General features: G+C 40.4%; 3 protein-coding genes across 4 annotated transcripts; all 3 read right to left on the bottom strand.

Moving 5' to 3' along the window:
• Positions 1-15,776: 15,776 nt before the first annotated feature.
• On the bottom strand, positions 15,777-23,256 carry morf4l1 (mortality factor 4 like 1). 2 transcript variants are annotated; one of them, XM_085357493.1, is made up of 12 exons: positions 23,134-23,232; positions 20,908-20,954; positions 20,755-20,822; positions 20,578-20,664; positions 19,911-19,988; positions 19,791-19,816; positions 19,592-19,683; positions 18,374-18,475; positions 18,177-18,265; positions 17,850-18,022; positions 16,169-16,253; positions 15,777-16,087 (listed from the first exon to the last, which is right to left on the bottom strand). In XM_085357493.1, exons 1-12 carry the CDS (start codon positions 23,171-23,173, stop codon positions 16,003-16,005), a joined length of 972 nt encoding a protein of 323 aa, XP_085213619.1. In that variant the 5' UTR covers positions 23,174-23,232; the 3' UTR covers positions 15,777-16,002. The 2 variants fall into 2 exon arrangements, with proteins under 2 accessions (XP_085213619.1, XP_085213620.1); XM_085357494.1 differs by lacking the exon at positions 20,908-20,954 and having other exon boundaries at positions 23,134-23,256.
• A 3,622-nt stretch (positions 23,257-26,878) lies between these two features.
• Positions 26,879-39,822, bottom strand: pias1b (protein inhibitor of activated STAT, 1b). The gene is made up of 14 exons (XM_085357492.1): positions 39,784-39,822; positions 37,163-37,595; positions 36,921-37,005; positions 36,704-36,751; positions 33,936-34,026; positions 33,698-33,832; positions 33,477-33,582; positions 32,595-32,668; positions 32,200-32,360; positions 31,375-31,508; positions 31,119-31,293; positions 30,881-31,020; positions 29,988-30,025; positions 26,879-27,761 (listed from the first exon to the last, which is right to left on the bottom strand). Exons 1-14 carry the CDS (start codon positions 39,805-39,807, stop codon positions 27,414-27,416), a joined length of 1,992 nt encoding a protein of 663 aa, XP_085213618.1. The 5' UTR covers positions 39,808-39,822; the 3' UTR covers positions 26,879-27,413.
• Positions 39,823-41,419: 1,597 nt separating this feature from the next.
• skor1b (SKI family transcriptional corepressor 1b) lies at positions 41,420-46,964 on the bottom strand. The gene is made up of 7 exons (XM_085357491.1): positions 45,237-46,964; positions 44,811-44,910; positions 44,611-44,715; positions 44,437-44,496; positions 43,773-43,847; positions 42,095-42,169; positions 41,420-41,517 (listed from the first exon to the last, which is right to left on the bottom strand). The coding sequence occupies exons 1-7, from the start codon at positions 46,962-46,964 to the stop codon at positions 41,420-41,422; spliced, it is 2,241 nt and encodes a 746-aa protein (XP_085213617.1).
• Between the last annotated feature and the right edge of the window lie 25,125 nt (positions 46,965-72,089).

Genomic DNA, 72,089 nt, shown 5'->3' with positions numbered 1-72,089 from the left:
ATCACCTCATCGCCTTGTGAAATCCTCTCCCCTCCTTACACTCCATCGCCTCAGGCCCTCTCTGAGAGAAAGAGAGAAAAAGGGAGAGAGAGAGAGAGAGGCTAGAGTGAGAAAGGGAGAAAGTGTGTGTGAAAAAGAGAGAGAGAGAGAGGATTTCATAAATGCCTTCATCATTTAAACGGCTGTGCTGTCGCTGGAGTGCAGCATGAATAATTCAGCGAGACTGCTCCTTCTTCAAACAGACAAATAGAACAGGATTACGCCTCCACAAAACAAACGGTAAACACCACAATCAAAACAACAGAATTAATTAGGTAATTAGGGAGACAAAATAAATGTGAAATAATGATAAACTCTTCTGAGACCACAGCTGCAACTCGGTTACAGTACGCAAATATGCAGATTCGAGAGTTCAGAATATATTACGGGCTCAGAAGGATTGTTTGGAATGAATGGCACTCGCAACCATTTTTAAAGAGATGAGATTCGACGCGTAATCCACATCCAAGCACGAGGAGGAATTTCAAAGGCGTATTTGTAAGAAAGCCTCGCACAAACCTATATGAAGCCAATCAATCACTGGTGATGAATATTCAAAGCCATCATGAGTTGATCATCACGCAGCGAGCGTGCTGATTACTTTTAAACCCTGGGAAAAATTGACTCGTGCTCTTATTAATGCTTGTACTTGAAAGTTGAACGAGATTATAAGGCTTGTCTGTCAAGAATTTATTTGTATATACACAGTGACACCATTGAGTGGGAACAGGGGGAAAAAAACTGATTTGGGGCTTACATAACTGAAGAATGAACAGCAATCCAGCTCAAGGATTTGTAGTTCATTTGCAGCCCGGAGTTAAGAAGGCCTTTATCTCCTTCTCATTCCAGCTGGAGTATTTCAGCGCTCTATAGCCGATTAAAAGTGTAAGCAAAGACAATCCTTTCTCATCTCGGAGAAATCCAGCCATGAAGAAGGAGTGACAAAAGCGTGCGGAAAAGCAGGCCCACAGAGAATTCTGTTTGCCTTGTGATCTGGAAAGGTCGGGGCTAAACTTTGTGCTAGCAGCAATTAATGTCTACAACTCATGCACAGGAAGTGCAGTTGACATCCTCTGGCTTTCATCGCATGACAGACTCTGGCACCGTGAAGGGGGGGGGGCTTAGGTAAATACGAGCTATCCATTTCAAGCAATATTTAAATCACATTTCCAAATTGCAGCCCTTGAACAGCAGTTTAGAGCACGATGAGGAGGTGGAGGCATAATGACAGCTTCTCGGGGGTTTATTGAAAGTGATGAATGCTCAGAAGAGGGGATTGCTCGATGTGAATTCATGAATTTGAAAGAGATTATTTAAGCAGAGATCAATTTAAAAGTCTTACAGCTCAGCACTGATGCAATGTTTCAAGGGCTAAAAAAAAATAAAATAAAAAATACGGAGCACCACCAAAGTGAAAAAAGCATCCCTTGAACAGGATGAACGGTCCTTTTGCCGCTGCAGCAAATTAGCTCTCTAAATCTGATAATGCTTCCATCCAAACTAGTTTCATCAGCACAAGCAAGGCAAGACGGGCCATGACACACTAGAGTGGAGAGACATTGTGTGGATACAGCTCGGCTTAATCTACCCACTGGATATGCAGCAGCAGCAGCAGCAGCAGCAGCACGTTATGATGGGTAAGCAAGAGGGTGAAAAACAAGTCTTGATGTGGACCAAAGCAGAAGGGGTCACAAAAATAAGGAACAATCGGCAGCTGTTATGCCTCAGAGTGACTGTGAATTTACTACCAAACTGCCTCTAAACTGCTGGGACTAACTGCATTAGCCACCGCTGAATACAAACCCCCGAAGACAACATTAAAGGCTCAACAAGGCAGACTGCTATACGGCCGAGCTATCAAAAGACCACAGAAACAGATCCCCTGTGTCAGAGGAAAGAAAGGAAAATACATCACTAATAAACGAACATGTGATGCAAAGAAGGGGGAAAAATCTGGGACAAAAAGAACGTGGCGCACACATTTCGTGCGAGTCAAATGGAATAGTGAATGAGGAGCTGCTGCTGCTGCTGTCCTGCAGGGGCAGGGTGGCTGTTTTTCTACAGCAGCACATCCCCATCTATGCCAGCATTCATTTACTGATCTCATTAATATCCCCACTCTAAGGAGGAGGGAGACAGCAGCCGTGAAAAAGCCTCCCCCCCACCTCATCTCCTCCTCCGCCTCCTCCCTGCATCCTTGTGCCTGTTCCACCGGGTCCCCCTCCCTCTCTTCTCATCTCCGCCTCTCTGTAGTTCAGTAATTGGGCTCAGCTCATTGTTATTCAAAACCCTGTAGAACCAATTAGCTACAGACCTCCTGACCCTGGGTTGCTATGTAATGGTGCAAGCTAAAGACTCTAAGTGAGGAAGCCAAGAGCAAAGGTTTTAAATTCCTTTAGTTCCTGATTAATAATCCTGTCAGGACGATCAGAGACATTAAAGAGAAACTCTGGTTCGGCTCCTGCTTTTATGGCTTCTCCCTCATTTCTTGGCTGTCTATTAAAGCTTAATGATGCCGGGGGTCGCGCTCTCTCTTCTGTCTTGTCAGATAAATGTACAGTTAAAGGGATTATGAGGAATCCTGATCCTCCAGCAATCTGGGACAAAGCAGCCCTGTGACCCTGCGGGGAGGTAGTAAAGGGCAGCATGGGAGGATGAAGAGAGGAGCAGCTAGGCCAGCAGAGACAGGGGTGGCGTGGATAGTGGACCGAGATGTCCGGCTTCCCCTTAAGGATAGAGATGAAAGAGCTTGGTCAGATAAAAACCTGGGGAGGAAGGGAGAGATGAGAGGGATGCAGATAACACCCTCATGCAACATTGATGAGGAGAGTGAATGTAAAGGAAGAGTTGCGGTGGAGGCTGCCCAGACAGCCTGCTGCTACAAGTGATTTGTTTAGAGAGTGCCGTTGTTTTAGTGCAACAATAGTTTGCCACAGAGGAAACAGTAACTAATCAGCTACCCGCCACGGTTGTTTATTTACGCCTGGTTCAACGAGCCATTATTATAAGAGCGTATATCCATAAAGGCTTTTTGTGTAACACGTAATACCATGGCATGCTGAGGCTGAATTTGAATAACAAACAGCTCTCCAGTGATTTAAGTGGCTTTAACAGGGGACACTTCAACCAGTATGTGAAAGGTGTCACTTACACTAAAGAGAGAGAGCAATCACCAAACTTCCCACATGTCTGAAAAGTTTGCATATGTTCAAATTTCAGCCTTACAGCCCACAATGTAACTGTTTTGATTTCTGCTCCCTTTCTCAAAAAGTCTGAATCGGGGGAGTCAAACTTTAGATCCAAGTTATGCAGATCCTTGGCTGACGTTGGTGTGGTAAGGCAAGACTGTAAGCACTTAAGACACTCTCACTTTCATAACATTCTCCATGCACCACAGGGCCTCCTGGTGCAAAGCTTTGTGAAAAGTCCACAAAATATCTCTACAATTTCTCTACATTTGTGAAATTTCTATTGGAAAACCATTATAAAACTCAGTGAGTGTTGACTGCTTAGCACCAAATAATGGACAGACAGAAAGGGTAAGCAGCTAAAGACACAAACATTTGCCTCACAAGTGACCAAAAAGAGTGTATTGGGGGGTGGGGGTGGGGGGAAGCAGGCGACTAAACGGATGCTAACATTGCTCAGTGTCTGCTGGATGGTTAAAGCATACAAGTTTGTCCCAAAAATGAGTTATTGCAAAAAATAACCATTTTTTTAGCTTCCCTGTTGAACACAGCTCAGATCTTTCGAATCGTTCTGCTCAGCTTAAAGATGGCAAAATTGGGAAGCAACAAGCTCGGCTCTGTCCAGGGGTGAAATTCCTATCTGACACAGACAGCAAGTGCCGATATTACATTAAACAATACACAGCTGAACTAGGTAAATCAGATCCTGAACTATTCATAACCCCAAATGTATTTTTTACAAGCTTATTGATGGCCTTTCTAGCTGTTGGTCTCAGTTTACACAGCGAATAATTGCATCAAATCCTCACAAGGCACAGAACCAATATTTCCAAGTCGATCCATATAAGGCCAGTAACTTGACTTGTTTGTGAATAATCATCTGTAGGTCATTTTTCGTTTCTTTTCTTTTTTTGCTGCGCTCACACCTGTTTTCTGAAACTCATTTGGAGGAGTTGTGGTGTTTGCATTCCTGGTGCTGGAGTGCTTATTTGGTCCAATTCTCCAGGCTTGGCTGAGAGTTTTGGGAGGATTCATACGAGGTCCTGTAAACACTGGATGCTTAAGGCCCTCAGACACTGATGCATAGCCTCCCAGGCTGCTATAAATCCTTTTACAACAAACTCCATAAAGCTCTTTGGTGCCTAAATATTTATGGTTGCCTGAGTTTCCCTTGAGGGTTGTTTTCTGTCAAAGTACCAACAACACTAAGTCATGTGGAGCGACTCCAGACATCTTATCTGGGAGTCAGGGTAAAGGGCCTGGTGGTCTTCCCATCTCCACCAGAGGAGGAACACATAGGAGGAAAGGGCCACTAATGAGCACTTCTCCCTCCATCACTTCTCCTCACTGGCCTCCTCTGTTAGTAGACTCAATTGACCCGCCAAACAAACATACTGCTGCGTGACCTCTGCTGACCAGACAGACAAACAAACAAACTTTTCCGTGTCAAAACTACCAAGCCCATCTCTATCAGGGACCACAAGGCAGTCGATGTCGGACAAACATGCTGGAAATACCAATGCACAGAAGACAATAACGAACATGACAGGCTGTAACTCGACCTGCCTGCTGCGTGACTCGGGGAGTGGGGGAGCAGTCAGACGGCGTTATTGTGGTGTGCACCATCAGCGTGGAGACGGAGACTCGTGGAGGCTTGGGAGTAGATGCAGGTGTGCTGACGGTGAATATTCTAGGTGAAATCTGTAATTTAGCCTGTCGCAGTGTTGCTGCCAGCCACTAAACACAGTGGCTCCTTGAAACAAGTGTCTCTAAAAAAGCAGCAGTGGGCCTGATGAGTCCTCAAGCATCCTTCCCAGCGCTGTGATTACTGACGTTTACCCTCTTTAATATGTGTAATTCCCATTTTCTCTGATTCATGAGTAAGGGCCCTCAGGGGGACCACACTAAGTGGCAGTCTGCCAAAGCCCTCCTGTTGGAAAGGCTCTAAGTCACTTCTCTCTCCACAGTTAGATACAGCGTGACAGTTACAGGTTGTCTCACCCACCTTTATTATTGTTATTTACTTCTTGGAACGCCGATGAAAGCTTGATTATACAATGTCTAATGTTTTGTGCTTCACATTCAGGTGTCACACGGTTTTAGTTGATGACTGCATGCCTATAAAAGGTGCTGGAAAATAGAAACATGATCATTTGCAAACGCTGGCTTTCCATGTGCGGCAAAATGCTACATTAGAACCCATATAATGACCAGAGTGCTTAGAGTGGCCAGGATAACCGACCACAGAAGGCACCACAATATGCATTTCCCTAATCTATTTTTCATTATGCCCATATGTAGTGAGCACATTTGTGGTCTTATGTAATTACAGCAGTCCTGCAGAAATAGCACATTTGTGAAGGTTGTAATGCTAAAATGATCAGCAGTAAAAAATAAAAATAAATCATTGGGACTAAAGTTTTTTTGGCCTGGGAGGCATCCGGGGTTTACTTTGTTTTTACAATAAATAAGAAAAATATGTACTCAGATTTATGCATTTGGCTGAAAATGGGCCTTAGACAGGCAGAGCTTCTCGGAAGTAAAGGAGGTTCAGAAATCTGCAAAAAATGTCATCCACGAATTACGGAACAATTTCAGAATAATGATCCTCAATGTAGGATTGTCCAGACTTTGACAATCTCACCATCTACAGTCCACAATATCATTAAAATATTCTGAGAATCTGGAGAAATCTGTGTGCACAAGGAGCAAGGCTGAAAATCCTAACCTTCGGACCTCCGGGCCTTCAGGCAGCACTGCATTAAAACAGACGTGATGTCGGTCATGAAAATCTCTGCATGGACTCAGGAACACTTTCAGAAATCACTGTCCATGAACACAGTTCACCGTGTCATCCATAAACAAGGCTGAAGCTCTATCACACCAACAAGAAGCTGTGTATGAACCATTTGAAATGGACTGAAGCAAAGTGGAAAACGTCTGTGGTCAGACAAATAAAAAATGTTTAAATATTTTTGGAAGCGGGAGAGGGACCATCCGGCTTGTTATCGGCACTCTGTTTAAAAGCCTGCATTCCTGATCGTATGCATTTGTGCCTTCGAAATTGACAGCTCGCACATTTGGGAGGGCACCATCAGTTCTGAACGAAATACGAAATTCTATCTTTGCATATATGCTCGCATCCAGATGACATCTTTTTCAAGAAAGGCCTTGCATATTTCAGCAAGACAATGCTAAACCGCAAACTGCATGACTTGAAGTGTCTTGCCCAAGGACACGACGACCGAGACTGACGGATCCGGGGCTCGTACCGGCAACCTTCCGATTGCGAGACGAAGTGCCAACTCTTGAGCCACGATCGCCCCCATTTTAGACAGCGCCCCAACTTTTTAAATTTGTTTAAATTGGGTTTATATAATGTATTATGTCACATTACATTAAAAAACATATAATACATAATAAATAATAAGAGAAGCTCAGTAATAGGTCAATATAGTACTATTATTGAGTTTCTCGTTCTTCCTAGCAGGAGGTTTTCTTCATCTTCGCCACGAGAGAGAATGTGAGAGGTAGTTATTCCGTTTAATTCCCAGTTAGTATTCTTTTCATCTCTGGGTTAGAGAGTGTGCTGCAGGCCCAACACAGAAGGCTCACTGTTGGAGAGCAGCTACATGATGACAGACCCACCAAGAATGTTACCCTGACCGCCATATGTAATACAGCACCAGAGTTCCCTTATTAAGGAGTGAAATAATTTCCACCAAAGTGGTTGGTGGTGCTGACAGCTCAGATTAATGCTCTCTGTAAAACAGCCAGAATAACAACTGCTCCTGCACGCATCGTGAAAACTAGTACGTTTGACTGAGGGAAGCCTGCCAGCTCTACAAATTCATGCATATTTGGGTCTGTGAACATCTGCCAGCGCAAATAATTTATGCTGTTCTCTCAGCTAAGGGGCGATGAATCCCCTCTGAAAAGTTTTCTCCAACTTCTACAGTAAGGCTGAGTGTGCCCCGCTCCTCTCCCTCCCCTCCCTCTTCTCCCTGGTGTGAAGTGGTGCAGACACACGCTCCAACCACAAACCAGGCTCAACGAGGAGCATCCCGAGGCGTGTGGGAAAGTCCCAGGCACCACTTCAGTCGATCAAGAGCCAACTGTTTCCTGTCCCTCTTTGGGCCTCAGGGTTAGAACGCGCTGTCAAGGCCATATCGACAACATCCTCCGTGCTGGAGAGCGAATGGGGCCTTGCCTTGGGTGGGATCTCTACAGCAGCCCTGCACGCACAGCAGATATCTGCATGTGTGCTCTGCTGTCGGGGCCCCGAAGACGTGTTTCTCCACTGGAGCGATGAATATCTTATGATATCGTGGAGGTGGATCAAAACATTTGGGCTCTCTGACACTACGGCACTTTCAACAGCTCCGTTGTTGTGTTCCAACACAATGGTATCAGGTGATTAAACATCCGAGGGGAGTCATATTGATATTCAAAACGCCACCACCAACAGATGGCATATTAATCATTAATTGATTCTGTGCCATTTTTTTCTTTGATCTACAGCACAAAAATATGCACTAATTTTTCCCCACTATGTGCTGCTCTGTGATGATAGACTATTTATGAGCGCAGATGAAACCTAACATTTCCTCTCAAATGATAATAACACAGTGCTGTCCTGTTCCTGCAGTCAACAAACCCAGTTAGACATGAAGACAGCTCATGCACCATTAGATCAACTTACAAAATGAATAACAACCATCAAAATATTTGTGTCATTATACACCTGTCAGTTAATTATAGCATTTGAAAACATACCTGGAAGCAAAAAAGAAAGTAGTAATTTAATAAATTAACAGTTTGCCCTTTGACTCACGCGGTGGAAATGTGTGGGAGGAAAGCCTAGAAAAACCTCAGATCAACTCTGTCAAATGTGTGTATGCGCAGTGCACTGTCTGTGTGTCGGGCTCTCCCCTCCCCTCCTTATTATTCCTCTAGGCTTCACCCTGTCTTCCCAGTCCAAACTAGTCTCCTGCTTTCCTCCAGCAGACTGACGGGAGGTCAGCCTCGGGCCAATCTCCGGCAGCCCCAAAGAGGAGCTGCTGTCAACAAGCAACATGGATAGTTTGAGCACCGAGGGCACTGCTGTGGCACGTCAGGGTCAGGAAAAATCACTCAGCTTAGAACTGACCAGCAGCACAGTCGGAGGAGATGTAACTGTCTCGGTACAGGCCTCCTAAAGAGATATCGCTGTTAGATTCCTGCAAACCTAAAATACGTCATCACATCTCCTGTTGAGAAATGCATTCAGAAAAGCAACTATTTTTAAAATATAAAACATAAGCCTTCTATTTTACCACAGTCTAATAAGATTATGTGTTGATTTATTGAATATAAATCCTGATTCTTGAAGCTGAATCCTGAGAAAGCTGGATCTTGTTACCTTGTTAGCAGTGGACCTCAAAGTACATCATACACTTGAATGCCAGATAGTTTGAGATTCTAGATTTAAAAAAACCAATATAAAGCAGCTGTTCTGTTGTCAATTCAACCTTCATGAATCTAATAATGCTCAGCTGTGTTAAAAAATGTCCTAGAGATCTGCTGTTTCACCTTTGTAGTTAATTTTTGAGGCTACAGCTGGTGTTGTTAATTCTAAGATCTAATCTACCATCAGATGAATGAGGTGTAAAAAAAATATCAAAATAAAATACTTGAAACACTTTAATCAAAAAGTAAACACTGCAAAGAGGCTGACATCAGAGAAAAAAAGACACAAATTGATGCAGGACTATGTTAAATATACAGAAATACGTTAGCTGGGGGTGCTTAATAAAGTGGCTGCTGAGTGTGGCTCTCAGCTCTGATGCTTATTTCTCAGCCAAGCTTGCCCTCTGCAGGTTACAAATATGACCGCTTTACCACCTGATTTTGATTTCACAGTAAATAGTTTTATGCAGCTGACTTTTAATTCGAATTTTATCTCGGTTATGGCTGCGGCTCAGGAAAGTGGAGCAGTTTGGAGCGCCGATGGTTCGATCCCTGACACTGTGCAATGAATGAAATGTCACGTGAAAGTGGTTCTCTCATTTTCACTCATCACTAAAGAAGAAGGCCGCTCAGAAGGTCATGAGCTGACTAGATTTGCCACTAATTGCCCCCCTACTGTTTCAAGTGACAATCTATAGAAGAAGGTTACAGCACTAAAGCACAGCACCTCATCCTCACAGAGAAACTTTAAACTATTAAACCGTCCTGTTAGTCATCACAATACGCCGTATTTGTTTTTAATTAAATCTCCCTATGATTTGTTTTATGGTGATTTGCTAAAATATGTTGAAGGTGCACACATTCCTGATGTGATCTGACTGAAAAAATAAAATGAAAGAACAATGAACGATCAGGATATTCCATCTCAATCTCGAGAGGAGTCAGAGGTTAAACGACACTCCGGCCTTTCATTTATTATCTCAGTGGGTGTTTTCAGAACAAGCTCATGAAAAAAAATCTCAATTAGCATAGAGACAAATCTACAGTGAAGAGGTGCAATCGTACCCAGACACTGAGGCGTGGATCAAAGCTGCGGGGGGGGGGGGAATAGCAGATGAAAGAGGTGCACATTAAACTGTTTACTAAGGTGACATGAAAAGCTGTTTTAGCTCAGCATTCAGCCTAATGAGGGAGAGAGACACCGGCTTATCTTTTTTAGATATTCAGAGCTGCCAGTTCACAGTCTTTTTACACCCCTGCTCAACATCAAAAGAAAGATTGAATTTTCTGGCAAGGTAATGTCTAATATAGTGAAGTCCCTGCAGGTTAAATTAACGTTTAACTGTTTCGCTGAAGGGCTCATTTACATTTTCCTCTCAACGCTTTCACACTTCAGTGAGTACTGTTCACGGGTTTCCAATCTGAGGGCAAAGATCGGCGCCTTGAGGAGTCATGTGGTTAATCTGAGGAGGTCTAAAAGAAGATTAACAAAAGGATGAATAGAAGTTCACTAACTTTCCTGTGATTTTCACGCTGCCTTTGATGGATTACTATCAGATTTTGTGCATTTATGGTCAATTGGGGTTCAAGCAAGAGCACAAAATATAGCCCGATTTTACAGGTGTGACTCTGATTGTAAGCATCTTAACAATGATCAAAGTTTTTACAAAATTGTTGGCATGGCGGTAGACCAGTAAAACTAAGCAATAATTTACTCCAGAAAACTCTGGGAAAAGCAAATAGTTAAGCAAACAACAACAGCAAAAAGTTAGTGATTGAACAATCAGTAAGAAGAGGGCCCACAAACCGGTATGGTCATGATCTGCTGCTCTGGAAATTGAAAATCAGTTCCAGTGATTGTGCATCCATCCTTTCCTTATCTGGGTATGGATCGCGGGGCAGCGTAGCTATCCCAAACTTCCCTCTCTCTGCCTACCATCTCCTTTTTTCTTTGTTTGAATACAGAGGTTTCTCCAGGGCAAGCCAGGATAGATAATCTCTCCAGCATGTTCCCAAAATACATCACCTAGAAGGCATTCAATAGGCAACACAACTCGCAGGATTTGGAAATACAAAAATCAAGGGCTCCCTTGCAATAACAAGGACTGATTGCCAGAGAGAGAAAACCTATCCTCATACAGCTGTCAGTTAAATTTAGAGCATAACAAAATGACTATGATGTGGTTAAAAGAGACAATACAGTTACTGTTTAACAAAATAAATACAGCTATTACAGGCCCCAAACTTTCTCTTTTTCTTCTTCTTTTTTTATGGAAATGGAAAATTTCAAATGTAACGATGACATTCCTCGGATTCTGCAAAGTATTATGGAAGTTCTTGACTCCCTGGAAAAATGCTGGTATGTTCACTTTAGGCCTGTATAAGCAGTAATACAACAGTGTAAATAGACCCAAATACAGTAGTCGAGTAAATGGGTTACTCTCCAGCAATGCACTGGGGTGGCTCGTGTTTCACTTGAGAAACATCACACATGTACTAAACCTCTGAGTGCAAATTGAGCAAAGGCACCAACATACTCTGAAGCCCTCACAGTTCCTTACTCTCCCACTGGATCGAGATCCTGTGCACAAAACCACTACCACATTGAAAACAGATGGATCAAATAGTCCTTATCCTTTATTTGGACTGCGCTCTGTTATTGGAAAGAATCTCAGTACGAATTACCAAATCTGGCCGCCTTTCAGGAAAACAAATGGACACAGATGTAGTTTTCCATTTTACAGGCTGTTTATGTCTTGCAAATTCCTTCTCCAGAAGAGTGGGATAGGCGTCTTTCATGTTTTAATGGCTCAGAGTGACCGCAGCCCTTTGTGGCAAACGCTCTGTTCCAATACTAATGACATACAGTCACACAAGACTCTGGCAGCAGTGTGCTGCTGAGGCTGCCTGCCCATTGTGTAATTAGTCTACCACTAAATCCTAGTCTGGGGAAACATTCACAACCACATTAAACACTGACAGTCTTTCACCTCAGAGAGCCTGAAACAGATGGATGCGTTCTGAGGGAGTAATCGAGCACAAATGCCTTTCATCAGTCAGTTAAACTGATAACATTTGTTTTCTAATAATAGGGGGTTCTCTGCCATCACTGCAGGAGTTTGTCTCGAGTTTACAATTTGGACTGCAGACAGACAGTTTGGACAGAAGACGACTGGATGACAGTCTTCTTTTTTTTTTATTGGCATTACATTTCTACAGTAACTTAATCTTTCTCTGGAGTGATTGCCTCACATGTGCTTCTGATAGAGAAAACTTTATTTGGGAGAAAAAAGCAAAACAACCAGCAAAGCTGATAAGTATACCGCAAACCAGAATATCTTGATTTGGACCGTTCAGGTCTTGTCTGGCTTTGCACTTATCCTGTGAAATCCTGCCATCTGGTGGCTCTCACGAAACATTACAGTGAGCTTGTTTGGTGGGCACAAAAAATGGGGGGATTTTGTAGTTAAATAGATTAGATCAGGATTTCGACCTGCATCTTTTCCACTGACAACATAATGATCTTTTCAAGACAGAAGACAAATGTTTGTTTACTATCAAAACAATATTGGTGAGATTCTCGAGTGAGCAAGCGTTGAAATACAAACCCACATCCTCACCACTGAACATTTTAATACAAATAGCAGAGGCAGCTGACGGGCAAATTGCACTTAAGAGTGCTGAACGGGCTCTTCCAGAGGATCTGGAGCAAAAATGTGAGTATATGAGGTAAATATAAATAGTGTTTTGGTTGAGCTGAAACTTTTATATTATATTTTTAATATAGCAACGAAAAATGCGGACGAGTAAAAGTAAAAACTTTTCCACAAGAGGAAAGGCTAATTTGCTTTAATATATAAAACACAACCACAAGTCGTTGCTGGAATACTCTGGTAAATCCTGACTCTGATCATTCCCAAAGGGCAGTGAACTCGGGCCGTTTTGTGATCTCTGATCCAAGTGGTTTCTGCAGACCTTTCTGAAGTGTCTCTTTTACTTGGCAGATCAGAGCAGACGTGAAGGGAAAAAAAAAAAAACATCACTCAGACTTAAATCTTTCCCATTTTGGTGAAGGCCACATTGCGCACATGTCTCTCTCATCTGTCAGATAATGACAGCACTAAGGCTACTTGTCACCTGGGTCAAATGAAAGCTCTCACACCAGAGGAAACCTCTCGGTGACCCGACCTCTGTCTGGGAGCGTGACGCGTTAATCACAGCAGTAAATGACGCCAAAGCAAGAAGCAGGCGCTGAGGTGTCTCCCTGAACGGATCTGCAGAGAAGTCTTAGTTTCATGTCAGTCTTCCTGATGGGCTGTTAAAAGCCATCAGGGCGCTGTGATCTCAGAGCGCACTGCAGTGAAAACACATATGGTTCTGGTTGAGGCCGGGGGAAATTGGATTAAAGAAATTCTTCTTGAAACGCTCGCATCGTTCTTGCCATAACAACTGCAAGCAGCTGACAGATGAAACCACAAATCAGCCTGAAACTAATATTTAGCTTCTCTTTTTCATGTCGACTCAGTCACAACAGTGGAAGACAAGCCAGCTGGAGGGGACTGTGCTGAACAGTGGAGAGAGGTGAGTGGAGGAAGGCTCTCTGGATGTGGATAGATTATTATATTTCTTACCTCAACAAGGTGAAATGATTACAGCATGAAAGCGTGTTTCGGGGTTCATATAGTAAGGCTTTATTTGCACACGGGTCCCTGATTGTTGTTGAAAATTGAAAAGACAGGCTTGAAAATTTGCGGCCCTATAAATTGTCCCTCAAGTGGCCAGAAACTGTTCTTAGGCCTGAGCGCAGCACATGCTTTCCATCACACAGATGTTATTCCACCGCTGGCAGTAAAAGAGTTGGGTTTGCTCCCTTTGTTCAGATCATCAGAGCAGGAGAATCATCTCAACCAGCGTGAGAGGAAAAAGACAGGTGTCTACATTACCCCACTTTGTTTGAAATGATTCTTTAAGTGGAGCATTAAAGGCTTCACAGAGAACAGCCTTTTAGGTGTTTAAATTAAGACTATCTGTCCAGTTCATACTAAGTAAGTCATCAGTTACATTTAATTTCTGCAGGAAAGAAGGAATCTTGGCTGCGGCCCTGATCCGGCACTTAGCTGAAATAAAGCAGAACAGGCCTGGTGTGGCTGACACTCAAATATCCCTGTCTAAACAGCACAGACCGAGACAGGATGATTTAAAAGACTAATTAAATCGTTGTTAATCCTAGCTGAAGACAAATAGTTTCACAGTAGGCGTTTTGATTGATCATAAGAAAAGCACAGGTGTTGCTACTAACCTTGCTGATAGCTCAACAATGAGTCATGACAATGAGACAGCGTGCACAAAACCAGGACCCTGAAACTGAGCTGAAATTCAGGCACAATTGATTTTCTACACCAGCCCTGTCACAATGCCTCTGTAAATGTAATAGAGGTCATTTTGTAAAGTACATATGTTCTTCTAAATAAAGTTGAGTAATTTCAACTTTGAACAAAAAGTATTAACAGCAATTGGTTGTAATGACACAATGCATCCGTTTTTTCCCCCCTTCCTTCATGGAGTGTAAAGATTTCTGGGTATCCAAATGTTTAAGTTCAAATAATTCACTTGGAAGAACTGTTATGGTCAGTGGAGTTATTTCAGTTATTTAGTGCAGACTTTGGGTGCAATGTGGTGTGATTTATCCAAGAACAGCACTAAAGTTTAGAGGGTGATCTTTTTAAAAGACTAAACCTCATGTGGTCAACTCCATCTTCAGGCTAGATACCAAATTTTAGTCCATATTGACATATTAGCATCACACCGTTGCAGATTTGAGGGCTGCACATCCATGATGTCAATATCCCATTCAACCACATCCCACAGATGAACTGAGATCTGTGGAGGCCATTTGAATACAGTGAACACTTTGTCATGTTCAAGAAACCAGTTTGAGATGATCTGATTATGGGAAATTGTAGCCAAGAGGATAAAATGACAACCAAATGCCAAATGTGACAACAGTATAAAGCTTGTTTTCTATAGCATATATTTTATATAAATGTATTTTAACAGTAAATGTTGTAGATTACAACAGGCACAAAATAGCCGTTAAAATATTTAGATATGGTTTTAAATATTTCAGTGCAATGGCACTGCTGCATTTGTTACACCATCAAATGCCCCACATACACTGTTAGATAAGCCAAGTAATGGCTCATTCACATGACAGAAGTAGATGCAACTTTAATCTTTCTGATTTGGCTCTGCAGACCTCAGACATAATACTTTTCTAAAAATTATTTTTTTTATTTTTTTTAAACACCATGTACTAATTAAAAATTTGGTCTTTAAAATGACTAAATGTACAAGTTGTGCATTTAAAAGCTCACTGTGTTTCAGTGTTGAGTAATTTACATGTTTACATAAAATACTTGAAATGAATGAAAACTAAATGAGAGCAGAATCAAAAGATGGAGAAAATAAGTTGTCAAGCACTAATGTTTGCACTTAAAACCTCCATTTGTATTACGGATCTTTTAAAAAAAAAAAACAATATCTTCTATTAAGTACACATTTCCTAAAAAGGCATTAAGGGGAAAAAAAAAAAAAAAAAGTCCTAGCGTACATTCATTGCATAAAAGAAAAGCTTTGTTATTGGTCCTTGCTCATTAACTATGACGCTGGGTAAAAGAGTGAAATTCAAGTAAAATTAAACTTGAGCGAAAAGTGCAAAATAATATTTAATCTATTAAAAATATTTACAGCATATTATACAACTGACTTGTCTTAACGGGTTTCATATATTTCAACAAAATATATGAAAAGAAATCTGTACCTTGGTTGTAAACAACTAATCACATCTTCATTTTGATTTTTGTAACGCTCCCATAAAGCACTACATTTAAAAAACAAAACAAAGGATCTTCACGTAAACACGTCTTTAAACAAAATGTAAATGTAAGGACAAACATCTGGAGAATGGTTTTATTAGAAAAATGGTGACAGCCTACATGACAAATTAAGCCAGCATCTGAATTAAAACAGGGAACGTGAAATTCTTCTCTCTAAAGAGAGAAAAAAAACCCAAACAAACAAAAAAACTACAAAGTGGTACTCAAAAACATACCAGTACAGGAACAGCATAATCAGCAGCTTTCCACATGAAAGAAAATGGATTTGTCCAGGGATTAGTGTGACATCTTGCTCCAATTCTCCTCTACATCGTCAACAGATCTCTCACAATCCGCTCTCCAAAGGCGTTTTGTGAAAACATCCTTTCAACTGGGAAGAATGTCTCCAAACGTCAACACACAAAGCCTTCTGATCCGAAAATAAAAAAACCTTACACTGCCTTGCGGTGGTACTCTGGAGGGGCAACTTCATAGTCGCTTGCATTGAAGAGCGATGCAGAGTTTTTTACAAGATACCTGAAATGAAGAAACATTTTACTCATCTCTGCTGAGCTTTGATAATCATCATGAGCCTCGTTAAGATTCCTGAATACTCACTTGAGGAAGTCCTGTAGGTAACTGAGCAGCAGTGCAAGGCTCTTCTCATCCAGGGGCGTGTACGCCAGCATGGCTCCGATTCTCACTTTCAAAACCAAACAATGACAGCCTTTTATAAGTCATGTGACCACTGACCTCAGTTTCATTTATAACAGCTCATTGCAAAACCATGCCTCACCCGCACACTTTCAATTTAAAGCAGCCCTTATTTTTAAATGTTGATGCTTGCATATATATGTGTGTGTGTTTAATACACACACACACACACACACACAAAAGGATAAAGTCGGGACTAGACAGAGAAGGTCAACACCTCTACACTACTACTGCTTAAGCAAAAATCAACACCATCTAAAGGAGGTGTGTGTGCAACACTTCTCTCAACAAATGTTTTACCGAGCTTATGTCATTTGACTTTATTTATGATGCTTTGTTATGACAAGAAATTAACTGAGACAACATACCCTGTAATAAACATGGCATCGCAGTCAGGGCCATAGGCTTTTGGCCAATCACAAACCTCTCGCAGTTTTGTCTCTGTACACTGCCACAGGAGACTTTAGTCATATCTTAATTTATTTTAAAGTGTAGACTCTCAGTTATAACTGTTTATCAAGACGTATAAATCATTTAGGAGTTGCAGCTATTTTTCTATCAAGCCCCCGATTTTCTGAGGGTCGTGAAGGGATTAAAAGATCTGCATGGGGGGGGGGGGGCTGCAAGCTTCAACCTGCCACACACATGTAGCTCTTGCAATGTGTTGGTGTTCAAGTGTGAATAACTAAGGGTGGGCTGCATTCAATTTTGAACAGTTCTCATACTTATGTCAGTTGGGTATTGAATTGCTGCGTTTTGCCTTTTGTTTCTTTTGGTTGGATTATCTCCATTTTGAATCTGTGGACAGATTTGCTTGATGTTCTGGCCTCAGCTCACCCCAGAGTTAATTCACCAACTTAACAAGTGGCTTTTGTGGCTCCTTGGAACTTGGGAAAGAGATGCCTTTCGTGTTTTGTCCATGCCAGCCCTAGATGGGGTATAAACAGCCTCCAAGCTATCAATTCCTTTTTATGATTGATGCTGGCATATATTTTTCTGATTTCTCGGGCACTGCCCTGACACTAAAAACCTGTCTAGGCCCAATCTTATCTTCACAAAGCATCCATAAAAGATGGACCGAATCCAGAAAAGAATCTGACCTTTTATAACCTTAATTATGACAATGCCAATAGGGAGTTATTTTGGGCTTAGTCCAAGTTGAGAGATGATGAAGTTGAAAAACTTTTGGCTGTGCCTTCAAACTGTGGTTACAGTGGAAATAATACCTCCCCCAGATCAAAGAGTTAATTTCCAGTAACAACTGAATCATCAAGAGATTTTACAGTCAGCTCTTTCAACACAAGTGAAAAGGCAGATAATCTTTTTTAAAAAAGCATCTTTGCATCTTTGGAGTTTTATGGTAGAAACAGCTCAGTGTTTAATATGTTAAAGCTTAGACAAAAACATGTTCAATCATTTTTGTGCATTAAGACCTACAACACACATCTGATAGTTTTATAATATACATTTGCTAATGGCTTTATATGAATAATTTGATAAGAAAACAGGACAATCTTTAGCTCTTCTACACAGTTTTCATTGTCTAGTTCTTTCACCAAACATGATGATGTGTAAGTGCTTTTACCAAAGAGTCTGAGTAGGTGAGGAGCCCCATAGATCTGAGACATTGGTGTATCTGGGTGGTTGGCAAGGATGTCTGCGTACTGAGGCCTCTCGAATTTGTAGAGAAGTTGTGTCCCCAGCATAACATTGAAATATTCACGGACACCAGCAACCACCTCGTTTACAGCAAACTCCCTGATCAGTGAAGAGAAAACAGAAAAGTCAAATCTTTACTCTTAGTATTTGTTCACCATGTCCTAGAAACATTTTAAATAAAACATTTTCTCTCTCTGCATTGCTTGCACCATAAACAGTTTTGCTTGAGAAGATGAAAAGTAGAAGTTTTTACTTGCTGTCTGAGTTTCCTCTTGATTTCTTGTAGTTTGCATAATCTTCAAGGACTGCGTCAACATTTTTTTTGGCAGGTAGGTGGAAAAGCTGAAGAAAAACAAAATAGAAAGAAATAACTTTGGAAATGTTGTAGACAAATACAATGTATAAAATGCTGTGAAGTGAAACTTGAGTTTAAGGTCAGTGCTTACTAACCTGCTTTTGCCGTGTAATCAAGTCCCAGTCGTCCACAAGCCAGGGTTTCAGCTCCTCCGGGATTTTCACTTTGACCTCCACTCGATTTATGAAAGTTTCCTCCTGAGTAAACAGGAGTGCGGGGGGGAAAAAAAAGAAAAAGTTAATTAAAAGAAAGCTTTTAACAATCATGTTTACACACCTAAATGGAAACCAAGCCTCAGAAACATTTCATAAACAGTGGTTTCAAATGTAGTTCCTGCTACACTGCTGCAACTGCAGTGAATTAAGGCGTTTTTACACCTATAGTTTGTTAACTCTGGTCTGATGCAGTTCATGAATTTGTAAACTTGTAGCTTTTTCCCATGGTTTCGTCTCTTTTCACACAGAAGATGCCAATCAAACTCCAAGTGAGCCAAAATGCGTCACTAAAAACGATGCAACAATGTTCGGTATGCTTACTCGAGTCTGGAGTGAGAGCAACAAAAGTAAATACAGGAAACAGGTGCTGTGGTCTGGAATAGTGGATAACATGGAAAATTTAGTCCTAACATTTGTATTTTATCTGGTTAATATTTCACAGTTTATACACGCTGCAACACTCCAGAATGCAAAGCATTCTCGGCTATAGCAAGGTGTTCCACTCAAACCTATAAACAACCATAAACAAACCGCTCTGAAGTTTGTTTGAAACCAAAGAAAGATCAGCTCCCCCAAAGGGTTTCAGTGCGGTTGCTCTGGTCTGCACCCAAGTGCGATTACTTTGTTCTCATAAACCACATGAGGAGAAAACAAAGCAGCCTTAGGGCTTTTTTATGGTTGCCGCGTCGCTTGTGTAGTCTCTTGATAATTTTCACTTCACATCTTGTGCCATGTTGGTCGGTCGTGCACCTCTTGATTTTTGCGACTTGGTGCGTTGTGCTCGGCTGAGCTTGTCAAAGGAACTTTGCAAATAAAACAAAAACAAAACACTTTTGACAAAGCTTTGGTTTCCCGGTTTGACTTCTCCCCATCAGCGCATATGACAAGATAGTGTCTGAGTGGCGACACCTATCATTTAGGAGAATACTACAAACTTCTTGCGCCTTAACTGCAGGCATAAATGGCTGCATCTGTGTGATGGCGTGGCAGTGAGCAAAGCGACCACTGCAGCAGGTGTATTGGCACATTAAGCCTGTTCATTTTCGCACAGTCTGGTATTATTTGACATTACCAACAGAAACAAAATTCTGAACTTACGCTTTCCACAGTTGGGTCAACACGAGCTCTTTTCTTGCGTGGAGGATGGGTTGGATCTCCCCCTGAACTAGTCCCTTCTCCTGCTCCAGGAGCTGCACAGACACAGCTTTAATTAACTGCCACTCTTGCCTTATAATGAGTCAATTTTAAGAATCGCATTTATAAATTCTAACATTGTAAGACAATGTGATGTACTTACTCTTCTGTTTGTTCTTTTTGGTTTTCCTACAAACAAAGAAGAGCTAATTAAGTGTGAAGTGTTAATATGAAAAGCAGTTTGGCAGCTTATGTTACAGAGGAAAACAAAACAAAAACTCACACATCGTTTTTCTGCGATGCAGCAGGTATCTTCTTATTTGGCGCTTGACCCCTCATTTTTCCTTCTACATAATGGTCTCTGTATTAAAACAAGTTCAGATATTCAGGAATAATTAATTTGTACCACACTCACTACACTTTCACAAGATTTAAAAATCACTGTAGCACGTGACCCAACACAGTTTTTGTAGTACTATGAATAGGCATTTAGTATTTATTTATTTATTGTCATTGTCAAGAACAATGAAATTGCGTTTGGGGCTTCCATACAACCCAAAAAAAAAGAAGAAAATAATAAATACCCCTTAAAACCCAAGGCATGACACATTAGTGTTGGCACTTGCATAAAGGGATTTAGTACACAAATAAAGGGGGGGGGTTCTAAGTGGGACATTTACTCGAGCATAAAAATAACAGATTAATGTGTAAATAAAATTACAGGAAAATATTCTATTAAGACTGAATGTGCTTCACTTGTATAGTGACTCCATAGAGGCCCATTGTGAGCTAGACTAAAACTCTGTTGTGTCCCAATACGTTTAAAACATAGCACACATTGTGTGCTACTGAAATTGGATGAAGGATTTTGCCTAACTTGCTCCAACAGTCATAAGGAACTCACAGTCAGTTCAAAGTCGATAGTGAATAGAAAAAGAGTATTGACGTACTGATTGGCCCTCTGAAGCTCTCTCTGTTTCTGCAGATTACTATCCACATACTTAAGCACCCTGCTTTCAGGAACCCATTCGTCCCAGCTGGAAGACACAACATCAAAAGAATGTAAGCACTTGTTAAACAGTTCCTGTACAAACGTTAATCGGGATTTATTGGAACCAAAAACTTACTTCTTATTCCACCCACTGTAATGAATAAAGTATTTGATTTGTTTGTCCTTGATGTTTATCTTAACACACTGCAAAGAGAGGGATGACTCATTGTCAAACACAGACACAAAGAAGACGACTGAATGAGAGACACGCTTAATTAAGGCAGCTTACCTTAGCTTCGTAGAGCAATGGCCCATGAAAACACAGCACTCTTTCACCTGAAAAGATAACAAAATAAGGACGTGAGTAAGGCATTGACAGGAGAGAAGAAAGAACCCCCCCCCCCCACACACACACACACACACACACACACACACACACGTCTGGTTTGCTATCCTCGTGGGGACATCCCATTGACATAATGCTTTCCCTAGCCGCTTACCCTAACCATCAAAAATGAATGCCTAACCCTGACCCTAACCATAACCTAATTGTAACCCTGGCACTAAAACCACGTTTTGAGTGTGAAAATTGCTTTCAACCCCGTAGGGACCTGGATTTTGGTCCCCACGGTGCAGAAACTCCCCACCAGTATAGTATATGTCAGATTTTGATCCCCACCAGGATAGTACGAACACACACTTGAATTTATTTTAGATGTTGTCCTAACCACACAGGCTCAAGAGTATACATACACTCCTAATATTTGATTGTGTCTCTTAGCAAGCTCCATCTCAACCAGATGCTTTTGGTAGTCATCAACAAGCTTCTGACTGGATATCTGACCCCTCTTCTTAGCAGACTTGGTAGAGGCAATATAAATTTGTTGGATTCCTGGCCAAGACATACGGTACAACTTTTTACTAGGGATGGAGTTATCTGATCATAAAACTTCTCCAGAAGACATTTGACTTGTTCATGTGGCCAACTGCAAATTTCAGTTGATCTTGAAGGTGCTGATTTTGGAGCTGGGGCTTATTCTTGGTCGGCACCCTGTTAGTCCGTAGCAATGTAAAACTCAGTGAAACCACAGTGATGGTGGTATTGCAGCGGTTTCCAGTTCATGGCAGGCTTGAGACTTGGTGGTTTGTGGGTTGTTCAACTTTTCAACTTGAATAAAATTATAATCTTCTTCTTAGATCTTTACCTAGTTACTTAGACTTCTCCAACTGGTCCATCAAAGTCCCATTGTTCAAAGTATTGATTGATTGGTAATTTATTTCAACATGTGAACAATACACAAGTACATTTAGAAAAGAAATAAGAGAGAAAAAAATACTATACAAATTACATACAAAAAAACATTCTGATTAATTTACATGTTGAAAGGGAGTGGGAAGAAGTATACACTTATTTAATCCCACCCCTTTGCCATAAATTATCAGTGAATATTTAGTCAGCTTCCTTACTGATATAATTTGTAATAAAAATAGTGAACAGATTTCTGATATACTATATACTATAATATCACATCATGAATTTTTTGTTTGTTTTTAAATAGAGACATTCACTTAATTTAAATATTTTCCTTTTCTTTATAGATCGAGAAGATCATATTTTTTTGGTATTGGTCAGCCCAATTAATGCTGTCAAACAAATGTTTTCCCCAGACAAAAATAAATAAAAAATAAAAACTACCAGTTGTAGTCAGTCATGATCACCAACAAGAACTTAATGCGCCTTGGTCTTGTCATTTAAAAAGACACTGTAGAACCTTAAGCACTACTTAAAAGCTTTAAGTGAATGTATGTATACATTTGAGCCTGTATGTATACTTTGTGTACCACGTTCTTGGTTGTTAAAGTCATTAATGATGTATACTCATTCGTTTTCCAGGGTGGAAAAAAATACCATGGCATTACATGCCCATAACGACTACATATAAACATCTGACCACAACTGCATATTTAGGGAAGTTTACATGAAAACTCGACTATTATCTCACTAATATGACTAACTGTCAAGAGAACATTCTGGTCACTGATAATAAAAAGGAAGACTTTTACTAAATAAATTTAACGTAGTCCTGCTAGTTAATTTAATAACTTAACCACTTGTATATAATTCAACAAATGAGCGCCAAGTCAGCAGCAGGCGGTGCTAACACGCCGTGTACAAAAAAAGCTAGCTAGGACTCAGCTAACAGTCAATGAGAAGCTAACGCTGCATGAATGAAAATATAACCTTCAGTTCAATAAAAGATCTCGAAAACACAGTTTATATAGCTTCTTACTTCTGAAATTGGTTTGTGTAGTAATGACAGGACGAAATAAACCACCAAAGCGGCGAATAAAAACTCCCGAGTCCCATTTAGTGTTCACAGTAACAACAATGAGAGCTAATACGGCTAGCTGTTTGTTACGATCAGTAACTAGCTGACACTTTGAAGCTTTTCGGCGACTCCAGCACTCGCTGCTGGTACAAGCCTAACAGAACAAGAAGGAAACAAACTGTTACCTTCTTGAAATTTAGGTTTCGGGTCCTGTTTCGGCGCCATTCACGGATTAAACTATCAAAATATGGGAAAAATCGCCAGCTCCCATTCCAGTCTGCAGCGGCGCCGCTTTCTAAAAACGTCATGACCGACGCGATGACGCTTTAATGCCCCGACTAAACCCACATCCACACTCCAAATCAGCAATGAATGCAAAACAGGATTTCTTTTCACATTTACCTTACACGTTTCTGCCTTCTGCTGGACTTTTGAAGCATCGGTGTCTGTTAAAAAAAATAAAATGCAGGCTAGACAACAAGTCATGAAACGGCTTTAAGCTAAAAACAGCTGGTTGTGCCCATGTCCTCTGAGACAGACCTGTGGTTTGGCTCGAACGCAAGTGTGCTATTAATTAGTGTCATATGATGAACAGATGCTCCAAAGACTGGTGATTTTATATATATATTATTTTTATTTGGTGTTTGTTTACGTTAAGTAAAAGTTTCAGAGTGGGTTGGCAGGTTTCTGTTAGTTTTTGGGTTTTTTTTCAATATTATTATTATTTTTTTTTTTAAGTGGGGGATAACTGCCAAAAGCAGGTTTTCAGAAGTTCAATATAATATCAATACTGTAAAAATAAATAATAATATTGATCATGAAATGACAATTAACATAAAATTTGAACCAACGCAGTAAATAAATAACTAAATATAATTTTAAAAAGGAGGTAAAATGTCAACAAGGTATGCCATGTTTAGTGTCTGGATTCTGTATACAATGTTCACCAGTTAATTTCTTTTACAGAAACCAGAGACCAGGGTAGAAAAAAAAGTTTAAAAACATATATTTTTTCTTATACTCCCAAAAATTATAATTTCAATAGTTATTAAAAATTGCAATGAATAAATAAATAAATAGATAGAAAATAAATAAAAACAATGCAAATGTGTATGTAACTGCACTACCTGCAAGTTACTGCACAATGGCATTAGTTAACAAATTAGATTGTCACTACTCTCCAGCATAATATAAGACAAAATACATACAAAACACAAATTGTAAATGATAATTTCATTTATTAATGTAAAAAAGAAAAAGATAGCCAAACCAACTGGTGCTGTGTTAAAATTGTCCCCTACACCTGATAACTAGTTGTGTGCCCCTTGGCAGCAGAAACTGCAATCAAGCATTTGTGGTAGCTGGCAATAGATCTTTCATATCACTTGGAAGGAATTTTGGCTCACTTTTCTTTGCAAAACTGTTTTAATTAAGCATTTTTGAGCAACCTGTGTAAGGTTATGTCAAAGTATCTGATTTGGATTTCAGTCTGGACTTTGACTAGGCCAGCACAGCACATTCAAAGGTAGACTTGCAGATGTGTTTTGGATTGTTGTCCTGCTGCATAAATCAAGTGTGCTTGAGCTTCAGGGCACGGAAAGATGGCCAGACATTCTCCTTCACGATTTTCTAGAAGAGAGCAGAATTCACAGTTCCATCAATTACAGCAAGTCATCCTGAAGCAGCAAAGCAGCCCCAGACCACCAAACTACCACCACCATGTTTGACTGTTGACTAGTAAATGATTTTGTTGAGATGAAGAAATCATCTGCTTCTGTGGCTCTGTGATTGGTTGCAAACAGGAAACTTTTAAAGCTGTGATGGACAGGAATATCACTGAGGTCCACCTTATGTAACAGACTGATTCAGCTCCACTACCACAAAGACAGATACAGGAAATAATTTATATCTCATGCTACTATCATCTATAATTCAAATTATCTGTCTGGCAGAGTGTCATCTGGCAGATGTATTTTTAAGGACTGCATGGTAATCACCTCATAGCAAAAAGCCCCCAGTTGGGCATGACTGAGTGAGGTTTACATGTTCTCCCTGTGCCTGCACGGGTTCCTTATGGGGTACCTTGACTTCTTCCCACAGTCCTATAATACTGATTTCAAAATGACTATCGGTGTGAATGTGAACATGAATGCTCGTCTGAGTCTCTGCCACAGACTGGCAACCTGTCCATTTCAACTGCATGAAAAAAAAAGTTCTAAATACAGGGTAAATAACGTATTTTGTATGGTAAACACAGCAGGGAAGTGGACTTCGACCATGCTGACTGAATAAACAAATGCAGAAAGCCTGTGGCACTTTGTCAGGTTTACATACTCAACCAAATTGAGAAAGACTTAAAAAGTGACATTTCCTGTATATGTATGCATTAATATTTTAGTTTAGTTTGGTTTGTAAGTACATAAATATCATTTCAGTTATTTTGTATTTTTTGAATATGCCATCACTCCTAGTTTAAATTAACCATTAAAACACAGGGATACCCCGAGGCCATTTCCACTCCTCCAAAATCAAGAAAACTACTAACAAGCAAATGTGTACAATGTTGCTTTTCTTTCTTCTTCTAATAATAACTGCCAATGATATTACGTAGCTTTATCCTTTTGTAACCTAAGACCTTGATACTGAAAAACAATTTCATAAACAATGCAGATTTCTTTTAAGTGCCACGCCGCTCCTCAGAGACGGTACATTTTTTTGCTGGCGACATTCAACCGAGTGATTTTGTTGCTATACTGAATGCTCTCAAAAGCTACCAGAGAAGCAAACGGAGCTGTCCTCACGCCATCTACAAAACATGCACTTCCTTGTATTGGTTTTAATTCTTACAAATATCAAACAGCACAGTAGACCTCGCAGCCGTTCAAAACGATCAAAGCTTCTATTGAGTTATTGACATCATCTGATAGCAAAACAGACAAACAGAAAATGTTACAATGCATGTCAAGCAACAATGACATCTTTAAATAGCATTAATTATATATAATTACAAAAGAAATGATCACATACAATGACAGCAATGCATGTTCATTAATCAAACAAATGCTGAAAAATATATATGATAATAAATAATTCTAACTGTAAGCACAAGTCAAACAAAATAAAGGAAAGGGAGGAGTCCAAAGTAACATAGATGATTTTGAGTTTTGGGCCAAAAAAAAGGGTGTTGTGATTCACTCAAACAGGTGAGCTTTCAGGTAATTTGTAGACACACATAAAGCTGAAAACTACTCAATTGCACATTGTAATGCTTCACTGCTCCAAACAGGCTCTCTGTAAATTAAAAAACAAAAAGCAACAAGTGCTAAAATCAAACCCAGTGAAATGTATTTAATCCAATTGCACTCAGTGAACAGTTTTACACCTTTCAAATATAGCATTTCACCTCACGCGGACCAGAAACTAGTCTCCCATTGACGGTGGAGCAGAAATTTATCGGTATCAACTCATCAATTGTGGTTTTTTTTGTGCATGTTTTTAAGAATATAATATGCAAAGTAAAACAACTACACTTTGAGAGAAAAAAAATTACACAATACTGCAAATCTAAGACTTATATAAAAGGTCCGATAGTGGTTCTTGCTGGACCTGTGCCCTTCATTCACACAACAACAACAAAATAAAATTAAAATAAAAGTGTTGTCTTAACAATACTGACTTCTCCCAATTTATGTCATCCAGGTACAGTTTGAACAATTTAACATCGCTCATGTTTGATTTGAGTTAAAGAAGTGAGGAGGAAAAGAGAGCACTTACGACAATAGAAGGATCTAGCATTTACTCCTGCATTTCTAGTGGCAACAGTTCCTAGAGGCATAGGGAATGCTTCTTTTAAAAAAAAAAAAAAAAAAAAAACAGCACACATCCTACATAACTTACATCATAAATAATTATTTAAAATAATGACCACAGCATGAATGTTCTACTGAAAAAATTCTACAGTGATGGCAAAAAATGGCCGATCTTTCTGCTGCCCACAGCATGTCAACAGAAATAAAGCCATTTAGAAAATAAAGAAAGTGTTACCCATTTTCCTGTTTTGCTGAGACTTGCCTTTTGTACATCTATAACAATGCCCTTTTGCTTTATATTCTGAATATTACGCTCCATAAGGTTGTGACCCCCACTGCGTTCTGTGCATGTATACTGAAATAATGCCATTGACATGAATTATCGAAACAAAACCGTAAAAACAGGTACAAAAGGTACAATTTAATCAAAGGACCACATGAAGAGGTGTGAAAAAGTCTTCAGTATTCACAGAAAAATATCAACTGAAGTAACTCACCGGACAGGAAGCGTCCTAAGTTTATATACATATGATAAGTAAAATTGAAAATAGATTTTCCTCTCTGTACATAGCACTGTATTCTTTCATCTTCCTCTTCTTTATTTACAAAGAACTCCTGCTCTCGAGGTCTCCCTTGTCTTTCAGTTCTGAGTGGATCTAGTCAAGAGAGATAATGTCAGATATGGAGCCATAAATGGCCGCTGCAGCTGCTGCTGCTTCCACTGAGGACCTTGATAATCCTGAAATGGAATGGCTGTCCCTGTCTCTGTCCCGATCCCGGTCTTTGTCGTGGTCCCGCAGACTGCTCGAAGACACCAAACTACTGGTGCTGCCGCTGTTGCTGCCTCCGTTGGTGGCAGCCAATGTGCTGCTCCCCGGGGTGCCTGGCTGTTCACGTAAGAGCTGAGGGGAGCTGTAGGGCAGGAAACGGTTGAGGAGCAGGTCATGATCCTCTGAGGCTGAAGCCGACGCAGCTGCTGCAGCAGCCATCACCATATTGTAATGCTAACAGGACAAAGAAGAGTGACAACAGTCAAGCATACTGTGAAGAAATATGTTAAAGCCTAGTGCTATATTTACAAAACTTCATGACACTGAAGAATGGGGAGAATAAAACAAACCAAAAAGCAAAAACAGATGACCAAGTTTTAGTTTTAAGACAAACTACTAAGACCTGTGCCTGTCTGACTGCATGCATGCTTTAATATAATAAACAGTAGTTCAACTAACAGCTGCTAAAGATAGAAGCAAAATGGCAAATTAAGTTGTTTTAGTGAATATTAAGTTTAAGGTTGTTCCCAAATGTCACTGGCATGTTTTCCTGTGGTGTTGAATGGTGCTGTGTGTGAGTGATGTGCGGGCAGAGAGTCGTGCAATTTGGAAAGAGGGATGCAAACCAAGTTACTTTCATTAGTAACAATCTACAAAGACAATCACTAAACGCCTCACATGAAGACACCAGTTGTTGTAAGAGGATAACAGAAAACTAGTTTTAGCAGAAATCTGAGAATCAGTTTTCCAAATGACCTCAGATTTGACACGGACCTCAGCGTACACCTGCAAGTAGAGCAGGGCGATATGGCCAAAAATATTTATCACGATATACATTTGAAAATTTGCGATAACGATATAACTGACGATATAATTGATGCGAGACAAAATACAACTCCACAACATTACTAGCGCAAAAAGACAACCTTCCATTAATTTTCACTTAAACAAGAAGCTGGTTTTTATGTACATTAAAGCTTTATAAAAATGTAACAGTGCAAATGCAAATTCCTTGCTGAAAGTTTAACCAAAAGGCATTTCCAGTAGAAATGGGCTGACATATCCTGAGCATAACCATATATAATATCCACTGAAGTTAAAAAGAGGTGCTTTGCAACATTAAACTGTAGTGTGCAGTACGTATTTTTTGGACCATAAGGCACATTGAGCTAAACAAAGCAGTTAGATAAATCAAACTTTATTAAACTCATTCTTCTTGCTTCCTCCACTTCTGTACCATTGATTCATTGATGTTGAATTCTCTGGCAGCTGCTCTATTCCCATGTTGTTGCAGTATATTAATGACTAGCCTTGTATTGTGGATGGATTATCTCAGTTGTTCTCCTGACTGACGTTTGGTCCGTTTACAGCATCCTGCCATGCGATTGCATTTGTCTCTAACCATGAGGAACCTTAGTGTTCATCCTCCAGCTTCACTGTTTATGTTATGCTAACATAGCTGTGTCGCTAGCGATCACGTAGCACATCATTATATACCAGCTAGCCCAACTTCAGTAACCCTACAAACGTCACTGCTGTTTAGTTTCCTGCCTTCATTTATGTTGGAAGTGATAGCAGAGCTGTACGTTTGATTTTTTTTCAGAAATCTCTCAGTCAGAACATGCTATATCATGCTTAGGTAACTAGCGAAACTAGCGAGCTAACTTCCGCTAGCTTCCTGCTAACTTCTAACTCCGTTAAATGTAATAAATTTTGTTTTCATGGATGCCTGGAAGTTAAACTGAATTGTTACACCTGGTAAAGCAGCAATGCTGATCGTTTTATTAGAGATGAAAGAATTTAGACAGTTAACTCTCAGTGATGCTGCAGTGTTTGTTTGACCTGAAGTATACTGAGTTTAGGACCCAGATTACTCCCAGATTTAAGAGCATCTTAGTCCGACAAATACAACAATAACGACGTCGGCTTGCATGTTCTGCAAAAAAATGTGCTTTGTTGTGTATCTGACGGACAAACACCAAACCAGTTCCACATCACTGAAGTTGCACCATTTTTACAAACCAATTCTGGTTCATCTGTTTCACTCAACAATCGGCCATGTGCGTATGAAAACAAAGGCACTGCGCATGCGCGTTTTACTCATATTCTATCGCGATATTTCATTTTCCTATCGTTGCCTAACATTATACCGGTATTACCGTGAACGGTATAATATGGCCCAGCCCTACCTGCAAGTGTTATTTGTTAGCGAGATAATAATTCAAACAGCACTTTAGTAACTTAAGTATGTGAGAAAAAGTGAGGTTGCTGTATGTACAGCACTAAATGTATGAATAAAGCTTAGTTTTGATTTGCACAGCTATCACTGGATAAAAAACATCTGTAAATTTATTTAATTCAATGTACAGATCTAAAGATTTGTCTTACTGAAAATATATCACTCTTTTACAATCTATTTAGGCGGGTTTGTGGTCGCTGGATGAGAATGAGTAACTGTACCTGATTGTCGCCTTGAAGGAAGGAGAAGAAATTTTGATCTGTAAGAAAAAGAAACGACTTTACAAGCTGCGTTCAGAGGCATGAAGTCATTACAAGTGAATAATTTACAACCGATGTATTACAATGAAAATTCCCCAGGTCTCCAGTATATGGAATATTTCCCACAACAAAAACCTTTCTTTCAATTTAATCGACACATTAGAGCCAAATATTTTTACGGAGGTAATTTGAATATCTTTTTATTTTATTAATCCCTCCCAAAAAGCGTCCATGTTCTCCATTTTTTCTGTTTCCTTTTCGCTCAGTGTGTAAAAAAAAAAAAAAAAAAAAGTTCTGAGAAAAAGTTTTTTTGGGTTTGTTTTTTTTTGGAAAAGTAGCATTTAAAGTAAAAATTTAAAGTAAAAACACCTTCCCCAGTTAATTACACTGGTACATTTGATAAATTATCTGATTAGAGAGCCAAATTATTCAGTACAACAATAAATGTGTCCTGATAAGGAAAATTTTGTAACAAAAACCAAAGTCTTATCATTCTCAGCATGCTTTAAAAAAAAAGAAAAAAAAGAAAAGTGTTACAAAATTTCAACTGTCCACTGCACGAAAACAAAACAGAACAAAAAAAAAAAACAACCAACCAAACGAACAGGTTTTTGTTTCTACTGTCTCACCCTTGCGCAAACCTACGTGACTAATGTACACTTAATGACTTACAATAATCACTGTGAAGTTATCTCCCTATGACATGGCGACACTGTAAGACATCAACATTATCCCTAGTTCTGTCTATCAGGAGGCACACTCATGCTGGTAGTCAGATGACAGAATTTAACACATACACGCTATGATGGCAGTGAGATAAAATTCATTTCCTTTAGGGAAATTGACGGGGCTACCTGGCAGGTCACTGGCTGTGTGATAGTAGTGGCGGTAGTCCTGGATGAGAGGTGGTGGGGGAGGAATGTAACTGGTCTCCACAGGTGGCATGCTGGGAGCTCTGCTCACAGGTGAGGCCTGGCTGTGCAGGTTTAGTACTCTGGGAGGAAATAACATCATATGTTTAGAGACAAAAGCAGACAGAGTTGAACACATTTTTTACAGTCATCTCACTTCCTTTGCAGTTTCATGACTTACCCTTTGCTTGCAGGTGGAGAGACGGGTGACAGCGAGGGACAGGCTCTTTTAGGAGGCGGCTCGTCATCTAGCTCATCTTCTGAGGAGCTATCCAGTGTCAGATCGATCACATCTACTTTCTTGCAGTTGTCATTAGAAGACCGTTTGTGCTCATGCGCATCGGTTCCAGACAGATCTACAAGGAAACAGCAATGTCAGTCTGCGTTCCCAGATCATGGGGAAGATTAGATTTAAAGATTAAAATCAACTGACATACCGCTGTCTACACCGTTGTAGGAAGCAGAAACCTCCTGCACTTCTTTCTTTGACCTCATAGGGGCCCAGCTTCCATCTTCTTTGAACTGGATTTCATCACAGTCAGAGCAGCTATTCAAGATTTCCATGAACAACCTAGAAAAACAAGCCATTCCAATTCTATTACAATAATCTTAAGTACTTGTGAGTCACTTAAAAGTCAAACTTCAGAATTACAATACAGCTGTGATTCATCATGAGCAGATTGAGCAACTGATACTAAATAAACATAAACAAGGATTTGTATTATTGGCAATTCCTGTCCAGGAATCCAGTCCAGAAACAGCTGTGTTCAAGATAGTCAGGAGACAATAAAACACAAACCAAGGAAAGTCTGTTTCAAGTTAAAACAAGAAGTTTAACTGAGTTTAATTGCTTATAAAGCTACACGCTATTTATGCAGCATGCAGTTTTATTATTATTTATCTTGACAACTGTCAGACAAGCTGCAGGATTATCCTGATAAAAATCAGGAATGCAGGATGTTAAAGTTAAGCCAACTTTAACTTCATAACCAGATGACTGCATCTGTTTTTGCTAAAGCTGTCTGATCAGCAACATCCACCCAGAACAAGTGGGTTTAATCAAATTAAAAAGGCATTCAGCGCATCCCTTTTTTGCCAATGTTAAAGAAACCTGCTCCACCCTTTCTGGTCAGAAGACGACTGGATTAACATTTCTACAAAGTAGAGGAAGGAGAGCATTTCTGACTACATCATACTAAACGGATGGGCATGGAACCATACCCGACATTAAAAAAATAAAATAAAAAAAAAGACGTGCTCACCCGTCAATAATTAGGTGCTCATATGGTGCCTTCTTGTCACAGACTGGACAAACCCATGTTGGCTTCTTCTCATTCATTTGAATATAAAGAGTAGCATCGAAGCACTGGAGGTGTGAGCATGTCATTGCTCGGCAGGGGATTGTCAGCCTCATCTTCCCCAACTAAAAAAGAAAAGAAAAGAAAGATAATTCGATAAATGTCGCTTTCATTGACTGACACAGTGATCAGTTTTATACTATATAATAGCACAGAACAAAAGCAACAGTCCCCAACCACTTTACATCCAAATACCGTAAACCTCAGGTCACTAAAACTGTAAACGTATTTCTTGTTGCTCTAACAGCAGGCTAAGAAGCAACTAAGAAGCAAGGAGGATAGTGATGAATGGTACTTACAGGACACAGGAGAGAAACTCTTAGACTTGTGGTAGCAATCTCACTCTCTGGATCGGCCGTCAACTTCTCTTTGACTGTAAGCAAAACAAAGTGCTAGAGTCACAACTTTTTAATGTTTAATGGAATTTGTTCTTTGACACACTTAAGGTTCAAAATGTTGCTTGTGTAACAATGTTTTAAGGTTATTATAGTTTGTTGAACTAAAAAAACATAACAAAACTAAAAAAGTGGAAAAAAGTTAACATGTATTGAAAAACTTTAAAAAAAAAAATAACATAAAAGAAAAGCTCTTAAAACATTATATTACAGTAGAGTCTTCACCTTAGAATATAAAATGCCTTGAGGCGACTGTTGCTGTGATTTGGTGCTACAGAAGTAAAACTGAACTGAACTGAAGCACAATGTTGTTGCATAGATTTATTGAGACCAAACATTGTTCCCAGTGTGTCTGTGTTAAAGGAACAATTGTGACCTTGCTACTGACAAATTATTTCATATTGCAAATATAAAAAAACAAACAAAGCTAAAGTAAAAACTAAACACTTTAAACATTAAAAACCAAACTGAAACAAGCAAATTCAGGGGAATTACTCTGATAGTATTGTAGAGTCCCACATACAGTAAGGACTACAAAATTGTGAAGCAGAAAATGTAAGCTCCACCGTTGGCCTTTGTTCACATAAACAAACAGAGGGACTTTTCCAGAGAACATATGAGGAATGCAAAGAAAAGTACCTTTACCTTTGTTTTGACTCTGTGGTCAGACCAGTTAGAAAACTGTAGCAGAGTTACTGTATGAAATTTCTGTTTCTTAAATGTCATTCTCACAAATCATGGGGCAGATCCAGTTCTTTGTACTTCCCAATTAATATCGTGACTTACTCAGAGCCCTGGAGTGGTCAGGGTTCCTGATTCCTTTGGCCCGTAGTCTTTGCAACAACACCGCTGACGACTGCTGTCTGACCAAATACACAGCCATGGAAAAACACTGAAAAAAAGAGGAAATAATAAGCAAACCAGGTCATGCTGATGGTTCATGTTCTCCTCACAACTCCGCAGACCATTTGTTTAAACATAAAAAAATGAGAATCCAGTGTGTTTACCCTGCCAATTTCTGAAGTCCATGACACCACAATTGTGTTGGGGACTGTAGTAGACAGCCGGACAAGAGACGTTATGTTAATGGGGCGACTGGGCCTTTTTGGTTCAACTCCATTTTTGGTGGGAGGAAGATATCCCTATAAGGAACACAACAAATTTAGTAACTCACAGTCACATTATTAAACACTGGAAATGCTCTATGACAAGCAAACAAAAACAAAACAAACACCAAGGACTCACCGGAAGATTACAAGGCTTTCCATTCACCTTCACGCACAGATTTGGGGGGAAATGGTCCTCCTGGGGACAGCTTGTCTCTGATAAGCAAAATCTGAAAATAAGAGAAAACAAATTGCATCGAGGATAAGTTCAGATGTTGAGGAAAAAATGGCAAACACAATTTGTTTCTGTTCAGTTACCACTTTGACAAAAAGGCTGGCTTTCTTTCTTTCTTGCTTATTTTAGGTTTTCGGTTGTGTCAAGTACAGCCATCTCCATCTATGATACAGGAGAGCACTTCTTAACGGATGTCATTCACCAGTTTTTAATGTCATTAAGTATTCTCTGTCATATATACAGTGGGGCAAAAAAGTATTTAGTCAGCCACCGATTGTGCAAGTTCCCCCACCTAAAATGATGACAGAGGTCAGTAATTTGCACCAGAGGTACACTTCAACTGTGAGAGACAGAATGTGAAAAAAAAATCCATGAATTCACATGGTAGGATTTGTAAAAAATTTATTCGTAAATCAGGGTGGAAAATAAGTATTTGGTCACCTCAAACAAGGAAAATCTCTGGCTCTCACAGACCTGTAACGTCTTCTGTAAGAAGCTTTTCTGTCCCCCACTCGTTACCTGTATGAATGGCACCTGTTTGAACTCATCATCTGTATAAAAGACACCTGTCCACAGCCTCAAACAGTCAGACTCCAAACTCCGCCATGGCCAAGACCAAAGAGCTTTCGAAGGACACCAGGAAAAGTATTGTAGACCTGCACCAGACTGGGAAGAGTGAATCTACAATAGGCAAGCAGCTTGGTGTGAAAAAAATCAACTGTGGGAGCAATCATCAGAAAATGGAAGACATACAAGACCACTGATAATCTCCCTCGATCTGGGGCTCCACGCAAGATCTCATCCCGTGGGGTCAAAATGATCATGAGAACGGTGAGCTTTGATCCCAGAACCACACGGGGGGACCTGGTGAATGACCTGCAGAGAGCTGGGACCAAAGTAACAAAGGTCACCATCAGTAACACACTACAACGGCAGGGAATCAAATCCCGCAGTGCCAGACGTGTTCCGCTGCTGAAGCCAGTGCATGTCCAGGCCCGTCTGAAGTTTGCCAGAGAGCACATGGATGATACAGCAGAGGATTGGGAGAATGTCATGTGGTCAGATGAAACCAAAGTAGAACTTTTTGGTATAAACTCAACTCGTCGTGTTTGGAGGAAGACGAATACTGAGTTGCATCCCAAGAACACCATACCTACTGTGAAGCATGGGGGTGGAAACATCATGCTATGGGGCTGTTTTTCTGCCAAGGGGACAGGACGACTGATCCGTGTTAAGGACAGAATGAATGGGGCCATGTATCGTGAGATTTTGAGCCAAAACCTCCTTCCATCAGTGAGAACTTTGAAGATGAAACGAGGCTGGGTCTTCCAACATGACAATGATCCAAAACACACCGCCCGGGCAACAAAGGAGTGGCTCCGTAAGAAGCATTTGAAAGTCCTGGAGTGGCCTAGCCAGTCTCCAGACCTCAACCCCATAGAAAATCTGTGGCGGGAGTTGAAAGTCCGTGTTGCTCGGCGACAGCCCCAAAACATCACTGCTCTCGAGAAGATCTGCATGGAGGAATGGGCCAAAATACCAGCTACTGTGTGTGCAAACCTGGTAAAGACCTATAGTAAACGTTTGACCTCTGTTATTGCCAACAAAGGTTATGTTACAAAGTATTGAGTTGTATTTTTGTTATTGACCAAATACTTATTTTCCACCCTGATTTACGAATAAATTCTTTACAAATCCTACCATGTGGATTCATGGATTTTTTTTTCACATTCTGTCTCTCACAGTTGAAGTGTACCTCTGGTGCAAATTACTGACCTCTGTCATCATTTTAGGTGGGGGAACTTGCACAATCGGTGGCTGACTAAATACTTTTTTGCCCCACTGTATGCTGGCTTGGGAAATCCTACAGGCTAGACTGGATAAATTATGTGTTCTTTAAAGCAAACTTCCCCTTTACTGTTTAGTGTGGTAACAATGTGTCCACATCCAAATATGCTTGTACTTTTCTTTGATTATTTTTGTAATCCCTCATGTCCGTTGTGAATATAAACAAAAGCCTGAGCCCCCAAGAGAAAAACATGCCTTGTATCCTTCACTGTTCATTTGAAAATTTGACCTCAATGTAATTCAACTCAATTCTTATCTTTGCGTAGCTGGGATGGGCTCCAGCCCTCCAGCCCCCCCCCATGACCCTGATAACGATAAGCAGAAGAGCATGGATGGCAGGATCTCATCATTGTCACTTATCATTAACGATAACTAAAATCATAATTAGCAGGTTGAGGCTTTCATTTCTTAAATTTGAAAAGAAAAACACTAGCAGCATGCTTAAAACAAACAAAACTGTCGTAACTTTTGTTCAGGATTAAAACATTTAGAAACAAGTTTCCAGCTGCATGAGCTCTCTTAGGCTTTTTGTTCTTTGGCACGCTTGAGGATCAAAATGTTGCTTGTGTATCAGTGTTTTAAGGGTTCACTTATTACTTGTAGCCACTTAGTTTTCAAACCTTTTTCTGTTCTGTCACTTAAAAGAAAAGTTAGTCTGGATGTGTGCACAGTTGCTCTTTTTTTCTCTAAACTTTTGTTCATGTGACATTACTATTTCTGGCTGATTCAAAATGGAGAGCAGCTAAAAACAGACCCATTACTCACACCGCCACATCACACCGATTAAAACAGATGCTCAAAAGAAAAGGCTATCTTAGTCATACCTTAACTGGACTTGAACAGCAAAGTCACATTTGGTCCCGGATATGTCCCTGAAGAATTCAAAAAGAAGAAATATTTAACACACAACACATGAATGACTCGGTTTTCTCCGATATTTAATTATAAAAGGTTAATTAGCGATAAAGCTTTAAAAGTGACAGTTATTTGCCTTCTCATTTATTTAACTTGCCGAATGTACCAAGAAGCTTTCTCACTTACATGGAGCTGCTGATCTGCTGAACTTGCTGCGGTGTTAATGCAAAGGCATAACATGCTTCCTGGAACCGCTGACTGTTGTCTGAAGCTATGAAAAAGAAACCAGAAACACAGAGTCAGTGGGGAAACCTACAGAAACGACTGAGGTCAACAGATGCTGAACTTTTACCCGGTGCTTTCATGGGATGCACGCAATGGAGAGGTGCTATCACTAAACAAAGCTGAACAGGACGTTGTGGACTCACCCAGGCTGGTTGGCTTTATCAGCTCATCCAGCACATCGTAGAATGACAATCTCTGGAGCTTGACATCAGGGTGTACAGGGTGCAGAGCGGAGGAAAGATGAGGCAGACTCAGCTCGTGCTTAGGCCCGAGTAAGGAAACAGGCAGCAGCGGTGATGGGGAACCGTGGCTGTCAAACCCCAGTTGGGCAAGGCCAGTGGGCAAGCTGGCTGCAGCGTGAACACCGGGAAGAGCTAGGTCCACTGGCGAAACCATTTTGGTTGGAAAGCGCCGCCTGTAGAGCTCTTTGATCTTCATCTGCACTGCGGGACTGCAACCAGCCTTGAGTAGGTGGAGAGCTTTGGTCAAAAGTTCATGTTTGCGCCCATGCTTATTCCGTCCCGCATATCCCAACAACACTTGGAGCTCAGAAACACGAAGGCTCATTACCATTTGCTGGTGAAAAATGAAGAGTGAGGAAAAGAAGATCTATAACAACTTAAAAACAAAAATTTCTAATCTGTCATAAAGAAACAAAAAACTATTTTGTCAATTAAATACAACTGTTAAATAATTTCTTCTTCTTATTATTATTATTTTTAAATAAATAAATAATGCTTTTAAATCCTTTGCTATCTTGCAATGTCCACACACAACATTTTCACTGAGTCATTAATATTTGTCTGTAAACATAGCCCCTCTGAGATGACTATGGAAGAGACAGGCTTTTGGTTAGATGCAGAAATGCACATTTCTAAATGCAACGTCTTTGTACTTTTAATTCATAACACATCAGCACATGTTGCTCGTGGTAAAACAGGATGTGGACATGGTCAGCTGTACAAAATAATGGAAGCCACTACAGAAACTTTTTGAGACATTGTCCAAGATAATCTAACTCTGGTAATGTTTGACAATGAAGGTGGCAACGCTGCAACAGACTGCATTAAACTATATGGTGGTTTTATTTTTTTCAAGGATTTAGCAGGACGTGAGTTTCTTTTATGTTTGTTTAAAAACAAAACAAATATTTTAGAGTGAAATGCAGTGAAGCAAAGCAACAACACTAGCCTGCATGACAGCCTCTGAGACACAGAGAGAATAAAAGTCAATTTTAAATAGTTTCTACTATCTTACATTCTACTGTAAAGCCTCCACTCATATTCTTGTGCTGACTACATGCTGTAATATCTTTGTGGATGACTGCGTTGCAGACAAATAAAGCAACGTTAGCATTAAAAGGACAGGCTGCAATCATATAGTCCATATGCAAATATTTTGGTAATCTCCTCTGACAATCAATCAGTGACCTACCCGGGATAAATATTTAAGCAATGGAAAATATTCTCATGACGCCTTAGAGGTGCAAATTATACTGTGAAGTTGCATAATATGTACTTATTAAAGCTGGCTTGAGAAAACTTAAAACATAGTTTGGAGATGACTACAATGGCATTTCTTTTTTCTGTAACACACTCCCATAACAGGGTGGTGCCTGCCATATTCAAGAATAAGGGATCACAGAGAGCTCTCTCTCTCAGTATAGTATATACCACTAATAAAGACAGTCTTGGTGGTTTTAAATACCAAATGACTAATTAGTGTTAGAATCTGTGTTCTTTTAACTGCAACACCAGCAGTGCAAATCAGAATCACGCATGAAAACACCTTTATAACACATTCCCTACATAATGATGAAGCCAGATTAAAGAAGTGTACTGCAGTATTGCGCAAATCCAACTCTTAACTCAAAAGCGGTACTCTTAGAAATTACAGATAGATTTAAATCTTTAGTGAGCTCATCTCAAATGCATTTTATGCTGTACAAAAGTAACACTTACTGATCAACCTCAATGATTGCTACAGTACAGTTGATATGATCACCTTTGGCAATGCAACGTGTGAGTATCGCAGATATTAGTTCATTTGAAGTGAAGATCAAAATGAAAGCCTTTTGCATGTAGTGTAATTATCCACAGTGAAATAATAATCCATTAACAATATTAAATTAGAAAGTGGGGACACACCGCTGTGGTTTAATAAGTAAAAACTAACTAACACCGCCCGCATGATGCTGGTGTGACCTCACTGAAACAAAACAAGACTTTTCATTGTGTTAACTTGTGTTTGAAAACAAATCGCGTTGGATTACACTAAAACAGGAGTGTGGACAGTGTCTGTAATTTGTTGGACTAGATGTCAAAAGTATAGCCAATCCAAGTTAACCTGCACTAGGATTCCAGGGAATAGACAGAGCCCATCTTTAACACACACTGCGGTTCGCACGGCGAACTACTGTTAAGGCTAGGAGGCTAACATTACAATGCCAGTGGGTTTCACACGCTGACAGGAATATTAGCTTCATCTCTTGCTAAAGCCCACATCCGACCTTATATAAGTGCAGGTGAACCACAGACAGAGCCTAACGCAGAGTGTGCAACAATAACAAAGCTAGTGCTACCGAGCTAGCTCGTCAGCTAACTGTCTATCTAGTCGTTTCTGCTCTGCTGTTTTCTTATCATATGCCTTCATAACAACACTCTTCGGGTGTCTACTGTTAAGTGTCAACGGCGCTAACACCTGAAATTGAAATCTCAGTGTGTGAAACGTTTATTTATCAAGCTAACGTATGTACTCGCTTTACCTTCAGTTCCGCACTCTCCGCCATCTTGTTACACTGGTTGCGCAGGCGCAACAGCCATCCTCAAGAAACATAAAAAGTCAGTTTTCATTCTCCACAGTGCACAGCAGGGGGCGCTGCTGGCACACAAACGACCACAGGGCGTCTCCGAGGTATTACAGACTACTTTGAACAAAAGCAGGGCGCACCTTCAGATCTTAGTTGGCTTGATGCGTTTTGCTCTGCAGTACGTAAAGATAAAACAGGGTCGCGATTAGGCTTAAGACGCAGTGTTCCTTCCCTTTATTCGTGCTATAATTTGTAAATCTTTTATTTAATTTGTCAACTGACAATGGAAATATTTGATCCTTATAATTAAGTCATTTAGACGTAATTAATATTGGCAATCTTAACTTGGGAATCCGCCACTTTTTCCTTGTCTTATAACTTTATTTATATATATATATATATATATATATATATATATATATATATATATATATATATATATATATATATATATATATATATATATATATATATATATATATATATATATATATAACTAAACACCTGATCATTTCAAGTTGTTTCCTTGGGCTCTGGGAAGTTGGATCTAGGTCTCAGTCGTCGATTACCTAGACGAATATTCCACACTCAAAATAGCCTCGGGTTGCTTGTTTTCCGCGTGTAGAAAGCTGTTTTCTCATGGATATGGCATTATTTCCCCCTCCACAAACAGTTATTTAAATAACGCTTACAGCATATAGCTTCATTCATTCATTCACAAAGGTGAAAGGTGCACTCACATAAGTGGGTTTTGCTAAATTAGGAGTCCACTGGCTCACGAGATCCTGTGTTGATTGATTACTTGCAGGAAAAAAAAAGAAAAAAAGTTGTGGGAATCAAAAAGGTAAAAAGAAATGTAAATATGGGGGGAAATAAATCACACTTCTTTAAATAAAATGATTTATTCATTAGCGACCAAAACAAATATTACATGGAGGAATAGACTATTCTTAATAGGATATGTCACTGCTTACAAGGTCGCAGATGCACTAATTCAGCCTACTAATTTCTGTGTTTTTCAAATTTCCAACAGCAAATAGGCATAGTTTGACCGCTACAGAAATAAATATGCTGTATTTCAACGCGGAGGCTTTTTTGTATTTTGTTTTGCTTTGTTTTTTACTGTAATTCCCACCACTCGTTTAAAGTGCATAACATCCAAGGTAAGCTACTGGCCTGCATGGAAGAACACATTAAAATTAGTAGACTTATTTACAATACTGAGAGGATAAGGAGCAATGAACAGTCTAATCAAAGCTGCTATTGTTGATAGGGGGAGGAAAAAATGAAGAAGAAGAAATAATAACCCACCTTTACAACAAACATACATTGTCATTGCACTTTGCCACAAATTATAATAATCGATGGGATAATTTCAATAAAACAAATCACTGTATGCGAGATACATAAACGCTGAGGGTGGAGATCCACTTTTTTTTTTAACTTTTTTTTTTTTTTTTTAAATATTACAGGTAATTACACTTTAGACTACTTTCAGCTTGGCTCAGAGTGTCCGTGGTGGTTTTTAAATCTCCCGTGGTGTGGTTTTTAACAGAAGCTGTGGCTGCGTCCTCGCGCCCCTGTGTCTGATTCACGGTGGTAGCAGAGGCGATTTGAAGGAGCAGGATCCGGTGCAGTGGCGAGGAGTCAACATCTTACAGGAGAAATGGTGTAAAGCGTCGTGAGCTTCTATGAAGAAGGAGATCAAACAATCAATAGTGCACGCGCATGTGAGCGTAAATCATCCTGCTGGGGATTACAGAGGCTGCTGCTGTTTAAATGTTTAGACCTACATAAGACAAGTTAAACACAACTGCACGTTTACAGTTAAATGATGATATGATCGATTCATGATATGAGTCGGAGTTGCTCAAAACAAGTAGTTTGGAAGCGTTTAAAGAGGCTGTGGACCATCCACTCAAATAGCCTGTCCATCCACAATTACCCTTCGACCTTCTCTTTCTGGAGCAATTCACTGGGGTAAGTGTGCACGCAAGAGGCAAGAGCTGGCCACTAATATCTGTTGATATAAAGTTACGTTATGATACCGTTCACCACTTTGCACCCCCGATGCCAAAAACAGAGATCATGTGAAAAATCAGGCTTGTCCGTTATATATGAAAACAGTAAAATAAACCTAATTGAGCACATAGACTGTCGCCGGTGATTTTACATGAAAAATAAGCTATAAAATATCTGTAAATCCCACAGTTAGAAACATCTTGAAACGCTGTTGTGTGCGCTGCCTTTGCTTTAGTTTTCTCACCTCTGACTATGTGAAGCTGCTGGACCATCTCCTCCCTGTAGGAAAGTTCCCTTTTCATTTGATCCTGAAAATTATCTGAGAAGCAAATGAAAGATCTGAGTCAGTAAACCAACCACAATTATTTCACAGACAGAAAAAAACCCCCTTCATTTTAGCCACCGCTGTCCCCAAAGTTACTGACAGAACCATGTAGGAAATGTTTGCACCTCTGATCTTTGTCATTTTAAACAATCATGTAACCTCCACAGCATAAACAAACAAAGTGGAATGTTTGTTTAGAGAGAGGCAATAGTTTCTTATAAATTAAGGCTTTTAAGAGGCTGATGCCATTCATAACAGATGCATGTATTAAACTTGTCGGGCAGCTGATCAGTAGAGGGCGCTCTTCTCAAGCTAAAGCTACAAACCAAGGGCATCAACGGTAGCAAACACCCGGGCATGCCTTCAGCTGGAAACAAAAACATTTTCTTATGACAATAATTTTTTTTATTTATAGCATTTAAATGAAAATAAATCCGACCTATAATTAAAATATTGATGCCACTGATGAAAGTTAAAAAAAGCATTTGCAAGGACATGTTTATATTAGGAGAAATATAAACGGAATACCCTTTAAATATGTTACATCATAACATCTGCTCAGATTTTTGTTTGATAATGTTTCTTCACCACTCTTATATTCATAACAGTCTTACTTTCAGATATAGTAATAGGATGATTATGCTAGGTATCAAAATTTTTTAAAAAAAGTTTCCAATATTAATGATATTACAGGGTTAACATTAACAAGTTTTACTGTCTTGTCCCTAGATTTTTAATAATAATTTTAATATATATATATATATATGCTAAATGGGCCACATATAGGTTTAATTTCTTTCCAAAATTTTTGAAAAACAAATAGTTTTATATATGGAAGCCTTCATCATCACTTAACTACCTGTATGTGACATCGTTTAGTTTCCATTCTTGCAGGTTTATCTTAATTTCTATTCATCTTTACCTGTACTGCAACCAGTGCACATATTTTGGGTATTACATCAATTCTCAATTTTTATATGAGTCTGCCAAATATTCATATTGCTATATAATATGTTTCAGAAAAAAGGTATTTATTTGTTTGTAAGAAAAGGTGGATAAAATTATTTTAAGTTACAAAAAAAATATTTGCTCATATCTCACCTGATATTCACCTGATTAATCACCTGAATGCAGCTGCTTCTTGAGGACATGGTTAGTTTCATTTTCAAAATCATGATCTTTACATTGCCAGTGTGAAGCTGTTAGTGTCATATCCAGATGGTCTTAATGTATGGACTGCAGATGGGAATGTTCTGTAACATTTTTCATTGTGGTGGATGGGGAACCGTTTTATATATAATTATATTATTATAGATATTTTTCAGTTAGTGTTTCATAAAAATCAAACACTGACTTTTTAAAGTTACCCTTTTTTTTCTGCTGTCCACATATATTTTAAAAAAACATATATTCAGTATATCAATATGAAAAAGGGGCAAAGGTAGATCAGATTAAAAGCAGCAGTTATTTAGTTCCGCTGCAGCACATGGGAACTACTGCTGAGGTGGATTTGATATATTAAGGCTTATGTTTTGGCCTCAGTCACAGAGAGGAGGAACATTTGTCTTTACATGCACCGTGGCAGAGATTAGCTTACCTTTTAAATGTTGAAATTCACGTTCCAGCTTTTTCCTCAGCTCCACCTGCTCCAAGAGCTGCTTTTGTAGCTCTTCTGCAAAAATAAACAAATAAATAAACACAGAAAAAGAAACAAATCAAAATCAAACAAAAACGCCGGGTGTTGAAGGAGAAAAGATGAGGGCTTTCCCATCAGCTTCCATGTAGGACACTTCTGCTATTTTTAATGACAGTGATGAGCACATCATTATCATCATCTGCACTGAAAATTCAGAGCAGGTCTTCCTGGACTGCAGACGACACCCCCGCCAAACCCCACATTTATGTAACAAAAGATGAAAGTGGAAAGTCTGAGGTGTTGTCTTATTAACTTTAACTTCAGTTTTTCTAATTTTTTAATTAAAGGTCGCTCCACCTCGAAAATACAAAGACTCTGAAGGTGCAGATGAGCGACAGGACGTTGAAACTGACTCAAGTTTTGCTTGATTTATAAAATTTAGGCCCGCTAATCTACAACCTCTCATGAGCTTTTTTTTATATTTATAAATGTATGTGATGGAGAAAAACTCAATAATGTAGGCTACGTCAAATGTAAACAATAATAATAATAATAATAATAATAATAATAATAATAATAATAATAATAATAATAATAATAATAATAGAAGCAGTAGATAGCTTACCTTTTGCCAGACTTTGTATGTCCCTTTGTGTTGGTAGAGCTCTGGGTGGCGCGTCCTCGCCTGAGTACACATAATATAAATTAAGTTCTTCGGCAAAAATGTAGTCCCACATCTACTGAGCTTTTTTTTTTGTTTTGTTTGAAATCCCTTTTTTCTGACCTCGGTGTAACTTACCTTCATCCGGCTCTCGCTGGTGCTCCTCGCTGCTTTGTTCGTTAAAAGATTTCGTTTCGATCTCCTCCACTGTGGAAGACGGCTCTTCTTTACTTGCACTCTCATCTTAAGACAAAATAAGTCGATATAATTTTTTCCCTCCCTTTTTTTTCATTTTTCTTTTTTTTTTTTAAACAAAGGCAGGAAAATAAAAGTCTAACCGTTTGTTGTAAGTAGGCCTACTCCAGGCGGGTAATTCGCAGCTCTGAATTGATACGGACTGCTCCTTTGTTGCAGCTCACTCCTCTCTGGTGTGTAAACCTAAAGGAAAAAGAATTACCACTTCTTTGAAGTTTGGTGAAAAAAAAAATATTTGTAATGGAGTAAAACATAAAAAAAATGAATAATGAAAACCTTTAATTAATGTATAGATATTTTATTAGAGAAACGATAAAAGATTTTATTCCCCCTCCTAAGTGATGTGGAAATGCCTTTTGTTGTGTTACACTGTTTTAACATAGACAGAAATTCCCCCACAAGCACACATTTCTCTGCTGAAACGTACACATACAGGCAAAAAGAACAGAACCCGATCTTCAGGGGAAAATTACAGCTCTGAATTATCGCCCGTGTTTGAAGTCACTCACTTCGGTGAAAGGTGCAGCTATGTGGCTCTCTGATAACTGCTTGGTCTGCAGTTCTCTTTCAGAGGACTGGGCCACGTGCAGGCTCGTTTTCTGGGAATCGACCAGGCTGCTCTCCTGCAGGCCTTTAGAGTCAGAATCGTGTGGTGAAACGGTGTGTGTCAAAGCTAGGGGAGTCCGAGGACACACCGAAGACAGAGGCCGGGAGCCCTCCTCCTCTTCCTCGTCCTGCGTTTTGTTTGTCTCCACGTCCACGTCTGGCTCGCCCTCACTGTCTACGCACGGGGACACAGAGCGGTAGCTCGAGCTCTCGCTTAAAAAGTCGGGCGATAAGTAACCGGTGCGACAGCCGTTGTACGCGCTTCTGTTGCCGTACAGCTTGGCGATGCAGTCAGCGTCTTTGATGACAGGTCTGAACGCCGACACGTAGCTGATTTTCCGGGGCTGGAGCGGCACCCCCTCCGCCGGCCTCCCCTCGTCCCCTGACTTGTCTTCTTCGTTGCGCAGAGACTGAGTGCTGGAGCATCGGTCATTATCGACCGCGCTGTCTTTCGATGTGTTGGTGCTGCGGTCACTGTGCTCGGACATGTCCATGTCAGTCTGCCTGGGCGGACACAGCAGCTCTGGAGGGGGCTTGTGCTGGGTTTGGGGATATGGGGGCATGGGCAGCGCGCCGGCCGCGGGCCAGAACATGGGGAAGGAGTGGTAGGCGCTGTCCTTGGTGGCAGGCCACAGCACACCCGGGAGGCCGCCTTTGCTTTGCTCGCCCATCATGCCGTCTTCTTTCTTCTGACACAGGCCGAAAGCCGGGAACCCGTATGGGTGAGGGAAGAGGGGCGGTGGGATCTTTTGCATTATCCCGAAGCCCTTGCTGGGCACCGGGATGACCGGGTAGCTGCGCGTGCTCGTCATAGCACCCCGGCTGCCCTCGCAGCTTAGGATCTTTGCGGGGATCTCCGGGGAGCTTTGTGGACGGCTGGGCTCGTGTGATTTCAAAGGAGAGCTAGACCCGAACCCACTGCCTGGCAGCGTCCTCTTGCGACTCCCCCCGTTGAACATGGCCTTCACGTCTTCCCACGCGTGTAAAATCTCCATGGCACTGCCTTTATCTGTTAGTTTTAGATGCCGCCGCCAAGAATTGAAATTAGCTGCGTCTGGCTGCGTGTACTTGGACTCCGGCGTGCGGTGGGAGTGAAATATGAATTTATTCGGGGAGAAGTACATGTTGCAATAGGAGCACTTAATGCACTTGGCCCTGGAGCTGTTGTATCTGGCCGGGATGAAGCTGCCTCGACTCCCCCAGGCGCACTCGTGGGACACATCAAAGGCAAAATTCTCCGGAAGTTTGGGGGGCGAGTGAGCTCCTAGGAAGGACTTACAAAGTCTCTCTGCCTCGCGTTTAGTGATCATCCCGCAGCGCCTGGAGGAGATGGGCATCGCCCCTGCTCTCCGCAGGATCTCCAGCTGGACAGGGGTGCATTGGACGCAAGTGATCCCCAGCGCGACACGCCTGTTGTGTATCTCGTTATAGCTATAATTCTTCAATAAGGTGTTGGATATTTGTGCGAGGCACAGTCTCTCCTGGCCGTCTATTACCAAAGACACGATCTGTATTCCGTACAGCGCAGTCTCTCCGACCTGGTTGGGCTTCAAGTTAGTGCTCGGGTAGGAAAGTTCTTGTTTGGAGTTTGGCGAGGAAGTGGAGTCTCGCCCCGCAGGTATCGAGTCCATCCTTGGAGGCCTAGAAGCTGCAGGGGAAAAAAAAGAAAAGCAAGGTTTGATATGAACACGTGAGTTAAACGAACGCCAAAACTCCAGCTTTATAATTAGCTTTCACTGCAGCGTTTTTAGGTCGAGGACAAGTCATTTGCAGGCCTTCGTTTTTAATTTAAGACACACGAAGCTGATGCTTTATTTTTAGAAATTAGTCTTTAAAGCAGACACTCGTGTTTAGGACATTGCAGAGAAATCATATAAGCTATTCCACGCTTAAAGTTCACGGAATTATATTTGCTTTAATATCTTAAACCTCTTCAGTGTATGAACACGATTATATCAAAGAGACTGCGCGTAAATAATAAGGAACACCCCAAAAACACTCAGTGCATCTGCTGCCCAAAGTCTGTTCCCAAACTCACCTCAGACGCTCGCGCAGCTCCCCTCCGCCGTGAACGACAAAGCTGTGATCAAGTGAATGTCGGAGCAATGACAACTCCGCGCTGGAGGACTTGAAGATGTTTGCTTTAGGAGTGGGACGCAGTTGTCCGTGCAGCACCGCCTCCCTCCCGCCTCTCTGCTCCCCTCTCAGTGTGTGCGGATGGTTTGTGTTGCGCCACCAGCAGCAGCAGAGTCCACATGGCAGGCAGACTGTGGTACAGCCCCCCCACTCCACTACAACGATCGCAATCAAGTGACGGCAAAACTTATGGCAAGACACTCCCACTCACACAGGCAGTCTGAATTAACTATGGATTCATGACCAATGAAGATGAGCTGATCTGAGTGCTTAGTCTCAAAGCAGCCTGGAGGTTTATTGGGTAAAGTGTTTAGAAAAGATACATTAAATAAATGAATAAATCGTTGTTGTTGTTGTTGTTGTTGTTTTTTAAAGCAATCGGCTTTCTTATATTTTAAATATGATAAAAATACATTTAAATTAAAAAATATATATAATATTTTATCATAATTCCGTCATGATGTGGTGTCGGTTACATGCGTTTCATTATTTTTTGCTCCTTCTCAGGGTTATTTGGCATTATGCACGGAGGAGGCTGCAGTGGGATCAGGCATTCCGCTAAAAACAGCAGGGACCCCCCAACACATTGTTGTGCGCGTCCGCCTATGAATACGGCGCTCAGGCCTTCATCATGTGCTGTGTTCCCACGGACACGCCGTTTACCAGCTCCCCGGCCTAAACGCGCGCTGTGACAATCACCAGCTGCTCTATAAGGTCACTTTGGTGATCTCTCGCTTGGGTCCTTCCTTCTTTTTTGAAAGAAAGGCATCCACGAGAAGAAAACTGTGAAGCCTCGTGCCATAAACGACCAACATTTACCCTTTAAAAGCCAATAAAGGTTTGGATTAATTGTTTTCATCTGGCACAAGTGCTGCGACAGGCAGTCATGTAATATTAATGAAGGTAACAGGACACGATCCCGTTGGCCCCATCGACCCCAGTGGGGCAGAGCGGTAATAACAACGTATCTGTAATTGTTCACTTATTCTGAGAGGTGTACCATGTGATACCACGCGAATAATAATAATAATAATAATAATAATAATAATAATAATAATAATAATAATAATAAAACAGTTGCAAAATGCTAATAAAAATGCATATTACTGATATCAGAATTATGAATTTAATGCAGATTTCTGTCCAGTCAGCGTTAAATGTGGAAGTAGAAACATTTATATTCGCCGAATGCAAATTAATGGGATTAATGTCCACATTGTATGATAAAAAAATATTCTTTTATTTTTGCTAAAAAGGAGAATGCGATGGTGTTGTTCATCTCAAATGAGTAACCAGATTCAGATTGAATGGCAATATCCGTTGATCACTGAAGCAGCAGAGTAAACCCCGTTAACAGCCGGTGTTACATTCAGATGAATCAAAAGTTGTGTTGACAGACTGAACCACTCCAAATGAGCATGCTTTCAAGTATTCAAAAGACTGACAACGACCTCCTGTTAATGCTACAGACTTATTTCGCAGGACTCCCTCTCTGCAGGAAGTGGTGTGTAAAAAGCGATTTTCAACCACACCTACAGGCGAGGAAATGGGAAAAGTAGCCCACCCTCCAAAAAAAAAAAAAAAAAAGTCAGTGAGGTCATCGTCAGGTTCGTGCTTATTCTACCTTTTTATGTGTGCAAGCCAGAACAGCTCGTTTAAAAGTGTGTCTGCATTAATCACAGTGCTGCATCAAAGTATGATAATCACCTGAACACTCTATTAAAATAAAAGTGCCAGCCCAGGGGAAATCTTACCTTACTCTTTAATTGTTTTGAAGCTTTGATAGGCTTTTTAATCTAAGATTAATTTATGCATTCTTAAATAACTCTACATATGATTAATAAGCTTGAAAATTAAAAGGAGACTGAAGCAATTATAACAAGTGGTTGGTCATCACCTCATTAGATGGTATTAGAAAGATGCAGTTTGTGAGTTAGTGTGTTCAAATGCGTGTATGTGTGTGTTTGCCTGATTAGGTTAAAAAAAACACTGGAAGGGTAAGAGCAGCGCAAAATGTGCAAGAGACTGTTTGATGACAATCACTGGCAAAAGTGCTGCAGGCTAATTATTCTGGATCTTCCCGGTTTTGCTCTCTCTGAGAGGGCGATGCGCAGTAATTCATGGATAAAAGACACGTGATCCAGGACTGATCAGGTACGCATCAAGATCAAGTTGAGACTGTTCAACATGATTCCACCGGTGTTGATCGTGAGCTGGAAGGACAACAAAAGAGAAAGATCAGCTGTTTGAGAGGCCACCGGAGAGACGCGCCGAAAACAGTGAGACTTGCTAAATGCTCGCTAATGTGTAAACAAGTCATCACCCCTCTCCTGCTCTGATGTTTATTTGTCTCCTAAAAGCCCACCCCTGGGTCCTGACCCCCACATCCTCCACCGCTAAACGGAACACTTCTTCTCGCAGGAGGAGGTGTGCAGTGTGTGTGTGCTGAGTGTGAGTGAGGGGGGGGGGGGGTTCATCACAGCATCAAATGAGGCTGAGCGCAGGGACCCTTTTGTCACAGACAGGGACTCATCTGCCAATGGTGAGCTGTGAGGTCCTGAGGGAAGGAAGGAACAAAGGTGCTAAAAGGCTATGTGACAATGAGGGTGCTCCGAGGAGAGCCTTCAAGTGTGGGACACAGGCTGCACGGGACAAGCTGTGCCCATCACTCCGCAATTACTTTTTTGTGCAATCCAGAGGCCTTGTGCGGGCATTCATGGAGAGATGCAAGGACACAAGCTGCCATGTCTCTCTGAGCCTTGCTTGCAATATAGAGCTGACCTGAAGCGCATCGTAGAAGGCGTGTGTCGTAAATCACAGACTCGTCTGTTTTGGAAAAAACAGGCCAAAAGAGAGAGAGAGAGAGAGAGAGAGAGAGAGAGAGAGAGAGAAACCTGGCAAATTCAAATCCTTTTTTTCTCATGATGAACTCTGCACCCATCAGAGAGCAAACATCACACTGATTCAAAGATGCATTTTGCCCATACTAATATGTGTAATACAATTAGATCGAGCATGCAGCTAAAGCAGTCACTAAAGGCAATGAGCTTCATGATTGAAGATGCAGAGTTCAGAGCACAGAGTTCACGATCCTGATGGCAGCGAATGAAGATTTTGGTCGACGCTGGACAAAAAAGTAATAAAATAAAATAAAATAGAAAAATCCAAGGAAGAAAAATAAAAAATACACAAAGAAATCAAACGGTCGTAGCAGCATTTAACTTAACTTTGAGATCAGATATGTAAAGCTATATTTACCACCAGTACCGAAAAATAATGCTGACAAAAAGACAGTAATATACTAATATATTCTAGATATTAACACTGTAGCAAATATGTGTTAAATTACATTGGAAACAACCTAATATGCATTAATTCATTTTTAACCATAGAAGACCATAGAAGTTTTTTTAATGTGTGAAGTAAAATTGACCTTGAAGAAAGCAGTTGACAAAGAAAAAAGGACCTCAAAATAATTTTGCTATTTCTTTTCTACAGTATAATAAAAATAAACAGAGTTTTGTCAAACATAATCCAATCTGCATTTAAACTCCACGCTGTTCATCCTCAACAAGAACCAAGTTCAAAAGCGCCTTAATGCTATAGCAAACAGATCTCTCTGCTGCTAATTCATAAGAACAACTCTTAAATTGCCATTATAGGGACTGCTTGAGTATTTAGGGACCCTAAGTTCTGTGCACTATCACTGTATGCTACAGTGTAATAAAGGAAGATACAGGAATTTGTCTATATCCAACCCCGAGCAGTTTCAATAGTGTAATGAGGAGTCAAGTGAGAATGGGAATTATCGTAATGATAACAAAGGTCTATGCACCATAGCTTGGGGCTGTTATTGTAGGGCATTACCATAAAGATGCGATGTGCTTGTATTGCAGGGTTTTTGTGAGGGAGCAGGCCAAAGCGATAATAACTATTAGTAGATGACAGTGCTTTGTGGGATTCCAGCTGTGGAGCCCAAATTTCCATACAGATAGAATAGCTCTGGGTGGATGATATGCGTATGTGGGGGAAGGGTTGTGTGACTCCAGTGGAGTCATCTGTGCGTGCGCGCACACACAATCAGGATCTGGAAGTGGCAAATCTCAGTGCTGGACTCAGCCTTGGTGTCCCCAGTCTTACTTGGGTGGGAGTGGTGGTGTTGCTGAGGAGAGCCTCCGGTTCAAACATCCCCGCGGGTCTCTGTGGAGGAACTGTCCAGAGTGCTGAAACAGCCTGCTGTTGCTCTATTGGCAGTTTTCAAAGTCGGGAAGTGCAAAGTGTGTGCGCGCGTATGCGTGAACAAAAAACCAGAGATTTCCATCAAGATCACATGCAGGTGAGAGGGCGTGCAACATACTTGTCAGCAACATGTCTAACACAAAAATATAAAAGCCTCCCTCCCCTCGCCAAAGAAAGCGTGTTTTCAAGGTTACAAACTTTGAAAAGCGCACGAATAAATATACAATGAAATACAAGGTGCATCCAACACGCAGGAGAGTAAAGAGGTGTTGCTTAAAGGACAACACAGGACAACATTTTTTTAAGTGCATGATTTACATTCTTGTCACTATAAAACCGGCACAGCAAAGGTGAGGAAGCAGCTGGTACAAACCAGAGACTCCGCCTGGTCACGTGACTGACAGGGGTCCTAACCACGGTTAGCTAAGTATTTGTTAAACATATTAAAAAAAGAAAACAAAATACAACACACACACACACACACACACACACACACACACACACACACACACACACACACACACACACACACACACACACACAAGCTGGTGGTGGGATTATTTGACCTCACAATATTTGTATTGTAGTTGATAGTCAGAAGAGATATTTAATTGCACTGGGATGCTTCGACTTCATTATCTGGTGGGTTTTCTGACCCAGTATATTTTGTGAAGAGGTTAGGCTTGTGTATGTTCACACTGAAATAAAAACAAATAATTATTGCATGGCTTTAAGTTTCTTCACTATTTCCCTGAGTTAAAAGTGAGCATGCTGGTGACTCAACTGAAAATTTCTCATGAATCTTTGACCTTCCACATGGTAACAGATGAAAGTGTCTTGACTAGAAACACACTCAGAGTATATTTATCTTTGGAGAAAACCAGGCCAGCTATTATTGATCTTTATGCTAAGTTAAGCTAAGACTCTAGACTCTAGCTTCAAGTCTGAATGACAGACAGAAGAGCGGCATTGGTCCTCTAAGCTAAGTTGCTAACTCTCACCAGGGCCGCAAAGGTGGGTATCCTCCAAAATGACAACCTATTCCTTAAAGAGTGAAAACTGGAATGGGTTTTACAAAGTAATTAATTCAACTTGAGCAGTGTGTCATTATGACCGTGAAAGGACGTGCAGATGTGAGGAATCAAGGCTGAGTAAGACAGAAAGAGAATGTGGTTGGAAGGTAAGGGTGATGAATTATCCATGGGAGGAGGTTAGGGTAATAATAGCAGCAGATGTGGAGGTAGTGCAGAAATCCAGTGTGCTGTCTCTTGTGTTCTGCACAATGAGGTGGTGTAAATAAGTGCAAAACATCTGTAAACAATGACGCGCATGTTTTCTGTCAAACAAACACAGCTGGTTCAAACTGGGCCCCCGAGATCTAGAAGGTAAGAGGGCCGGGATCCCGGGACTAAGAAGCTTTTCTTTTTTTCCTTTTTTTGGTCGACTTCCAATACCAGGCATGCTGTGTGCGTTCATGTAAGGGTGAGGCTAGCAGGGAGGAGACAAAGATAGTGAGAGCAGAGAGCGTGAGGACACCAATCACCCTGTAATTATCCCCCTGGTGTGTGAACTGCCCAACTCTCCGTCCTTGATAGATTCACCTGACCCAATAACACAACACACAGCCACAGCGGACTGGAGGCGGGATAAAGACAACAGCATAGATCAGCAAGGGATCAGCAATGAGACAAAGACCTAACATCTGGGAGCTGTGGTGAAATTAAAGAACCGTAAGACTGAACCAATCCTGTTCCAGGTTTCCATTAATAGCCTGGGAGCTGCTTGAGAAACAGCAAAAGTGAGGTAACACAGGATTCAATTTCATTTGATATTGAAGAAACACCCCTTGGCTTCTCTCTCTCATATTCCTTCCCTCTGCCGCTCACATCTCTCTGCCACCTTAGAGTGATGTATTAAGCCATTTAAATTAACAGCGGAATGACTTATTCTAATACACCCGTCCCAAGGAGAGCCTGGGACGCTTGCTGGAGTGGGACGTAAACACCACACACCACCTCTAGACCCCAGGCTGGGCGGTGATGCATGTCGCTTTTTCCGGATAGCCCAAACAATCTGGCCGCCACTCTATCCAAAAGGCAAACATTCATATAGTCATTATGATGTGAAGAGGGCGAATAACACCACTGAGCCTGTCATTACTGGACACAAAAACAACATCTCGCCAAGACGAGTAAATACATGTTGTTTCCGAGGTGGAACAGAGAGAACAACAAATCAGTAAATACACCAAAGTCCTATAAAGGAAATGATTTTTTTTTCTTCTCTGGGAGTTTGAGGCAGCGAAGTTCTGTGTTCTTTATGAACTTCAGCAGCGGCTTGTAAAATCTCACATTACTGCTTCTCATACTGTCTGTGTCTGATGTACAGATGTCTAAATCATTCATACTAAGGCCACGGTCAGCTGAATAGAAATGAGGATACAGTGGGTGCTTTGTCTGTCCCTGAGGGGGTGTTCAGAAATAGATCTGAGAAAAGCGCAGTTTGATTGATGCTGCTACACTCCGAATAATGATCGGTTCAGAGGTCAAACTACTTCAGTGACATGCATTATATCATTAATTACAGAGATCAATAAACAAAAGGACTCAGTCCATATGTTTTCAGTGCACCTATGCCTCTTCTTTTTCATCCTCCTGGAACATTTCATAATTAATAACTGATACAAAAAGATGTTCATCAGTTATTGATCGCATTCATAGAATATTACACGAGAAAAATGTGGCATAGTAATTACACGTGATGAGAGGAGCACATTTCGATCTCACAGTTACATATGCAATTAAAATATTATTCATTACCTCTTAAATAAAAGCCTGGTTCTGAAATCCCATTAAATTTGGGATAATTGTGTGTGTTTAATTATAAGCTGCAGGAAGGAAGGGAGGAAGTTTCGGAGAAAGTAACAGAATGTGCTGTGACCTAGATAGCAGGGGAGACATTTTGTTTTAAAAGTGACCTTGCTGTGAAACCTCAGCTCAGAATAGCTCAGATTTTCCACAGACTCTGAGTGCGCAGAGCCATCACCGCTTCAGTTCTGGCTGAACACAGCATTAAAGCAGCGACTGGGGTCACGAAATCCTCGATTTCTGATGCAGATCTGAATGAATAATCCGATGTGTTAATGCACTGATGCGCAGAGAGGTGACAAAAAAGGGGGAAAAAACAACATAAAGTTAGTTAGTGAGGTGTTGGTCCATTATGTGAACTATTCAGGAGATGATACTTCACTGGATTTTTGGATAATTGTTGTGGACAGTGGTATCCGTTATCTCCCACAGGATGTGGGATCTGTGTTAAATACAATGTTTAATTTTAGGAAGCAGGTGATCACTCAGAACAACTTTGCATTAATTTTCAGAGACAAAGAAAAAAAAAAGGCAGCGACCCCTCAACGGTTCAGTTTTTCTTGTATTTTCTTTCCTTTATAAACTACAGATGTTTCTGATAGCTGAAAGTATATCGATTTAAAGCGAGCTGTACTTCACTTGAGTTCTTCTGTGTTCTACTTTGCTACACTGTTTAAAATGGAGATGTTACAGCATCTGACAGATGCAGCTACAAGTTATCAGAGAGTTAATTAAGGCACTTGCAGCTAGACTGAGCAGCTAGTTTGCTTAGCTTAGCACGAACAAAGAACACGTGTGAGTGCGCCAACTTATTTTTACACTTCAGTTTTAGTGCCAATTAAATTAGAGATGCTGTTCTCCAACGCAAGGTTAGCTGTTTCCCCCAGCGTTCGAGTTCAATTAAAGTAAAATCATGTTGGCTGTACCTTCATTATGTATGTAATAGACAGATATGACACAAAACCACAGATTCGTTTACAAAATCTGATTAACATCTGATCATCCAATTATGGCATTAAAACATGACACTCATAAAAATATCTGCTATTTAATGGTTTCTTTAACTACTCATAATTAACGCATATTTTGCTGATGCTGCTCTCACACTTTCATCCAGCCAACCAAGTATGACCAGTTCAGGGTCATAGGAGTCAAGTGTCATGAGGCCTAGACCTTATCCTAGCTATCATAGAGCAAAAGGCACAGTATACCTTGGACAGGCAACCATTCATGCTTACATTCACACCCAATGATGTTTTAGAATAACCAGTTAACACTACATGTATGTCTTTGGATTATGAGAGGAAGCCGGAGAACTTGGAGGGAACCCATTCCCATAAACAGGGAGCACATACAAACCCCACACAGAAAGCCTCTAGCTGGCGGGTGAATTCAAACCCAGGACCCTTTTCCTGTGAGGCCACGCTGCTAACCACTGTACCAGAGTGTTGAAGTTCATATGTTTACTTAAGTTAAATTCTAAATCCGCACCTCTACTTCCAATGGAGTATTTTAAAAGATTTTTTCTTTAAGACTTCCCGCATCCTGTGTATAAGTTCATGCATAAGCTGTCTGCTGCCCCGGCCCAGCATCCCCCGCTGTCTCCCTCAGAGCAGCGAGGCTCGGCCCGGTGGCTTCAACCTGCAGGCAGCCAAAGGACAGCCCAAGCGGAGCTGTCTGCCACTCCTGTGCTTCATTAGGAAACAAAATATAAGGTTTCCACTCCATTAGGAATGACTTTAGGAGTGAAAGCACATAAGACGCCGACTCACCTCATCAACAATGCATTGCAATAACGGCTGAGGATGAATGAGAGCGAGCAGAGTGGGGAGAGAGAAAACAGCATTAGCCTGTATACAATGTCTTTACAGCAGAGTGGGAAGGAAAAAAAATCATTAATGCAATAAAATGTGGTCAGATTAATCAAATGCCTCAAACTCTTATGAAAATATTACAGGGAGAGAATTTTCTATTACATCTAATGGTATCTAATCTAATACTGGCAGTTAAGGGCTTGGGCATCTATTTATTGTGAAACACAATTTAGGAAGTTTAAAGGGAAGCAGTGAAGCATGCATGCAGCATAGCCGTCAGGAACATAGACAGAGATCTTTTCCTGCTATTTTCTTCCCTCCAACGCATAAAAGCTTACCATTAAAGACTGTAGGTCGCTCTGAGTTTGAGGGGAAGAATACACAAAGAGGCAAAGCAATATGTAATTAGCGTGTCATAATCAAAATGACCCACTCGGACACTTTATGATCAGCAAGACAAAATTACTGCACCACTGGTGGCAATCTGCGGCCATGTGTTAACACCATTAACATAATGAAAACACACACATACGCTAATAGCCCACCTTTTCATACGGACAAGGAGCTGAAGCGCAATGTTAATTTCACATTGCCTTTTCGCCAACCTGCAGGTTGTGGAGGAAATGCTGAGAAATGTGCAATGTCTTTTGTGTGTGTGTGTGTGTGTATTTCTTTCTTTTTTTTTTTTTTTTTGCAAAATGGCTCGGAAGATTAAAAACAAAAGTGTTCGTGCCTCTTAAAACAATCTGCGAAAAGTACCATTCCCCTGCTGCACATCTCCAGTGAGAAACTCTATGGAAGATCTCATTTTCAATTAAAATCTCATTTGCTTGAAAGTTGAAATGAAATCATGTTGTGAATTAGCACATGAATTTACATACTGGGATGCCTGCCAGTGCGCAGGGAGACTAATTTACCTTAAAGATTGATTTTTCTAGAAAGGATTTCAGTGATGGCCTGAGAGCAATGATGCATACGTGAGATCTGAAGAAAAAAAAAAAACATTTGCCAGCATCCAGCAACAATGAAACTGAACTGTAAGATGTAACTAGCGAGGAAAAACTATTTTTCTTTCTACTTATAAACAGTAAGAACTGTTCTAACAGAGAAAAAGAGTTTCCAGAAACTTAGATCAAGAAGAAAAAAAATATCCCTATCAGGATGAAGTGGAGGATTGTTATTTACCATTAAAGCGGCATCACTTGGATGGATACTCTGAAACTTCACATTCTTAATTGTGGATTTAAGGATATTTGGTCAAGATATGTTAAGAGACAAAGAAGCAGCCAGTGATCTTGTCATCATCTAGTGAGGAGAAAGAACAGCTATACTTCTCAGCCACAACTAAAAACGTAGCGTCAATGGAAGTGCTTGTCCTTGTAACTTGTTAAGTTTTTAAGATGCCCACCTGCATCTAGCTACAGCTGATGGTCTTCCACCACGAAAACACTCCTTCAATCAACCATCCACCTGGCCTTGGATTGTCCACATTAAATTACTTGCTCATTTCGCAAGGCCTTCTCTGACAAAGCGCCGCAGCTGTTATTGATTCATTCTCTCAATTAAATAAAGCTTTGCTCTCTCCCCTCCTTCTAAATACCTAGAGACCCCCTATCCAACACAATATCCATTCTTTTTACACTGCTAACATTATCAGTCTGCACGCAAAATTAATTCCCCCACTATTGCTGAAATAACTATAATTGCAAACTACACAGAGAGAGAAATTGGAAAGGGGGTTTTAATATACATTTCCAGGTGTATTTTCCATTTGTTCAAGTCAATAACATTTTTCATTAACATTTGTAATAAAAAAAAAGCGAGCTCTATCCCCTGCTCATTTCCTTTTTAATTCAGAGATGAATTTGCAACACTCTTTCCAAACTGCTATGAGCTACCCTTTCTCATTTAATTTGGTTTAAGACATCCAAATGAGATTAATGTTGGCCATCAACTATAAAACATCTTAATTTACATATTTATCAGTTGAATGAGCCATGACTCACAATAGGTAAGGTGTATTAATGTGATTGCATGTTGATGCAACACTTTGATATAATAGAAAATCAATATGTGGATTAACATAAACAGCAACTGTAAGAGTGCGAGTTCTGCCGTTTTTGATGTTTATTGAGTTCTTTCTTTGATAGACTGAGTATGTGGAGGGATTCCTTGAAAATTCCATTTGCTACTTGAAAAGCACGGCGCTGTTATGTGAACAGCTGCATTCTTTTGAGGAGGAAATGAAGAAAAAGCTGCGAGTCTGCCAATGTGCAAGGACATTTAGGTTTCTCTACAGACCGAGAAGAAAGGGAGAAAAGAAGAGAGAGTGAGAGACCCCTGTCTCTTCCCTCGCCTCCATTGTTATCCCACTGACTATCCAGCAGGTGGGCTGAAATCAGTGTGGCTTGGCCTCAGCTGTAGTGAGGTCAGCTCTCCGCTCGTCTGTGCTGGAATTATGGGCTAGCCTTTTGCCCATGGCACACAGATTTAGCCGTGACCCTGAACACGGCCTCCCCCAGAGGCTGACAAATTTTATCACCACATTTTCCCAACTTTGCAGAGAAAACCAGACCAACTTACCAACCCACAGCCAATCCAGGCGCTTCCCTTAACCTCATATCTCATCTCCGACATAATGGGAAAATCAGACCTCTGTGAACAGGAACCCTTTAAGATTCATGGAAAATGAGGGCATGTGCTGGGATGATGAGGGACATCTCACGGCTTTCACTGCAGTAAATTAGTGCAAAAGACTCGAAGAATTATCAGACACTAATTAACAAACTGTCACATAATTTAAAAAAACGGATGTTTGCACTTTTCTAAAATCATTTTTAGAAAAAAAAAACAAAGACTGTAAATTCACAGTGCTTGTTATGAGCATTTAGAGATATTTTATTTTACTTTTGCTGATATATTTATGATATGGGCTGTAGGTTTTCCTCTTTTTATATATATATTTTTTCAAATTTATGTCACTGAGAGCTTATAATGGTTGAGATTTTGCAGTAAATAAAACATATACATCATATAACGTTTTAAATTAATGTAAGCGGAATAGAAAACTGCTCTACAGTTCTATTACAAAATTGTGTGTCTGTTTTGGATGCAAATTTCTTCTGTAAAATAATAATCATTACAAGCATATTGAGAGTTTCTTTCTTTCTTTCTTTTTTTTTTTACAGTATTCGCTCCTCTGTGTTTGAGAAGCACAGAGTCCTACGATAAGGAAGATGGGAAAAAATGAGCCAACACAAGAGACCTAATAAATCAGAAAGCTCTTTGCTAGCGGCTGCATGCACATTAGACCACATCTTCAAGATTTTCAGAGCAAACCGTGGAGCAAAACTCCATTACCTCCTGACACAAATGCAAATGAATCACAACATGGGGTGGGAAGGAATTAAAGACCCTTCTCTAATCAATGACAAACCAGGATGAAATGCTCTCTTCCATGGCTCTGCCATAGGCAAACTTCAGGTCCCCTGAAAACACACACACACACACACACACACACACACACACACACACACACACACACACACACACACACACACACACAAACGCACTGTGGACACACATGCATGCACGTGCTCAAAGACAGACTGACAGACTCGCATGCAGACGTCTGGCATGATCTCGCTGGCTTTTTTCCAGCTGGACTTTTCCAAAGTGCCGGTTCAGGGCATGAGCCCGCTACAAAGACGGCGTCTTGTCTTAACCTGCTGCTGCCTCCTTATTGCATTTCAGTGTATTTCAGAAACAGTATCTGATTTCGTCAGGTAGCTGGTGCTGGTCTCAGGCGGTGAGGTGAGAACGGAAGAGCTGTTTCCATTCTGCTGCGCTCTGTTCTGCTCAGACAGATGCACAGGCCTGTGTAAATGACAGCCTGAGCCCGAGGATGTCTGCTGGCTGCTGCACGGCCTGCTACAGCCTGCAGGTGAAGTGTCTGTGGCGCCATATGGAGCAGGGAAAATTAACAACGAGAGGAAATTCTCCGCAACAGCGGGAGGCCTTGCTAGTCTCTCCTCCAAACAAAATTTAGAGACGTAGAGAAACAAGAGAGGGGGAGTGATAAAATTAATGGGGTTCAACATTTTAACACAACACCGACGGCAATGTTTGCACAGAAAAACAAGAATTCCCTTTACAGTTTAGTCACATTGCACTCCTGCATTATAAATCAGTGCCTGGCTTAAGTAGTTTGACCTGTTCTATAAATGTACATTAACCCTGCCGATGCTCCCTTCCAGGTTCTAGCATGCTCTCCACAAGCCCAGCACAGTGGTTGTTAGAGCAGGTGAGCTGCCTCCTTCCCTGGTGGCTCCTTATGCTTTCTGCCATCATAGCGGAGGTGCCCCCTGTGGAGCCTCTCTTGGTTTGGGTCATTGATTACAAAGAGCCTCCTGGTTTTGTCTGACAGATGTGAATCCATGCTATTTAATTTGGAGAGTTACCCTCAAAGGGAGCACCATTAGCTATCCAATCTGACCACAAATAGTGTTCCATTAAGCAGAGACTTTGAGAAGCTCTGGTGGTGTGTCTCCTGACAGCATGGAGGAAGCCTGGGCATATTACACTGAATGTTAAATGCTTGGTTGTTTAAACAAAAGGGAGATCTTACTTTAAAGAACGTCTTTGTTTTAGAGATACATAAAAAGTCCCCTCAGCGGGATTCTTCAGGCATATTAGAGCTGAAACTGTCCTTGTTTAGTGTCTAAAGAGGGTGGGGTTGGTAGTTAAAATGTTAATAAGTGCAATTCAGTTTTAATTTAACAGCCTTCTGCATTCCTAATTACTCCACTAGCTGTGAATAAATGAGGAAGAGAGCTCATCTCTTGCCCTCTGCTTTCAACAGAAAACACATTCTTGCCATTTCCGATATGGAGCTAAAGAGGACTGCGAGGAAACTGATCTAAACTCATCCCCTCTTCATGAACAAAGCAGCGTGGTTCACTTAGTGGTTTTAGCTATTATTTTCCCAGTAGGTAGAGGCCTTCAAACCTTCGTAAGAGCTTTTAAGGATTTTGTTGATAAAGTAAGACGACTAGAGTGAAAAGTGTGAGAAGATTCAAAAAGCGAGGAAATAAAGTGAATGCAACGATCATGAAATGTTCTTTTTAAAACATTCAACAATAGCAGCATGCCTCTCTGTGCAGACATGGGATAGAGCTGTGCATAAATTACTTTATGTAATCATACAATGTAGATTAGCATGATAATGGTGGGTGTTAATAGATGCCAGGAAGCAGGGAGTGACAGCACTTTGAAATGAGACATGCTTGGGGCAGTGGGCTCCACACACACTCATGCATACACACAGCATTGGGGAATAGCCAGTGAGGCTCTCGTGCCATTACGACAAATGTGAGTGACGGGGAAGAAAGCCACATCTAGCTAGCTGCCTGAAGGCTGCTACAGTATTTCCACAAGTCTATAGGCTTCTGGTCTCATGGGGAGCTCTATTAATTGTGAGCAAAATGGTCCACTATTAGTTCTAAACCTTTCAGAGACCAGAGGACATCTTACCCAGCCACCCGGGCCAGACTGAAAAGCTGGCTAAAATAATGCCACCCTTGATTAGCCCCCCAAAAAACACTCATCAGAAGATGGTTAAATATTTTTCAAAGAATGGCTACTCTAAAGATATTTTCAGTAGCTTCTTCCTTTGAATTTGGTTTTATTGCATAGGGGTGCAGGGGAGGCAGTGGGCAAGACCATGGAATAAAAATGATGAAGGTCTAGAGGGTATGATCAAAACACTGCTTTTACAGCCATGGGTGAGATGTAAGTAAGCAGATCAGGTGAACTGCAAGTTTAATCTCCTCATGGAAAGCCAAGGTGAAGAGCCACCTGCAGGATGACGGGACTTTGAAGAAAACCCTGCGGTCACCCCAAAACCTTAATTTCTAACAGCATTGCCGTCATTAGTTAATCAGACTAAATTCAGCCCCCTGCAGAGACAAAAGAGGGACGGCAAAGACACGGGGAGATAAACCTAAGGATAGGTCAAGGGCACTTATTTCAAAAGCTCCCTTGAACACAGTTGGTACATTCAAAAAAGAATAACAAGATCCCACTTCCTTTCATCCTCCAAAGCCCTGGCAGATCACAAAGCCTGGTGGGAGTGCAAGGTGGAAACATAAGGACCTATAGATTTACAGACCAAGCGGGTGTGACCACTCCTGTGAACTAATCCGAATTAGAATGGCTTTAAGACAATAGCAATTTGATCAACCCTGATCCGGCTTATCCACAGGCCACCCAGATTTGCACTTATGCATGGCGAGAACATCATTAAAACCCTTCTCTGTATAGTCTTAATGCCGCATAAGGATGTGTGCATTACGTTGTTGTAAAGGCTAATAGGTAGATTGTGCTGGCAGTTTTTTACAGGTCGCAACATCACTGAATTCTACACAGATCGTCGATGCGGGTCCGTACTGTTTATCATGTTTTGCATGCTCTTACACAAGCCTTCTTGCGATTTTCCCCACTGACCTCTAACACGTCCCTGGTTAGGACAATGTTAACAACCTCATGAGTCCAGGACTATAGAAAATGGGGCTTCTGTTTAGGATGACTGCACTGCTGACCTTCTGACGGGCAGAGACGAAGAGAAAGCTACATTCAGATCTACATTCAGATCTGGGGGTCAACATCACCACATAAGCACTCCGAGGAGAGCTGAGTGAAAATTAATTAAAAACGCTCGTGTGCCGTGAATGACAGGCCGCTTTTGTTGGTTGTCTGCATTGACGAAGGAGGCAGGACGGTCCTACGTCCCTGGTGCTCGCGAGCCCCTGGTGGCCTCAACCATTGTCTCACTGCCAAGCTCTTGTCTTATCAGTGGCAGCATATCAATGAAGCTGCTGTCTTGTTTGCGCAAATAGTAATTACAACATCCATATTTCTGTGCGTTCAAACAATCACATCTTAGGAGTAAGGAGGATTTGAGGAGAAGGGCGGACATTTAAAAGGCTTTTGGGAGATGTGCCAAGATAAACAAAGAAATCTCATCTTTGTTTCTACCCATGCATTTAAGAAAATAAATAGGCATACATATCAACCACATATACAGTTCAAATGACAGTCCAGCAATCTCTCGGATAAACCTTTTACAGTCTGTGCTCTTACCACAGTGCGATATAGCAGAAAAGATTTAGAGTGCAAAAGCATTTAAGCAGGATGAAGCTCAGAGTTTAATGTGGTCCATCAATCCCATTTGCACAGGATTGCAGCCTCTACATCTGTCCTGCGAGACCATCAGAGTAGTTTAGTGGCATGTTGCAGTTTAAAGGTGCAACAGAAGAGTCAGGTAACAAGGGACAAAATAGTCTCGCCAACTCTCAGTTTTAACTACCCAGGTTCCCTTTGGCCCACACTCATTAAATGCAGAATGCATTTGTCCTTGTAGCTTTTCACACACGCACACACACACACACACGCGTGCACAGTGAGAGGTTTGTTCACAACTCAACACATCCAAAGGCATTGGCCATTAGGTGTAAATGGATGGTGTTCTGCCCAAGTCTCAGCTGAGCACATGTTTCAGGAGCAAAGCAAATGCAAAGGCCAACAGATCCATTAAACTCCATCCAATAACACGGGAACCTGTCTTACACCACAAAGATGACTCCTCTGGCAAAATAAAAACGGGAGGGTGGCTCAGCCAAAATATCTCAAAAGAAGAAGTTAGAACATGATAAAAACAAACAAACACACAGATGTTATTTAAGGCGATCTACCAAAGAGAAGGAAAACGGAGTAGATGATACAATCAGCAGAGAAAATTATTATTATTTGTTTTAATTTAAATATATGACCTAAAACAGAGTCAACCAGCAATTATTTTTTATAATAAACATGTTTTAGTGGCAATTATTATTTAGTTGAAGCCTCTTATGTTATAAATATTTGCATTTTTTAAAATATATGTATATGTAAATCCTAAAAAATCTTCTTGATCTTCAAGTGTAGATTAGAAAAATATGACATGAGAAGATCATGTCATTTTCACATTTTCTAAAGTTTTATAGAAAGAAATAATAAAATATATAATCAGAAGAAAAACAGATAATGTAAAGTCCTGTTTCATTGTGCAGCTGCTTTTTTTAACACTGCCAAAACAGCAAAAGTAGAAGCGAGTAATGTACATGGACTCGGGAGTTATTCATGAAAACACTAAATAAGACCATCAGACTTCCAGTGAAGTAAAACTATAACATGTGTAGCAATATAGTAATAGAGTTGGTAAAAGGATATTGCAGCACATGTGTAGTTTAGCATGCTTGGCATAGACAGTCCAATAATCTTCAGACCTTTATCATTTAATTGGTCAAACTCATTCTCACTAAAAACTCATATTCTGAAAATTTGAAAACTTTAATAAAACTCACACAGATAAATTTAAAAGGTATGCTGACATTTCTTCCAGTGTTTCTCAATGCAACACTCACATGGTCATGGGTTCATCAGAAAGGCTTTTCTCCCTGCACTTGTAGCTTAATAAAAGAAATCTCTTTACATGATTCCAGTATAAATGATGGGGATGAAGCATATTTTTGGTGAGAAAATACAACATAAAGGTCACCTGAAGCTTAGACTTTTCCCGACCACAGGACAGCTCTATATACTGTTGACTGCTTTTAATCATTCTAATAAAAACTGTGCAGCACTTAGAGTCCAATAAACCTCCCTCAGACAACTGAAGATGTGCATAAAAAGAACTAATAAAACAGACAATAATATCTTTGAGAACAAAAACAGACAGGGCTCAGTGGGAGACTCCAGGCCGGGCTACAGGGTCAAAAGAACTGCGGTAAGCTCAACAGCCACAGTCAAGTGACTCAATTACCACATTTGCTCTTTGTGTTGACCCCCTCAATTAGTGTGGAACTGTAACAATCTGCCCACCAAATACAGTCATTCATCACCAACTGCCCAAACTCCCGGCCTGCTTCTCGGAGCCACCTCACTAGAGAAAAGGGCAGGCAGAGGTCAAATTAAAGTCTGGCTTTTGTAACTACCTTCCTTAATATCCTCTGTTCGACAGGATGAGCTCTGATAGGGTCTCAGTCATTAGACATGCAGTGCAACATGCCATTAGCTACTGAAGTAAGAGCGAGCAAACCTACCTGCAGAGTTTGCTGAAGGTTGTGGATTTCAGATCATTCACTGTCTGATGGCTCCAGCTGATTGTTGTGTTTGAGAGACAAAAGAAAATGTTGGTACTGAAAGTTACAATGTTTTGTTATCTAATTTGAATTCTATTTAGTCAGCTGTAACCTGTATAATATTAATGATACATTGCTTTAGTGATATTGCGTTCTTTCACCACATAAAGAATAAGCTATTGTGCTGCTGCAGCACACAGTTGAAAAGAAAAGTTAATTATTTTCTCTAACATGCCAGTACTGACTAAACTTTAGCATTCTCCAAATGCTGATTAGCAGTTATATTAAGGATTTGAGATGACATAATTCTTTGATGGCACCTGTTTGCAAACAGCAGCTACAGGAAATGTTAGGAGCTGAATTAAATCACAACATAATCCAACAGCGACCGCTGCTTTGTGTATAAAATCAAAATGCTGCATGCTGTGAAGTGGTTGAGGTGCTGTGGCATGCATAATACTAACAGAAAGGCACATTTATTTCAAACCTAAAAACTATATCTATTGTATTGACTCCTATTGAAACAATAATGAGCATTTTTGGCTACAGCTCCATAGGGCCCCATTCATATTAGACTATCTTGTAAGCAGCTACCGTGAAACCAGAAGTCCACAGAGTGGGAGCTCTTGATGATGTTCAGCTGCCATCTGGGTTACAGGGGAGGGGAAAGTTGTCCATTGCAATTTTAATCATAACTTCATGCCATATGCCACTAAAAAAAAAAGAAATCACACCATACGATCGTCACATAAATCTAGATATGTGGGGTGTGCGAGCTGAGCTTTGACAGGAGCTTGAGGATTGGAAATTCAAAGGTAAAACCAGAAACAACTGGGTAAAAAACACAGAAAAGGTTTAAAAATGTGCAGGCTAATAAGTAAATCTGCACCTTTCTTCTCAATTGTAATGAACAATGTTCAAAAGGGCTGCGGTAAGTAAGGATAATGTAGGAGTAACTAAAAGAATGATAGCACAGATATCCAGATAAGGTCTAAGTGGGTGTTAGGTGGGTGTCTGTTGCCCTACTGGCTCCTGCCATGCTCCACTATTCAGCTTTTGGTTACACTATGATCACCGGCTGGCAGAGCCGTGTTCCTTTCACCCATCTCCTGCTGTGGTTAGGGTTGCAGGCACAGTAAAAGCGAAGCACTGATGATTTAATTATGATACTGGTTCATTCAGTCACTGAGGTTAGGTTTCCAGTCGAGGGTGAAGCAATATGAGCTAGGTTTGGTTTATGTTTACCGGAGCACATGTTGAATCCCAAGCAATAACATTCATTCTCCTGGGAAGGCCAGCCAGAGGGTGCAGTGTCTCCAGGGTTAAAACGTCCCAGCCTGGCATGCCGCTTAGCTCTGTGTGCAAGACCTGTCACTCTGCTCTCGGAAGCCTAGTTTGTCCATGATAGATAGCTATCCACAGTCCGGCTCCCTGCACCGGTTCATCTCCTGCTTCCCAAACTGAGTGACACACCTGACTCTGGGGATTCAGTTACTTGGAAATCTGCTTCACAGGTCCGGGACTAACTGCTTTGATTAATGACCAAAGTCTGCATCTAAATAGTAGCAATCATAACTGATAATCATCCCAACCTTGTAGTTACTTAACCCCTAATCTCATTTTATGTAAGACAAAGTAAGGCAGCTAACCAGAAAGATCCTCCCTGGCTTTTATTTCACAAAGCAAACCCCTCCCCATGCACATGTTCAGTCTGCTGTGACTCCAGGGTCCTCTCTTCACTTTTCAGGCTGACGGCTTGCTCTTCCTTTAAACTACAATCAATACCTTTTAAGCAAAATTTGCATTTCATAATTAAAGCAAGAGAGAGATATCAATTTGAAGCCATTATGCACCAGGCCTTATGTTGTCTGACATTTAGTTGTGATTACACCAGTGCCTGTATATTGTCATGGAAGTCATTAAACTGCTGTCATCTCAACATGTTTTCCCGGCCTCATTAACACTGCTTTCATACGGCAGTGTTCACACTGCTACGTGTGAACTACAAAATTTACTTAAAACTGAAAATTTACACAATATAATAATTTAACAACTATTAGAAGAATTGCAATAGAAACATTGTTCGGAGTTCACATGCATTGTGTCCAGATGTTGACATTGGGTTAGGGTACCAATAATTACATTATAATTACCAAAAAATGTTTTATGTTTCTGTCATTTTTAATCCACCAGTATGTGAAAGCTCTTTAATCAACATTATATTTTCAATGCTAAAATATGATTATTTCAGTTATCTGTTAATTTTCAAATGTACTGTTCTACAAAATTGCAGGAAAAATAGTAAAATAAAATAATAGTAAAATAGTAAAGCTCAATATTTTTAGCCATTTACTTTTCCTGACTGGAAAAAATAGTTTTAGTGGTTGAATGTTATGTGCGATTAATTGTTAACATGAATTCTGCTGCTATTTGCCTGGAAATAAAAATACAATTTCTTTGTTTTAAATAGACTTAAATCATTTCTAAAGTCAAAGATCTCTAAAATATTTGTATTTTCATGTTTTTATGACAGGTGGGCAAATAAATTAGTTAAGCGCTGTTTAGGAAAGTGGTTATTAATCAGTGTTGAGATTGCTGTTTCTTGACAACAGCTGAATTTATCAGTGACGGTGAGTTTAGTTTGTGGTAAAGTTTAAATTAAAGACTTTAAATTTTTTTTTTTTTAGAGTTACTGCCTTGAGATGACATGATCATTGTGGACTGGTGCTATATAAACAAAAATGAATGAAACTGAGCTGAATTTTTGTTTGGTGCTAACTAACAGATCTTAGTTTGATGCCATGTTAACCTTTGATGGTCAATTTTACACGCTACTTGTCACCACACTCACTGTAGTATTGAGAACTTAAAACTGGCTGCACTGTGTCTTTCTTCTTCTTTTGGTCAGAATGTAAAACTTTAGCCTTCTCTCTAAGGTGTACAGGAGATGTGCAAACAGTGCATCCATGTGAAACTGAAGTGAGCCTGACCCTTGAAACGCTGCCCCAGCCACCAGCTTCTTATTTACATTCCTGGGCTGCAGCGAACACTCCGACATCAACAATTCATGGTGTTTTACAAAGCCTCAGCTGAAACAAGGAGTTCTGTTACAAATACCGGCACTCTAGGTGAACGGCTCTAAGAAAAGAAGCTAATTCTAATTTAAACTTTATGTGGACTCTTTAAAAAAATTTTTTTTAGCCCTTTGAGGTCTCTGCAATACTCGACTGTTAAAAAACTAAAATCACACTACTCTTTACTCAAAAGGAAAACTGTTCTGTTCAACATTTCCCCATTGTGTCAAGCAGAGAAACATTTTTTTAAGTAGCAGTATATGATGACATTTATGCTAACACTGAGAAAAAAAAGCGTTCTTTTGAATATAGCTTCTAAATAAGTGAACATATATATTTCGTTATCAAAGATGAATCCGGCAACAGTGCATGTTCTTCTGGAAGTGCAACAAATAATAGCAAAGGGAGTACCTGTGCTATTTTTTTGTTGTTACTTTAATTAAAAAGAGAGATGGGCGAATGTATTTGTGTATTCAAACAGCTCTCTTTCTCTGTGTAACTCTACACGATCCTGTCTGACAAATACGCAGAAGAAGAAAAAAAGCCCAATAGAGCACCTGGCAGAATTATTTTCTGGGAAGGCAATCTAGTATAATATCCCACATGACCTGCTCCACACAAACAGCCCATGCATAGCGGTCAGCCTGGTTGGGCTCTTACAGGAGTCCCTGCATGTTCATGAGGTGGAGCACAAAACAAATTACAAAGCAGGTAAATGGCCACGAGGCTTGCACTTAGTTCCTATACTGAACACACAGGAAACATCCCACGCTACATCTACTCTGTGGAGGCTGCTGCTGAAAGCTAAACGATGCTGTCGGTGCTAATAATCAATTCTGTGGGATTAGTTAAAAGTGGAGGACAAAACTCTAACAAATCAGGTGGCCTCTTTCTAAAACGGCACCATAAAGACATAGAGCAGCAGAGCATATAGATTTTCCACAGGGCTCAATTGTGTGAGAAGTTGTTGGGCTTGCATTATTGACTTTCTCAGTATGGTGGAACCGTGGTAGTTAGGTGCCTTTCCTCAACTCTAATTATGGTGTCATAAACAGGAGAGACCATTAATGAAAACCACTCATGGCTTTAAAACCACAGATAGGATTTGGAGAGTGGGGGCGAAGAGAGACTCTTAGCACAGTCTTGGTATCAATCACAGCAAACTACTCCTCTGTTGAGTAACGAGCATGAGAGGTGGTCAATAAGTCAGCCAGAGAGTCAAAAGGCTGTAATAGAGACACAGCGGAGGATGGGAAACAGATGTATTTGACCTGAGAGCGCCTGTCGTGTTCATGAAGCTGCGGTTGTGCATCATCCAGGAGAAAAAGTCAGTGTGCCACATGCTTGTCTGTAAAAATCAATATCATGCAACATGACTGCACTCTGTGAATTTCCTGCAATATCACGATCAGCAAAAGACCTCTTGGCAAGACAACTGCATGTCGGTGGGTGAGAAAAAAACTGAAAAAGTCAAATGCCACAAATGCATTTTCCCTCCTCCAAACATTTGAGCAGCGAAGCAGGTCACGTCAAGTTCAGGTGCTGTGTGAGGAGGAAGATCGATACAAGACTTGCTGCAAGTGACATGAAGCCGATGGACACTGTAATGTCAGATTTGTTTGGTTTGAACTGCTTCGTCATTTTTACTAATTTGTAAGAACAGACTCTGGAAAACAGCGTCTAAACACTACAGAACAGGAACGGTTAGTAAATATAGTTACATCTTTCTAATATTAATGAAACTATTTTAGTTATTTTGGGGGGGACTTTACTGCAACACCCTGAGGAGATACAGAAATCTGGCAGAAAATCTCCTAGCTTTCTAAGCTGCTCATTTATGCTGCTAAAGTCAAGCTGATTGTGTGCGCAGTATATATCCAGATATCACAAATTACACATCTGCTTGAAGTGGTGTGTTAGTTCAGTACATAATATCTCTACATAAAGTGATTTGGATCAGTAAATGTAAAATTTAAGAAACTTTAAGAGGAGTAACAGGGGTGTGTCAGTCTTCCAGGACATAGAGGCACAATTATCTCACTGCTAACCATGAAAACAATAGTTATCTGAAATCCTTTAAAAGTTTGGGACACTTTAGATATTAGAATCCCACACAATACTACGAAGATGTGTGGGGGAATCTGACCTATTTCCCCACACGTACATCTAGAGACATAACCCTAGAGACAAGATGAACTAAGGCTTGAGTTCTGCTGCACGCTGGCCGCTCACAGGGCCCTGCCAGATCTGATTACGTGAAACACAAGACGGAAAGAGGCTAAATTCACAGAACTGCAGCAAGATTTCCAAGATGCTAGAAGAACCTGCCGACCAAGTACCCTGAAAAACAGTGCGTAAGAGTGAAAAAGAGAACTAGACCGATCACAGCCATTTAATTTAGCCATCAACTTACCCATTTAGGATTGTTTAAAAAAATATTTTAATAGGGTAGTTTGCATCTTAATGTAAAATAACTGGAAGAATAGAGGTGTATTAGGAGCAGTGTTGGTCAAGTTACTTGAAAAAAGTAATCAGTAACTAATTACTGATTACTTCCCCAAAAAAGTAATCCCGTTACTTTACTGATTACTTATTTTCAAAAGTAATTAATTACTTAGTTACTTAGTTACTTTTTAAAACACGATTTACAACCTGAAGAGGTGATAAAGCGAAAGATCTTTCAGCCCAGTTCTACTTTTTCTGCATAATCCATCATACAAAATGTAATCAAATGGAAAAGTCTCTTTTTAAAACTTGTTTTATTAGTTTTAATCTTTTAACTTTATGCATCAAGCAAAAATTTAATTATATGCAACATTCTCTGACTGGAAGAAATTTGTTTAATATTTAGACCTATTTTCTGCACATTCCAGCACATAAAATAAAATTTTTTGTGTGTGTTTACACTCAGTCTTTCAAATAGATGCAAGTAAAACACAGCAGAAAATAAATGAAGTCAAAGACTAGCGGTCCTGTTGCTCTATTTTCACCTGTAAAGCAGGAGTGGGGTAGGCGGAGGTTTACCCTGGTGCAGGTGTGCCGCAGCGGTCAGTGGAAGAATCCGCGAGTTTCTCTGTGAGTTTCCCATTACGTCGTAGCTACTCGGTGCTTGCTTGGAAGTTTAGGGGTTTTTTTTCGCTGTAAAAAGAAGTTTTCTTCCCACGCACGACGGACACTAATGTTTTTGTCACTTTCTATGGAATCAAACTCAAAGTAAGGTCAGTACTTCCACGCTTTAAACGCTGCACGCTCATACTCTCTCCCACAATTGATATATGATCCATTGTTGATCTGCACACAGCTGTTGTCAGGAATGTCGCACTTGCTTACGTCATTGTCATGAGACATTCTAGCAAAAAAATCACGGTTTTAGTAACGCAGTAACGCAGCGTTCCTACGGGAAAGTAACGGTAATCTAATTACCGTTTTTGCAATAGTAATCCCTTA

Source organism: Diplotaxodon limnothrissa, linkage group LG7 (assembly GCF_057381915.1).
Source record: "Diplotaxodon limnothrissa isolate DT_005_m linkage group LG7, D_limnothrissa_male_GT1.1, whole genome shotgun sequence".
Classification (NCBI taxonomy): domain Eukaryota; kingdom Metazoa; phylum Chordata; class Actinopteri; order Cichliformes; family Cichlidae; genus Diplotaxodon; species Diplotaxodon limnothrissa.
This window is presented reverse-complemented; position numbering and strand designations above follow the sequence as displayed.

Excerpts from the sequence above, each read along its gene's own strand:
- morf4l1 (XM_085357494.1), bottom strand. The coding sequence starts at position 23,256 with ATGACGTTTTTAGAAAGCGGCGCCGCTGCAGACTGGAATGGGAGCTGG. Across the intron at positions 20,823-23,133 it reads GAAACCTAAATTTCAAGAAG|TGTGTTAAGATAAACATCAA; the intron begins GTAACAGTTTGT and ends CTCTCTTTGCAG. Across the intron at positions 20,665-20,754 it reads TACAGTGGGTGGAATAAGAA|CTGGGACGAATGGGTTCCTG; the intron begins GTAAGTTTTTGG and ends TGTGTCTTCCAG.
- pias1b (XM_085357492.1), bottom strand. The coding sequence starts at position 39,807 with ATGGCGGAGAGTGCGGAACTGAAG. Across the intron at positions 33,583-33,697 it reads GGACTTCAGAAATTGGCAGG|TGTTTTTCCATGGCTGTGTA; the intron begins GTAAACACACTG and ends TCTTTTTTTCAG. Across the intron at positions 30,026-30,880 it reads CACAGCCAGTGACCTGCCAG|ATCAAAATTTCTTCTCCTTC; the intron begins GTAGCCCCGTCA and ends TTTTTCTTACAG.
- skor1b (XM_085357491.1), bottom strand. The coding sequence starts at position 46,964 with ATGGACTCGATACCTGCGGGGCGAGACTCCACTTCCTCGCCAAACTCC. Across the intron at positions 44,911-45,236 it reads TAGCTGCACCTTTCACCGAA|GTTTACACACCAGAGAGGAG; the intron begins GTGAGTGACTTC and ends TTTTTCCTTTAG. Across the intron at positions 41,518-42,094 it reads GCAGCTTCACATAGTCAGAG|AAGCTCACGACGCTTTACAC; the intron begins GTGAGAAAACTA and ends CCTTCTTCATAG.